The 71,565-nt window shown below is 33.1% G+C and overlaps 6 protein-coding genes and 2 long non-coding RNA genes across 11 annotated transcripts; 5 read left to right on the forward strand and 3 right to left on the reverse strand.

Moving 5' to 3' along the window:
* The first annotated feature begins 18,731 nt into the window (after nucleotides 1-18,731).
* Nucleotides 18,732-19,303, forward strand: LOC141682990 (uncharacterized). The gene is made up of 2 exons (XR_012560036.1): nucleotides 18,732-18,920; nucleotides 19,001-19,303. It is a non-coding gene; the product is annotated as an uncharacterized LOC141682990 (long non-coding RNA).
* An 8,594-nt stretch (nucleotides 19,304-27,897) lies between these two features.
* LOC141684021 (protein ENHANCED DISEASE RESISTANCE 2-like) lies at nucleotides 27,898-29,111 on the forward strand. The gene has a single exon (XM_074488850.1). It carries the CDS (start codon nucleotides 28,015-28,017, stop codon nucleotides 28,948-28,950), a length of 936 nt encoding a protein of 311 aa, XP_074344951.1. The 5' UTR covers nucleotides 27,898-28,014; the 3' UTR covers nucleotides 28,951-29,111.
* Nucleotides 29,112-32,540: 3,429 nt separating this feature from the next.
* On the forward strand, nucleotides 32,541-33,963 carry LOC141687115 (uncharacterized). Its single transcript, XR_012560927.1, has 2 exons — nucleotides 32,541-32,632; nucleotides 33,333-33,963. It is a non-coding gene; the product is annotated as an uncharacterized LOC141687115 (long non-coding RNA).
* Nucleotides 33,535-38,289, reverse strand: LOC141687113 (aspartyl protease family protein At5g10770-like). Of its 2 annotated transcripts, XM_074492278.1 has the most exons (3): nucleotides 38,016-38,289; nucleotides 36,372-36,440; nucleotides 33,535-35,037 (listed from the first exon to the last, which is right to left on the reverse strand). In XM_074492278.1, the coding sequence occupies exons 1-3, from the start codon at nucleotides 38,206-38,208 to the stop codon at nucleotides 33,776-33,778; spliced, it is 1,524 nt and encodes a 507-aa protein (XP_074348379.1). In that variant the 5' UTR covers nucleotides 38,209-38,289; the 3' UTR covers nucleotides 33,535-33,775. The 2 variants fall into 2 exon arrangements, with proteins under 2 accessions (XP_074348379.1, XP_074348380.1); XM_074492279.1 differs by lacking the exon at nucleotides 36,372-36,440 and having other exon boundaries at nucleotides 38,016-38,284.
* A 5,080-nt stretch (nucleotides 38,290-43,369) lies between these two features.
* On the reverse strand, nucleotides 43,370-46,337 carry LOC141682979 (pollen receptor-like kinase 5). The gene is made up of 3 exons (XM_074487665.1): nucleotides 45,604-46,337; nucleotides 44,574-45,185; nucleotides 43,370-44,158 (listed from the first exon to the last, which is right to left on the reverse strand). Exons 1-3 carry the CDS (start codon nucleotides 46,241-46,243, stop codon nucleotides 43,485-43,487), a joined length of 1,926 nt encoding a protein of 641 aa, XP_074343766.1. The 5' UTR covers nucleotides 46,244-46,337; the 3' UTR covers nucleotides 43,370-43,484.
* A 5,012-nt stretch (nucleotides 46,338-51,349) lies between these two features.
* LOC141684759 (U-box domain-containing protein 52-like) lies at nucleotides 51,350-57,141 on the forward strand. Of its 3 annotated transcripts, none has more exons than XM_074489869.1 (10): nucleotides 51,350-51,730; nucleotides 52,478-52,578; nucleotides 52,720-52,841; nucleotides 53,077-53,288; nucleotides 53,392-53,473; nucleotides 53,683-54,007; nucleotides 54,206-54,307; nucleotides 54,373-54,798; nucleotides 55,073-55,828; nucleotides 56,778-57,141. In XM_074489869.1, exons 1-10 carry the CDS (start codon nucleotides 51,535-51,537, stop codon nucleotides 56,853-56,855), a joined length of 2,400 nt encoding a protein of 799 aa, XP_074345970.1. In that variant the 5' UTR covers nucleotides 51,350-51,534; the 3' UTR covers nucleotides 56,856-57,141. The 3 variants fall into 3 exon arrangements, with proteins under 3 accessions (XP_074345970.1, XP_074345972.1, XP_074345971.1); XM_074489871.1 differs by having other exon boundaries at nucleotides 53,395-53,473; XM_074489870.1 differs by having other exon boundaries at nucleotides 53,080-53,288.
* A 3,181-nt stretch (nucleotides 57,142-60,322) lies between these two features.
* Nucleotides 60,323-62,779, forward strand: LOC141684533 (gamma-glutamylcyclotransferase 2-1-like). Its single transcript, XM_074489555.1, has 9 exons — nucleotides 60,323-60,487; nucleotides 60,988-61,106; nucleotides 61,186-61,262; nucleotides 61,423-61,479; nucleotides 61,689-61,745; nucleotides 61,831-61,871; nucleotides 62,021-62,092; nucleotides 62,180-62,259; nucleotides 62,372-62,779. Exons 2-9 carry the CDS (start codon nucleotides 60,998-61,000, stop codon nucleotides 62,548-62,550), a joined length of 672 nt encoding a protein of 223 aa, XP_074345656.1. The 5' UTR covers nucleotides 60,323-60,487; nucleotides 60,988-60,997; the 3' UTR covers nucleotides 62,551-62,779.
* A 2,004-nt stretch (nucleotides 62,780-64,783) lies between these two features.
* On the reverse strand, nucleotides 64,784-70,177 carry LOC141684568 (proteasome subunit beta type-6). Its single transcript, XM_074489606.1, has 8 exons — nucleotides 69,971-70,177; nucleotides 69,739-69,815; nucleotides 68,824-68,879; nucleotides 67,575-67,647; nucleotides 66,219-66,330; nucleotides 65,744-65,817; nucleotides 65,294-65,368; nucleotides 64,784-65,193 (listed from the first exon to the last, which is right to left on the reverse strand). The coding sequence occupies exons 1-8, from the start codon at nucleotides 70,074-70,076 to the stop codon at nucleotides 65,062-65,064; spliced, it is 705 nt and encodes a 234-aa protein (XP_074345707.1). The 5' UTR covers nucleotides 70,077-70,177; the 3' UTR covers nucleotides 64,784-65,061.
* Between the last annotated feature and the right edge of the window lie 1,388 nt (nucleotides 70,178-71,565).

The raw sequence follows: 71,565 nt of genomic DNA on the forward strand, positions 1-71,565 counted from the left end.
AGTGACAAATCATTCAAGAGTTTGACAAATCTATCATATAAATCAGTTAATGACTCATCAGGCTTTGAGTCAAAGTGCTCATACTCTTGAGTGAGTATCATCTTCATCTTCTTCTTGATTGCATCAGTTCCCTGACACCTTGTTTCCAAAACATCCCATATCTCCTTTGCAGTCTTGCACTGAATTATCCTATTTGACATGACATTATCAATGGCACTATGCAGCAAGTGTCTTACCTTTGCATCCTTTGTAATTGATGAGATATCTTCAGCAATGTAATCACTTTTCTCCTTTGGTACAGACTTTGCTGGCTGACCCGCAACTTCCACAGAGAGTTTGGTTGGCATATGTGGTCCTTCATTAATCCTGTCGAGATATTCTGGATCTGTAGCTTCCAGAAACATAGCCATCTTTACTTTCCATATGGAATACTCAGAGGGTCTCAACATGGGAACTCTTATAGTCTCATATCGACTATGTGTTATGGTTTTTGGAGTTTCTTCAGTTTTGGTGGGCTTGGTTGGAGTTTCTTCTTTAGACATGATTGTTTATGGATCTTAAACTGTTTGTGAGTTAACATATCTGCTCTGATACCACTTGTTAGGTCTCACACACTGTAGAAGGGGGTTGAATACAGTGTTTAGCACAATCAAATCGAATATAAGAACTTAAGTAACAGATCACAGATTTTATTCAACACAATAAACTCTGTTACAAAGAATTGTTCTCTCTCAGTGATGAACAAATTATCACGAGAGCTGCTAGAGTTACAATGAATAATATTCTCGATAATCGTAACACTTATAGTGTAAACTCTATGCCTGTGTTTATATAGACACACAGTTACAAGATAATCTTCTAATTGATATCGAATATAATTATGATTCCTAAAATATATCAATCAGATATCTTCTTTTCCAAGTATTCTATTCTTCATAGAATTCTTCTTCATGCATATTAATTTATGTCTTTGTCTCGATCTTTTTTCCTTTCAATCAGCCGCCTGCCTTATCTGAATATCTCCTTAAATCCTGATATTATCTCCTGATAAATATCTTCTGATTAACTTAAGTTCTGATCATTTAAGTTCTGACTTCAGTATAAGTGCTGATTTCCAGTTAAGTACTGATTTGTCATGTTTAAGTAAGATCTGAGAACTAAACACAAATCATATTAGACATGACATCATAAATATATCTAACAGAAACTCTATTGGAAATGCAAGAAAAGCTTGATCTATCAGATGCTAAAGAACTTGAATTCCACAGACAACTCCATAATCAAATAGAGGGAAATGACAAAAAGCTTGGAAAGAAATCCAGAAAATCAAGGAAATAGAAATCATCTGCTCAGACTAGAGGAGCACCTTGACAATGATTGTGAGAACTCTTTGTACACTTTACTTTGTTCAATTTTCAAATAAATCTTGTTGCACTTGTCAGTTTTATCTATTATTTCTCAATCTGTACATTTATGGTGTTTTGTTATCATCAAGTGTTTCTTAATTTATGGCTACAATTCCAGTAGACATAAATTGGGGGAGATTGTTAGGAATATGTTGTGTTCTTGATGATAAGATTAACAAAACACCTTAGTAGATTTAACTTAGTGAATATGTAGCTCTCGACGGATGTTAAATTATTGCCCCGACGGATGATCCTTTTGGTCCCGAAAGATGATAACTTAACATCCATCGAGAGTGTAGCTTATGTAACAATAAGATTGTAGCACATTTCTGCAAACAACAATGTGTAGATTCTGTAGGAGTTTTTAAGTCATGTTGACTACTAGGTGATATACAGGATAGGGTGACTAATTGTATATGGAAGATGTCTTGTAATTCTGTATAAATGAAATGGAGTCAGGTGACATAAAAAAGCTCCCAACGGATGATCTACAAAGACTTCCAACGAATGATCAATTAAAGCTCCCGACGGATGTTCAACAATATCCCGGCGGATGATCTGATTCAAATATCTGTTGACAGTGACAACACAGTCACATGCATTGGGTGTTTATAAATGGAATGTGGCAGCCTAATGGTAGGTGTTAGAGAACAAAGAAGCATTACCATTTCCATGCTATTATGAAGACAGTCAAAGATTTTAGAAAGAGTAATGAAGCATCATTATTTTAGACTATATAAATCTTGTTTTATTATCTTGTCTTATTATCATGTAACTTGGTGGTATATAAACCAAGAGTACCAAGTAGAACAATTAACAAATCAAGTTAATTCTCAGAGAAACATTTTCAAGCTGTATTCTGCAAGCATTTCTCTGCAGTTTGTTTTTTTTGTTCAACTTGTAAAGAAGTTGTGAGCTATTCAAAACTTCACAGGGTTCTCTTCTCATATATATATATATATATATATATGGTGGATACATTCAAATCCACCATAAAGTTTTAAAGCCCTGTGTTTTATTACTTAGTGTCTTGATTTCAATTACCTTTTATTCCGCACAATAGCAAAATCAAACACTGTTATATGTATTAAGTTAGAACCTCTTAAATTCAGAAAAAGGAGCTAGAATTACATTCAACCCCCCTTCTGTAATTCTTGTTACATTGTTAGGGAATAACAGTATGTATATAGTATACCTCTTCAATAGCTTCTTTTAAAGGCTTTCCTTGCTCTAATGTAATTAGCTCACCAAGTTGTTCCTTGTTGGCCATTATTAAATCGTACCTAGAAACACATGTAGAAAATCAGGCTCTAAAAAGAGTGAGTAGGCAGACTGAGAAAATAGTATGCGACTATGCAAACACCAATCTATACATTCTTTTTTTATATATTGACATCTTGCATGTAGATACCTATGTACCCATGCCAAAGTCTGAGAATTCTTTGTTTTTTTGTTTTTCTGGGTAAGGATAACTACAAGAAATTTAATTACTCACACACACATTTTCCCCTGACCGTTTATATGGTCATTAGATCAATTTAAACCACATTGCTCGCTAAATTTTAATTTTACACACCAGTCGATATCTCTAAATATAGTTTAGATAATTAGTTATACCACTAGTATAGAATCTTATTAGAATTCTCTGCAACAATGAAAACTAAAGTACTTTAAATAATCACTGAAATGTGACTTGCATACCACTTCCTCAAGCATTAACTCCTTTCTGCAGCGGTAGTCTTGCTCCAAGCTGTAAATACCAAATAACTTACATGTAAGATTGACAGTCAGAATTTTAAAACAAGGATCTAAAATTATAATATACACTATGAAAATCATTATACTTTCTGCTATTTGTTTAACGGGAGATGTAGATGTAGAAAGATATGTAAAACTATATCTGTAGCGACTGGGAATTTCGCGACATTATTATATTCCAGTTGATGTGTCAGTTGATATAAAAAGAATGATCGTGAAGCGTAATTGAAAACGCTCAGCGTCGGGCCGTCAGACAGGACGCGTCCCGTTACGCGAATAATGAATATGAATAAAAAGGGGAATTTTTATGATTGAATGTATTACAATATGAGTCGTGATATATGAGTATATGTTATTTCCTGATAATATGTATGCTTATGTGATCTGGATATTTTTAAATAATTTTAAGGGATTTATTTAATTTAAAATAAGGTTTATTGAACCATTATATATTTTTATAAAATTATCTGAGTATGGTCAAGGCATGAATCTGTCTTCTTATATTCAAAATAGTCCTAGATACTTTATGAAAATGATAAACAAAATTATTTCGTGATCGGAGTATTTTAAAATGATTTAATTGAGTTCTATTTTTTTTGGGCGTAATCTTGTAAAATGCATATAAAATAAACCGTATGCTCAAAAATTATTTTAAAAATATGGCTGAATAGCTAATTTCAAGATCTATATCCCAAAATTTATATTCGTCATATTTCCATTTTTTCTGAATAAATTATGCATAATCCAATTCATTTTCTACAATTAAAAACAAAAGAAAAGTCAATTAAAAATTGAAATATGGTACATTTACCATATTGCCCCTGCCAATATATATATATATATATACTCCCCCACTCTTTCTCTTCTCTTCTTCTTCACCGCCTTTCTCTCCCGGCTCTCTCATTCTCTCTATTCTCTCTCTCTCTCTCTCTCTCTCTCTCTCTCTCTCTTCAGTAAATCTCTCTCTCCTTTCGGTTCTTGATTCTCCCATGGCCGAATTTTGATTTTAAGCTCATATCCATACTCCTCTAGTAATACATGTGTGTTTGTGTTTGCATGTGAGAGTGTGGCCGTGTGAGGGTTCAAAAAAAAGATAAACCCCTTTCGGGTGTTGCTTAATTCGAGTTGTTCTCTAAATCTTTTTCAGAAAATGGCTGATTGATTGCTTGCATGTGATAGTTGCTGTGTTTTTGGTATGAAAATCGGTGGTTTTGGGTGGGAAACCCCCGAATGGGGCACCACCGTGAAGCCACCGGTTCACCGGAGTCAAAAACACCACCGTGAAGCCACCGCCACCGGTGATGAACTCCGGTGAACCGGTGGTGAGTGATGATGTCGAAACTTAGCTCTAGAATCCTTTAACTTGATTTTTGTGTTTGTATGTGGTGTTTCTGTAAGTCATATGTCATAGACCTATTTGTATATTCGAGGATTCAACTCAACTCAAATAAGAATGTAATAAGTAAATAGTGGATCGACCGTCAGAGAGATCTCGCAAAGTAATATCTGTCAAAGGATTCAGAAACAAGGTTCATCTACAGACTTGAGGAGTTAATTCACTGGAAGAAGTTCAAGAAGTTGATCATGCCTCAGTGATATAAATCAAGATCGTGGATTTAATCAAGTGACAGAGATCTCGTCAGGGTATCAATTAATTACAAGGATTTAATCTGAAGAAAATCAAAGTGTCTAAGTCAAGACATGAAGAAATGTCACGGAAGTTAGTCACTCATGAACCAGACAGTACATCGAGTGTCAGCGTTGAAGTGGCGGAATTGATTCATAAGTCTCAGTGATTTTCAGAAGATTGTCAGAAGAATGGATGCTGCTCAGGGTTAGTATTAATTCTCTATTAATTAATTAAGTCATATAATTTAATTAAGAAAATAAATTATATCTGCAAAGATTAATTTATTGATTAATTGAATTAAATTGATTAATTAATTTAGAATTAATATTAAGGATTTACAAGATTTTAATTAGTTTAAAATCTGCTTAAATTCAAAACAAGACAATTCATTTGAACTAGTATGACAATCAGTATGACAATTGATAGTCATACCGAAAGTCATGCCAATACATTTAATTGTCTTATTAGAATTTCTGTTTAGATTAAAATCTGTTATTAATTCAGCAAGACAATTTATTTGAACTAATATGACAATCGGTATGACAATCAATAGTCATACCGAAAGTCTTGTTAGTTCATTTTGATTGTCTTGCTAGTTGTAAACATTGTCCTACCGAAAGTCTTGCCAGCTATAGAATTGTCATGCCAGTTCAATTCTATTCGGCTGTTGATTAAAAAAAAAGAAGCAGAGCAGCAGCAACTCAATCAAAACAGAACACAAACTCAAGAACAAAAAGAAAAAGGAGCAGAAAAATATTACATCTCATCTGCAACTTCAAGATCAATTTCTAAATTATAAAGTTAAATCCAATCAACTAGAAATACTTATCTTGTTCTTGTGTAACAATCTAGCGGATCAAAATCCCTAGAACTTAATCTCAAATTGCGTTTAGCATTTGAATCTTTTTATTACAAAAATAGAAAAAGTTCATGTCGAATTTATTCTAGATTTGTGATAATTAATTTGAGATTAATTCCTTGTAATCGATACAGTTGTTGTAACACCTTTCAAGTTTAATAATATTTTTATTTAACTTGAATTTTGTTTCACATTTTTTATTCCGCATTTAATTCGATTATTCGGTACTGTTTGTATTCAACCCCCCTTCTACAAACACATTGGGACCTAACAATTGGTATCAGAGCCTTCTGATTAACGAACAAATCAAGATCCTAGACTTTTGTGATTTTTCAACTCCTTGAATTTTTATTCATTCAAAAATTCATAATGACTTCACAAAAAGTTGGAACCGTTAAAATTCCACAATTTGATAAAGAGAATTACATTATGTGGAAGAAGAAGATGCTCTTATTTTTACAAGTGGCAAATCCCAAATATTCAAACTTGTTAAAGAAGGGGATAAAAACTCCGATGGTTATTGAACCAGAGGTGATAGAAGATGATGTTGTGATCACCAAAGCCAGAACCTATCCTAAAGATCCTGAAGATTTTACTCCTGCTGAGAAGGAAGAAGCCTCCTTGGATGCCAGCCTTCAATTAATATTAATTGATTCCCTTGATCCCTTGATGAACAGGCATGTGATGAACTGTAAAAATTCTAAACACATGTGGGAAACTATTGAGGTAATTAATGAAGGCACAGAGGAAGTTAGGGAGAACAAGTTGGAAATCCTAACCTCTGAATATGAACATTTCAAATCAAATCCAGGAGAAGGAATTACTGAAGTGTTTGAGAGGTACAATGCGTTGATCAACAACCTGAACATCAATGGAAAGTATTATTCAATCAGGGAGGTCAACAAAAAGTTCCTTTTAACACTGCCAGCTCATCTTAAACATAGAATCACTGCCATTAGAGAAGCTAGAAATCTGAGTGAGATTTCTTTGGACAGGCTCTATGGAGTGTTAAAAACCTATGAGTTGGAGCAGATTCAACAGAAGGAAGTCTACGGGAAGGATAGAATGGTCAGCACATCTACTGCACTTGTAGCTGAAGGTCAACAACAACAGCAATCTCAACAATTGGAGAGAATGGTACAGTTTTCCAAGGGTGAGGAAAATGAGTTAGTAGCAGAATATGATCCTCCTACTACAAATCAATCAAGTGATGATTTTTATTCCTTGGAAGAGCTGAAGCAATTGGAAGATGAGTCAATGGCCCAGATTGTCAAGAGATTCTCCCATGTCAGATTCAAGAGGAATCCCAAGCTTAAGTACAAGTCCAACTACAACAAATTCCAGAAAGGTGGATCTTCATCCTCTAACACCAGCAGTGGTGGATACAAAACAGGGATGGTTGATCGGAGCACCATCAGATGCTATAACTGCAATGAGTTGGGACACTTTGCCACAGAATGTAGGAAGCCAAAGCAAGTAAGAAAGAACTCTGAAAGGGCTTATCTGGCAAAGGGAAGAAGCTGGGATGATACTGATAGTGAAGATGAAGATGAAGAAAATCTTGCTCTTATGGCTATTGATGGAAAAGCTTCATCATCAAGAATAGAGGTAAAACTTTCTGATGCTGAAATGGTTTATCATCTAAGAGGTAACTTAGATTGTGCACGTCGTGATAATGAACTGTTAAGTTTACAGATCACAGACCTTGAGAAAGAGGTCAATGAATTAAGACTTGTGCACATTAATCAAGACAAATTAAAAGAACAAGTATCTTTTCTAGAGAATAGAGTTGACTGTTATAGAAAACTCGAAACTATTCTCAAAGACAAGATCACCGGTCTTGAGACTAAGGTTAGAGCCTACTTCAATTCTTGTTCGAAGGCTAAAGAGTTCTACACTAAGCAATCTGTTAATCAAACATCTGGAATAGGTTATGATTACAATGTTGCTATTGGAGAATTAGGCATAAACTCCCCTCCTCGTGTCTGTGCTAAAGGGAGGGAAGTACCACATGTGCTTAAGGGTGTTGATGAACCCCTTTATAAACCATCAATTGCTGAACCATTTGATGCGACCTCTTCTGTTATTCAGGAAGAAATACGTGCTGAAGATCATGCTAATGAGAAGGTTGTTTCCAAGTCAAGTGTGTCGAAAGTTCCAGTCAAAGTTGTGAAAGCAACTGAGACTAACTCAGACACACATGAGTTGGATAACAAAAATGCCATGTCTACCATGCATAAATTGCCTACTATTAATCACTCTCATAAAGCATGTGGTGTTTCTAATTGTATGTCTTGTGCTTTTAATATGATGTATGCTTATTTTAATGGTAAGCATGTTTCTAATGATAAGACTACTCCTCGTCAGCATGTGAATAACAAGAAGCATGATAGGTCTAAGACTGCTAGTCCTTCTATGGCTAGAAAGGAGACATTTGTGCCTAAGCTTAAACAGAAATTTGTTAAGGCTGTTTACAAGGTCAAATGTTCAGTCATTGAGAAAGTTGAGACAATTAAGATTAAAAATGTTGTTTTGCCTGACAAAGGACAGTTCTACAAGTAATGCCGGGCCCAACCAAGTTTGGGTTCCGAAGAAGGGTTAATCCATTTATGTTGCAGGGCATTAAACAGGTGTAACCGGTAGTGTGGATTCTTGACAGTGGATCATCAAGACATATGACCGGAGATAGAGCCCTGCTATCAAATGTGGATTGAGAAAGCTGGCCCCCTAATTACCTTTGGAGATAACAGCAAAGGTTTATCTGAGGGATATGGCTGTTTGCAAGCTGAGAATGTTACCATTGAAAATTTTGTATAGTGTGCTAGGTTATTATCAGGAAGCAGTATCCAACATATAGCACCAGTGACGAGACTTGAGAATATTACGACATATCAGGCACCTGCTGCACATTACACTTGGAATTGGACTCTAGTAAGATGTGTACAAGTGTACTCCTGGTTGGTGAGTTAAAAGAGGAAGTCAGTGCACCACAGTTCATGGACTTTGCAGCTGCAGATCTATTGGACTATGCAATCTCTTCTTCACAATCTCACTTCAGGTTGGTATGAACTAGTATACTGCTCAAGCAATCGTCAAGGACATGGTATGGCACTCTAACTGCAGTTACAGTTTTATATGAATAAGTAGAGTCGTCATATTTATAACTATCTTATCATTAGGCACACACATATTGTTTTATATGTGCAGTGGTATATTGTTTATGCAACATAACAATTAGTATCTAAAGTACTTGACAAGTATCGGTCAATGATATGTTGTTAACATTATGTTGCAGATATTTGTAAGCTTTTGACATGAATGAGAATTACTTAGACTTTACCCTAAGTGATCAATGTTTTATCAAAGACTCATTCATATTGAAAAACAAAATCAAACTTCTTTCTACACTAGTGATTTCTTATTTCATGTAAAATCTTTTGAAATCACTATTGTAAATCATTTTCTCTCTATTACCATATATTCTGTGTTACAGGTTCAGTCTCCAATGACTTTCTTTCATTGACAGTCATGAGGTTGAAAACCCACAACGTCTATCCCAGACTGTAAAGACAAACACAAAAACAGAACCAACCAACACTCTCTAACCACTAAATGTAATATGAATGAGCGTGAGGGAGATAGTGCCTTAGTGCACCACATAAGGAAGGTTCTGTAGTCAACCCAGTAGCTCTGTCTCCTAAATAGATGAGTAGTATTTAAACCGAGACAACTGCTAACCCCCATACATCTTCTCAAAAAGATGTAATGGCTGAAAAGGCACAAAAACAGTTACTAGATTCATTCTCTCAACAGGGTGTGTCTATTGAAATTTACCTGCGGCCAAGGTATCTGATGTAGTGTCACCACTTCAAATATAAACAATTCTTGATGCACAAGGAAAGGTTACACACACAAAGGATGAGTTGACGGAAACAAGAGTTTCGACCATTTTAAGGTCAGATTCGATTGTTCAAAGTTCGTTAGTGGACCAATTGCCTTTACAGGTGTTAGGAGAGGATACTGATCCAAAAGCCATATGTCAGTGGTCAGTGTCTACCTCCCCAGGCTTAAATCCCCTGGATGCATCTGCGGATAGTGGATCTGACATAGGCACAGATCGGCAACTTGTTGACAATGATTCAGATATTACTTGATAAGTCACAAGGAAATGTCTTCACAGACATTAGAAGGGAACTTTGATCCTTATGCTAAATTTGTTGGATCATTGTTTACCTTCCCAGAATTCAAATCTGGAACCCTAAAAGGGAAACTAGTAACTTGTAAATTATGACTCAGATTCATCTGACGAGTTTAACAAGGATGGGGATTTGTGAACTCCCATTGCACCACCTGTGACCTCCTTAAGGATGGCTAAGGTGATTTTCCTTGCAGGTACAGCTGGAGTATGGAGCTATGAAAGAAGAGTGATACACTTGTGAGAATGAGTGTAAACACGAGTGGAGAGAAGAGTGAAACACATGTGAGGTACACTAAAACACAATCACACACTCACAGTGAGGAAGAAAGAAAAACTACTTGTTATTTCTTTTCCAACCAAGTGAAATATGAGAACTCCTTCAGACGATGGCATACATTCCTTCTTTAAGGGGGAGATAAAAGCTTAAGTAATAGTTTGGAGGATTCCTCAACTAAGGGGGAGAAATAGCAGGGAGTAAGAAAAAGATCAAACATGTACACTACACCACACCATTGTTTGTAACTACGGATCCTATTGTACGGGAGAGGTGGTAAACACAAGGTGATTTTCTGATAAGGGAAGAAGCTGTTAAGGGAGTACCATTGGTTTTTATCTGCGGATCCTATTGTACGGGAGAGGTGGTAAACGAAGGTGATCTTCTTTAATCAGTTGATTCTCATAGGGGGAGAAGCAAGAGATATGGGCTTCTCAACAGGAAATGTGGTTGTACAAATGAAGATGAAACTACTTGAAGATATGTTCAGTCTAGAGGAACATCTACTTGGAATCTGGAAAATGTTAAATCTCATCCAGAACTTTTCTGCTATTTACTTTGCATGTATGTTTATATCTTTTTCTTATTTGTTAGTTGAGTTATCCTCTAGGTATTTGTGTGTTATTGTCTAACAAACAAATAGGGGGAGATTGTAAGTCATATGTCATAGACCTATTTGTATATTCGAGGATTCAACTCAACTCAAATAAGAATGTAATAAGTAAATAGTGGATCGACCGTCAGAGAGATCTCGCAAAGTAATATCTGTCAAAGGATTCAGAAACAAGGTTCATCTACAGACTTGAGGAGTTAATTCACTGGAAGAAGTTCAAGAAGTTGATCATGCCTCAGTGATATAAATCAAGATCGTGGATTTAATCAAGTGACATAGATCTCGTCAGGGTATCAATTAATTACAAGGATTTAATCTGAAGAAAATCAAAGTGTCTAAGTCAAGACATGAAGAAACGTCACGGAAGTTAGTCACTCATGAACCAGACAGTACATCGAGTGTCAGCGTTGAAGTGGCGGAATTGATTCATAAGTCTCAGTGATTTTCAGAAGATTGTCAGAAGAATGGATGCTGCTCAGGGTTAGTATTAATTCTCTATTAATTAATTAAGTCATATAATTTAATTAAGAAAATAAATTATATCTGCAAAGATTAATTTATTGATTAATTGAATTAAATTGATTAATTAATTTAGAATTAATATTAAGGATTTACAAGATTTTAATTGGTTTAAAATCTGCTTAAATTCAAAACAAGACAATTCATTTGAACTAGTATGACAATCGGTATGACAATTGATAGTCATACCGAAAGTCATGCCAATACATTTAATTGTCTTATTAGAATTTCTGTTTAGATTAAAATCTGTTATTAATTCAGCAAGACAATTTATTTGAACTAATATGACAATCGGTATGACAATCAATAGTCATACCGAAAGTCTTGCTAGTTCATTTTGATTGTCTTGCTAGTTGTAAACATTGTCCTACCGAAAGTCTTGCCAGCTATAGGATTGTCATGTCAGTTCAATTCTATTCGGCTGTTGATTAAAAAAAAAGAAGCAGAGCAGCAGCAACTCAATCAAAACAGAACACAAACTCAAGAACAAAAAGAAAAAGGAGCAGAAAAATATTACATCTCATCTGCAACTTCAAGATCAATTTCTAGATTGTAAAGTTAAATCCAATCAACTAGAAATACTTATCTTGTTCTTGTGTAACAATCTAGCGGATCAAAATCCCTAGAACTTAATCTCAAATTGCGTTTAGCATTTGAATCTTTTTATTACAAAAATAGAAAAAGTTCATGTCGAATTTATTCTAGATTTGTGATAATTAATTTGAGATTAATTCCTTGTAATCGATACAGTTGTTGTAACACCTTTCAAGTTTAATAATATTTTTATTTAACTTGAATTTTGTTTCACATTTTTTATTCCGCATTTAATTCGATTATTCGGTACTGTTTGTATTCAACCCCCCTTCTACAAACACATTGGGACCTAACAGTTTCCTTTAAACCCGAATGGGTTCTTGATTTTTGAAAGAATAAAGTTGATTTTATTGATGAAAATGACTTGTTGATGATTGTTCTAAAAATTATTGGATAATTAGATAGATTTGTGGTTTAAAGACTCAAATTGGTGCATGTATGTTATGGTTCTTGAAAATTTCGAATGTTTTTTATTGTTCTTAAAAAATTAAGTTGAATTATGTGCTAAAGTGGATAATCAATCATGCTTAGGTTCTAATTATGTGTTTAAATGGATTGTAGAGATGAATTTGATTTAGTTTTGGATGAAATGTTAAATGCATGTCAAGTTATAGCTTTGCATGTAAATATTTTGGTTTAAAAATGGTTAAAATATGGGTTGTATTGGATTAGTATGTATAAAGTGGGATTGATTTTGATTTTAAGCTTTACGAGTATGTTTAATTTTGAACTTGCAAGATGATTATTAATAGGTGATATATGATTTATAAAGTTGCATCTAAGATTAAGTAAATGCATGTCGGGTTATTAGGGAATTATTTGGGTTACTATGTGATTTTAGTTCGAATTTTTGGATGAAAAGGAAGGGAATGAGTTGTTTTGTTATCGAGTCATATGAATTGCGATTGTTTGCTTAAGTATAGAGTTTTAAGTAAGGTATATTGTACTATATGATATGTGAGTATATTTGTAAATATACTCGCAAAGATAAGTTAAGCGCTAGTATGAATTAAGGTAATTATTAAACGTTACGGGAACGTCGAGTGTGAATCTAATTAGAGTTTTGATTTTTGGATTGTAGATTCGGATAGCAGAAGCATTCAGGCTAAGAAAGGGAAAAGAATTCTAGGTGGTAGTAGCTCAACTCCCGTAAAGTAGGAAAGCGAATTCAGGCAAGTAACTATGCCTACTTGTATAATTTGATTATAGAGGATATTGATAATGCCATGATAAAGTAATGATTCCTTATAACTCTTGTGATAAACCTGTTATTGATATTTGAAAAAGCCCAGTATTGATTCTTGTGATATCTTGTTATTGAATCCTGTTCGACCCATTTATAGCAACTTGATTGATTTATACCATATTGCATTGCCTATTTCCTTCTGTTATCTTAAAATCTTGTAAACCCTAAGAGAACCTTTATTGAATTCCCTTGCGTAATATTTTGATTAGTCTGATTTCTTCATCTATTTGTATACCTTATTCTGTAATGATCCTTGGAACTATTCTGACCCCTTACTAGTGTACTTTGTTTACCATTTGATCAAGATCTTTAGTAATAATCCTTGCTTACTTTCGAATCGTTCACTTTCCTTGAATTCTTGAATTGAACTTAAGAATGATTTTCGACTTGAAAGAGTCCAAATGATTTCATATTCTTGGTAATGATAAAATGAACTTAGTCAAATCTTTCTTTCTTCCAACACAAGGTTTTCCAAACAAATTCCTGATGGATTGGATTGAAACGTAAGAGACTAGTGGGACTAGTCCATTCATGTAAGAGGCTAGCGGGGCTAGTCCAAATTAAGGTTGAAATAATGTCATAGGTACCATAACGACCAGATGGAGGTCGGTACGGGCTGATCACTCGTATTATAAATAAAAGATAAGTATTCCAATCAAGGGTTCCCTATCGTTTTTATAAAAGAGTAAGTGATTACTTTCTTTTAACAATTGCTTCCTTGAAAATGAAATGAGTTGAAATAAGTTGAAATAAGTTGATTTGTGACATTGTTTAACTTATAACTTTGAGAACCCTGATTCGTAACTTTGATATTGACGTTGATAATAATAATTGATTCCCATAGTTAATTATATGCTTTCTTTCCACTTGAAAGATTCATTTAGATCCTGCTATTGATTTGTGATGAATGTCGGCTTTCACCCTGTCTTAATCCTTGATTCTTGAAAGCCCAAAACCCTTTCTCATTAACTTTGTTTATCCAAAGATAGAAGCTGCCACCTAAAGATTTAAAGTTGAATGCCACATGAGTTATTTTGATATTGTTATTGTTGCATTATAGAACTGTCTTATAATTACTTGTTGAGCTTTTGTGCTCATATATTTTGCTTTGTTCTAATCATGGCAGTTAAGCAAGAGGATGGCCAATCTTATAATTCCTTTTTTGTTTGTCTTAAATCTCTTTTTACCTCTTTTAGTTCCTTTTTAGTTTCTTTATATTTATTTTTATATTTTTTATATTTTTCTAACCATTCTTCATTAGTATTTAATCGTAGATTTTTATTATCCGTTCTTATTTCTTCTACTTCTTCCTTTTGTTGTTCTAATTTTGACTTTAAATATTCTATCACAGTTGTATCAATCTTAAACTCAGCTTTAGTTTCACTAGTTGTTTCTTTTTTTAATGGTTCATACTTATATTTTTCTCTTTCTAAAATTTCTTTTCCATGATTCTTTAAAAATGTTATCACATTATATTCTTTTTGTTCTTTAGTTTCCATTAGAACTTTCCTTTTTTACTAAGTCATCCCAAATTATCTAATACTTTTCCTATTGGTTCAGATATATTAGGTTTCATTTTACTTATATCTATCATCATTGGCTCATTAACTCTTCTCCATGCATTTATGGCTTTTAGTTCTAGCTTATTTGTAATTTCTTTTTCTGGTATAATTTCTTGTTTTCTTTCCTCTAATTTTATTAACTTGTCTAGTATCATTTTTAAAGTAGGTATTTCAGAATTATTCCATAAGCTTGTTAACTCTTCTCTTATTATTTGTCTCAAATTTTCTTGATTATCTTGTTTTTCTATCAATCTCATTATTGCATTTAGTTTTTCCTTAACTATTATTTATTCCCATAATTTTTTTATAAATTCTGAGTCTGACATTTTGTTATTTGTTGATTCGCTTCTTCCAACCATTTCCAACATCTATCCAATATTTACTAGTATTTTTACTCTGTTCTTCTAATTTCTTAATATCATTTTCTAACTTTGTTTGTCTTTCCTTACATTCTAAGTATTTTATTTGTGAATCTATTTCGCTTTCTAACATACTCTGTATCTTCTTTAACTTTTCTTTCTTATTTCTTAATTTTTCTTGTATATTCATAGTTTTTCTATAAATCTTTCTTTTCCTTGATCTACTATTTTTATTCCATTATTATTAATTTTATAATTTATCATTTTTAAGAAGTCGCTCCCTAATAATAATTCACTCGAACTATCATATTCTATTACTCCTATATTTATATTATATTCCAAGCCTAATATTTTAAATTTTAAATTAGTGCATTTAGTAATAAATATTTCTCTATCATTTTCTGCATATCTGTAAGTCTGAGGTTCTATCCATTTACAATTTTCTTCATTTAACTTGCTTATATGAATAAAACTTTTGGTAGTTCCTGTATTAATTTCTGCTATACAATCTCTTGTTATTGTTTCGTCAAATATTATTATTTTTATTTTCAAACTATCAGTATCTATCTTTATTAAATCTATCTTTCTACTCGTCATACTCATTGATCTAATTAATCTTATAGGATTTTGTTCTTTTCTAAAACTTAATCTAGATCCTTCTAATATTGGTTTAATTCTTTGCCTTGGAATCATTTTTCTATTACTAAAATCTATTGTAATTTCTTCTGGGATTGTTATTTGAGATTCTTCTTTATGCTCAATTTTTTGTAATATATCATTATATAACTTTGGTACTATTATTCCTAATTCCGTTTGTTTCTTTACGTGATGGTTTCCAGTCATAGCATAAACCATTTTGGTTTCTATACTAATAACTTTACTTCCTTTTTGCATTTTTATTCCATCTAACTTATAGTATAATGTTAAAGATCTTTCTTTATTTTCATCCCTTAGTGATATACTGAAATCGGATTGTATTATAAATTTTAATTTCTGATATATCAAGTTCCCTTTTATTACCGCTATTAATGAATCTTGTATATTTCCTATTATTCTATCATCCAATACATATATCTGTATAGGAGTATCGATATTTTTCTGAAAATATGCTTTTATTGTAAATTCTATTGCTCCAAAATATATATTTTTTAGTTTATTTGCTTCCTTTTGTTTTAATTTCGATAATTCTCTTTTTATTAATCCATCCGTTATTAAATTTATTCTTGTTTTTTCATTTATTGTATCTATATCTATTATATTCTCATGTTTTGGGGCTATATACCTAACTTCCTTATTTCTTTCAAAATATGATGTCTTGAATATCTTTTTTATTGTTAATTCTTCTGCTTCACTTTGAATTTGATTATATATATCTGGTTTAAAACTTAGGGTTTGTGATGTTCCTCCTTCGTATTCATCCATTTGATAATATATCTCTTGTTTTTCACTTATTTCTTCTAATGACATTTTATCCATCTATATTTTATCCAGTTATATTATTTGTTAAAATTATTCTTTTAAGTCCTTGTATTCTTAGTTTATCATTTCTAAATGTTATTATCATATTTCCAAGTTGTTGGTAAATTCTCATAATTTCTTCGCTATTCTCTCTTGTCCATTTTATTTTATTTTTTCTTTCTAGTAATTTTTCCAGATCTATTTCTAATTTTTCTTGATTTTTTATTAATTGCTTTAGTTTTCTATTATTTCTAGTTATTGCATTTGGATCTGTCCAATTCATTTTTTAATTTTTTGTCTCAAATAGTTTATTAATCTATATTGTTCAGTTAATACTTCTTTTAAGTCTTTTATTTAGATTTCTAAATTAGTTTCTTTAATAAATTTTTCTCGTTTTAATAAAAGTTTTTCTTCCTCTAGTCTCCTAATTTTTTCATCTCTTTCTTCCAACGTTGTTCGTAACATGACTATAATATCTAATTTTTCATTTATTATTTGTATGCTTATCTTACAACTTTCAATATGTTGATTTATTAGCCTGTTATATGTTGGTTCTTTATCAGCTATATACTGAATTGATCGTATCCTCAAATCTTCCATAAGTCTAATTATTTCTTATTAATTGTCTGTATAAAATTTTCTTACACATCTGTTGTGTTGCTTTGTTTTCTACTATAAATAAAATTAATAGAGTTGCTATTATTTTAGATTTATATTCTTTATTCGTTTCTCTATTTATTATTGTCAGAGGTCTCATTTAACCTTCAAATTTTATTTTATTTTTACTATTCATGTACCTTTTACTATTCATTAATTACTATTTACTGTCTACTATTCACGGCTGCTTTTGCTACAGTATTTTTACTGTTCATTTCCCGCCTATTACTGGCTCTGATGCCATTTTATGGGGGTAGGTTTCTTTTATGGATCATTTATATATCTAACAATCCTAAAGAGGGAAGACGCATTAAAATAAATACTCATATCGCGAGCATTTGGACGGTGAATCTCGCAAGTGAGTATTTTGGTAAAACAGAGGCGGAAATTAGGTAATTCGGGTAATTTTTCATTTTTTTGTGTGTTCAACCTACCAAAACACCGTTTTAATGAATGAATGTAATCTGCAAGTTGCCTCTAAATATAAAACATGACTTGACCGAGTTTTAATTCAAGTAAGTTAATATTTGTATTTTTTAATTTCTAAATTTGAAATGAGAAATTACAAATATATTTTTGTTATTCTATCCGGCAAGACTCTTAAATTCTAATCGACTCAGGGTCTGTTTGGTATTGTTGTTACAGACAACAACAGCAGCTTTTTGCTGAAAAGCAGTTAAAAACTGTTTGGTAAAATTTAAAAGTTGTTTTTCGGAAAAGTACTTTTGGCCTAAAAGCTGCTGTTAGAGAACGTAAGTTCCCCATCCTTTTAGAAAAAAGCTGATTTTCAGCTCACCATCAAACTTTACCAAAAGCATCATTATTTTTAATTTTTTGCATCAACATATATACGTATCAAAAAAATTACCAAACAGTTATCTGATTTTTACAACAGCACTTTTTTCAGCAGCATTTTTTCTAACAGCACAGCAATTTTTAACAGCAATCACAAATAGAGCCTCAATCTGATAAATTTAAAAAATATATATTATGTTAAAAAAATATTAAAATCTAGTAAAATAAATTGGATACGGAACCCAAAACCCGCCCAACCCGACTCGGAGACGCGAGGGAGAAGTAATTTTGTTAATTTCTCATATTAAACTAGTTTATAGCCCGTGCTTTGCACACGGGGAGCTCAAAAATTATTTAATAAAATAAATAAATAAATTTATAATTTAAATTGAATAATATGATTATAAAAGATTAAATTATCTATATAATAAGTGTATTATATCTACATATTATGATAAATTTATTTAAGAACTACTTTCGTTACATATATTAATTTTATGTTATATATTTTATGAGATTATTTCTATAAACAGATCTGTTAAAATTTAAACTTTACTTCAAATTTGTATTAAAAACTTATCATAAGTGGTTTTCAAAAAAAAAAACTTAAAATAATAACACAATTCCTATTTAAAATTGTATTGTAAAGTTTCTATAATTAAAATGGGTCATAATAATTAAAATGGGTCATGACTCATGATAAGTATATACCAAACCTAAAAATGGATAGTCCACTGCTCAAATTAAAGTTAAAAATCATATTTAAATCAAAATATGGATACAAAACTTTTAGCAAAGGTTATTCAGCCATTTATATATATATATAGACTATGCACAGGAAAGGTTCTCTATAAACCCCAATAATAATCACAATCAAATCAGTAATCACACACTCTCGTTATTCAATGGCTGTTCAGTCAAAAACAACATCGACCCTCGATCTCGTTCCTCTTCTCGCAGTCATGCTCATAGCCGCTCATGTTCTCGCTCTGGTAATTCACTTTGTATACTTACATAAATCTTGATTATCTTGTTTGTATAATTTCTAATTCTTCACATATAAAACAAACAGGTTTATTGGGTTTACAGATTAGCTACTGAGAGACAACAGCCGCAAAGGAGAAAGAAGCACTAATATTACACTTATTTATAGAGGCCCTTTATGTTATTTTCTCTATTTTTTTTTGTATTGTTGATTTTTTAATTTAATTTGTTGATGTGTAAGTTATGAATTTCTGATTGTTGAGGATTTTATTGAGGAGTTTGGAAGGTATTGGGAATTATTAGATGTAAGTATAGGCTAATCGAAAGAATACCCGTAAATTGTATTGAGCTTCTAGTTATGATTGTAGGTACTTAAGTAGATAGTAGTAGATATTGGATATTGTGTTTTCTCGTAGTGTTTAATTATGTGCACTTGTGTAGATACTATCTGATTGTTAAGTACTTTCTTGAAAATTTACGAATGTAGGTAGTTAAGTAGATACTAGTAGATATTGGATATTGTTTTCTCGTAGTATTTACTAATGTGCATTTGTGTGGATACTATCTGATTGTTCAGTTCTTTCTTGAAAATTTACGAATGTAGGTAGTTAAGTAGATGCTAGTAGATATTGGATATTGTTTTCTCATACTACTTATTTATGTGCACTTTTGTAGATATTATCTGATTGTTAAGCATTTTGTTGAAAATTTTAAGAGTTGTTGGGAATTGTATACTTACATTGTTGCAATGGGGAAAACCGAAAAGGATGCCCAAGTTACATTGATCTTCTCTTTATGCTTACTGAATTATAGGTAGTTAAGTAGATTACAAGTAAATATTGGTTATTGTTTTCTTTTATCAATTGGTATTTGCAGTTGTGTATATTATACAGTTGAATTTGTGTTTGATGGTTGATTTTTTGGTCTCCCCTTTTTGACTATCGTAAGAGGTTTATGATGCAGAAAGCACCCGGAGAGGTACTTAATATATCTCTGACTATGCAACTGTGTTGTTCTTCGTACTACAAGCTAAATGAGGGAAAGGCCTGCTTAAGGAATTTTTTCATATGTGAAGTTAGTCTTCTGTGTTCAGTGTGCACTGTGCAGTAGTCTAATTTGTGTAAGCGTTATGCCTTTCTTTTGTATTTTTTATCCGCTCCCGGTTTCATTGTTGTAGCTGGACCTGATATTCCTAAATTTATAACACTAGACATAGTTTATTTTCTTAGTCAAGAAAAGGTAAAATAACCTAATTCTTTTGTTTCTACCAATTTCTTTACAGTAATTAGTTTATATGCTGTGCACTCATGTATCTGTAAATGCATATTGATTTTTTGTAATGTTTTGTGCATAAAGAATTTGATTCCTCAAATAAGAAAGTATTGGGAACGTGAAACCGTTCATAATTTAGGTGACACCCCCATCCATGGACTATTATACTCCATACATTCTTATATTAAGCGTCCATGTTCTATAGCATTTTACATGTTTTTAAGTTTAGCAATTGGTTAATTCTTTGCTAAAAGAGTACCTTATATATTTATCTGAAAGTGTTATTTTTGACATTTCCTTGCTTTGTATTCTTTGTACCATAGGCTGCTTTATTCTTTTTGCCAGATCTTAGCATTTTATTGTGGTATACCTATTGCGTTCACACTTCACAGTAGCTATTTTATTTACATACTCTATGAGGATTTAGTGTACAATATGCTCAAGTAAAATTGCTATTATTTTTGTTATGGTTTATCCATTACCGATTATATGAAGCTTAATTATTTAACTTTTTTCTTTGTTATGTGCTAATATGTTGATCATATGAACATGGTTGGTTTTTGCATTTCCTTCTGGCATATTGGTCTTTTTGCTTCTATATTTGTAGGAGGAAGATAATCGAAGATTCATGTTGCGTTTATCTGGATAGAGACATACTTTTGTTATGCTAAGTTGTAATATTTACTCATACCATGCTATATATGAGTGATGACACATTGTAATATTATAATCTATTAATATTAATGTAGTATATTGAGAAATTAGTACTTTATTTAATGTTCATATTATGATGAGTCCGAACATGACATATTAAGATCATTCTATAGGTGAAGCACATAATCACATAGATCATTGTATAATGTAAATGAATGATTTTTTTACAGAGATTAACAATGATACTTGTGATTATGTGTTTGCTCAACTTTGCCTTGTTGAAATTTGAATTATTCTTACTTGATTTGTCACGAGTTCACTATGTACTCATCATTATGTGTTTCTTGAATTTTCTGCATGCTCCATTTATTGCACAAATCTTGAAAATTATTGTAATAACTACACAATTAAGTAAAACACCAACCAAGTGTAAAAAGAAAAATGAAGTCCTGATTATTATATTGCTATTAGAACATATTATCAAATCCCCTGCATATGAAAGCCAAGGTTGTCTATGAGCATGAGAAATCTTATACTGAATATTGTAGGAATCAAATTTACTTTTAGGTATCTGAACCTGTTAAATATACTATAGTTTGTTCATCCAGGATATAGAACTTTTGTTAATTCTGAGGGTCAGCCTGTAGCATGTACAATATCGAATCACATATAATTCATAGGACCAGAGTATGTTCAGAATGATAGTTTACAAGTTGCAACTTTGCATCGGAGATGCTCTAATTTGTTGGTGCACTTGGTTGTCCAACTTAAACTTGTATTCTGAACAAATTGGCACCACTTGTTCCAATGTAGGACATATATGTTATAAACTTGATTAGCTTTACCTTTGCTGTACCTTTAAACACAATTTTTTTATGGATCATCTCATTTACATATCTAATGCAATCAATGAATTGCCAAATTAGCATACTGTCTCATTTTCCTGTAAGATGCCTATATTATTATGCGGTTCAGGTTACCAAATGTTCTTTCTCATGTTTCCACACTTTAAAATAGAATTTGGTCCCTTATTGTATGTTGTTGACTTTGATTCATAATATTATATGCTCACTTCTGCGTGATGTGTTGTTTTCATTAACCCTGTATTAATCCTGTGGTACTGCTCTTCGATTGAACACATAACACACTACTAACATTCACATTGCCGTTCTGGTCTAACGGATAAAACTCTATACTGTAGAGAAAAACTCATAACAATCACATCTTTTGCCGCTTTATAAACTTGTCTAGTCTTGGATCTGGTCTTGGTGCCACGCAAATTGGTTTTTCTTGTTCATCTTTTAGCACTGGAACTAGGGAGAATGTGGCTGCCTCAAAAATTGTAGAGATATATTGTCTAGGGTCTGATTTATTGGCTGTATTGCAGCTTTTCAGTGAGAGTGTTGTTCATGGTTGAAACTTCAAACCTGTTATGTAGCAGAGAGTAAATAGATGCTTGACAATCCCACCAAGCATGACCACCGTTATAAGGATCACGTAGAAAAGGTAATCAGTGTGACCACTAGCAGCATAGGTACCGTGCTTTTTTTCCCATCGGTCTGCCTAGGCCCTAGGGTTTCTTCGTGACACTTGATTATGAAGAACATTTCGTCAAGTAACTAGGAAGCCTGTGAAACGACAACCCTGAATGGCTTGATGACACCGTTCATAATATCTTGTCATTGTTCGTTATACAGAGCTTCTCCTATGGGTTGTCTAGTAAGTATCTTGCTTTTCTGGTCTACTACATTGCATGTTTTCACATCATTTGACATTTGTTGCTAGTTGCCATCTCCTACACTTGTTCTCTTTTTTCGCTTCTGGCTCTTTGAATTACAACTTTGTATCAAGATCATGTTCAAGACAGTTCAGTTAGGCACTCAAATGGCCATATGTTTCCATCTCCCATATTTGATTTTCCTCTTTCTGATTATGTTTTTATCATCTGTAATATAGTTCTGACAATTATGTTCTATTTCTTATCTTTCGAGTACTAGTCTACTAGCTGGAAATTCGAATTTATATAGGCTTAATGACCTTTTCGGCCTCGAAGTTCACACCAGTATACTCATAAAACCCTCAAGTTTAAAAATGTACCTTTTCAGCCCTCAGGTATCCAAAATGTGTCTTTTTACCCTTGGACATCCGGATGAAAACCGGCCGGTCTAAGGGTAAAATGTTACGTTTTTAATACCCGACGGGGCAAAAGGTACGGTAATGAATTACGTGGGCTGATGAGTATATGGTGCAAATTTTGAGGTTTAAAAGGTCATTAGGCCTTTTATATATCAGGAGCCGAGTATCTGAGACAGTTGTAAAGGTAGCACTAATATGCAAAGTACAGTTTTGTATTACAAGAGGAAATTATGAATATTGCTTTGGAATCTGGGTGTATCTTCCTGGCAAATACAGTTTGCTAGCCTTTTTTTTATATTTAAATTCCTTCGTTATACCAATCATTTTCAATTCGTGTGTGTTGCCATTTGCCCTGTAGGCTGTAGCCAAGTGAAGCTCGAGTAGAATATATTAATGTATGTTGATGTGCAACTTACTCAAGCTTTCGATAATTGAGACTTAAGAGTTGCAATTATCGGTTGCTCATCGTTCTAACTGACACTTCACGGTTGCGATAATCTGTAACGTGTCAATATGATTCCGGATATCGGAATTCTGTGATGATGCGGAAGTTTTGTGTACATGTTACTTATACAGTTATTGAACCTCAATTAGATAATAATCGATAAACTAAGAATTTTGCTAAATAACAATTTTTTTTGCTAATTATTAAATAACATTTTTATTGTACTAACATAAAATATGGTCAGTATATTTTTACTCTTAATAAAATAATTAATTCGTTAATGGCTCGTTTGAGAAACTGGATTTTATTTAAAATTCTGGATTTGATCAAATAAGCTGTTTGAAAATTTGGATTTGGATTTGGATTTCATTTGAAATCCACGATATTCAAATATTAATATAAACATGAGAATTTGAATTGTCAATTCAAATTCCGTCATTTGAAATCCCTCATTTGAAATAAAATGCAAGTTTCGAAACGTCATCTAAAATAATTTTTTTTGGATCATGAGATTATCACTTTAAAGAAAGTTAACTGTATTTTACAATAAGAGAAAATTGGGTCAGACAAACTGGAAATATAAATATGACCCCCTCTATTTACAAAAATACTCGTATATTATACTTATTTTTTTAAGTTTACACATGTCTCCTGAAGTCATACTCAGGACCCGCAATCTCTTTACGATAATTGCACTTTAGGTAATTTCTATTTTGTTGTTTTCTTTAACTCGAGGCAAGCGAAGACAAAGTAGAATAATATATTTTTTGTGGCAAGAAAAACCACTCGAACGTTGTGACAGGAACAAGGCGCACAAGTTGTCATTTAAAGAAAATGAATAATTTTTTATTCCGTAAGCTGACAATTGGCACTAATTATTTTCTATTTCAACGTTCAATTTTTTTCAGGGATCGCATTCAACGGTTTAAACTTGGCCAAGTGTTTTGTGGACTTGTGGTTTTTTTATTTTTATTCTTTAATTCCTTTTTATCACTTTTGGTGAATAAACTGTCTTGTAGCGAAGCAATATTTGATTCTTTCGTGTTTTTCAATCTACGGCCTCGAAAAAGTACGGGTAGCATTTCATAGAATCGTGATACTCCTACGTCCCAATTTACCTGTCTTATTTGACTTTTTGCGGTTAAATTGACCAAATTTTTATTTTGACTGAAAATTTCATATATTATATAATCGAAAAAAATTATATTATTAGAAAGTACACGTAATCTACGTTAAAAAGTATTCTTCGATTTTTCAAAATAATAAAAAATTGATGTTTAATTTACGGTCAAAATTGAGTCAATTTGACCACAAAAAATCAAACATGACAGATTGGGACGGACGGAAGGAGTAATATAGATAGGTCGTTAATATAAACCGCGGATTCTTTAATTTCTTAAAGGTTTTCGTGTTCAATTCTCGCTCCCCGGATTGTTATTCTAAAACGAAAACTCTTTATTGATCTATATGTGACAATGGAAAACAAAATAGAATTACCTTTAATTATAAAATTTTATAGGATGTATTTAATTTAGATTTTAAAAGATTTATGATAATTTATGAATTTTAAATAATTAATGCTGATTTTGATTCTTTCAGATTTTAGCAGATTGTTGATAAACTTGTAGTGACTTGCTGATTTAAGCGGAGATTTCGACAAATAAGTTAGAATATCATAATTTTGTTAAGATATCAAAATACATAAAATACACGAATAAATTCATCAAAATTTATAATTTTATAAAATAGAAACAAGTTCATAATTTTTTTAATATCATCGGATTTTGTTGTATTTTTAATTTTTTTTATCGTAGGGAACCCCCAACCGCTACGCTTCCGGTGCGCACTGGGTAAACCCCACGGGCTCACGCAAAAGCCTGCAAATCACGTGAATCAAAAATTTCAAATCCAATATTACCAAATTTTCATAAAATTTTAAAATTTAAATTAAATATCTCTAGATTTTTTTTAAAAATACAATTCTTGTTGAATATCACAATTTTTTTTGAAAAACTAAATACCCCGCAATTTTAAAAATTCAAGAAAATGCTCCAAAATCCGCATTAAATATACGGTATCTTTTTATTGCTGGTGTCATGCTCATTTATGAAATGGAAAAGCCATACTTTCACAAGCAAAATTATCACCTTTAAAAAGTCTCCTCTTGCTTAAAAATAGACCGACTTATCTTTCAAGTGAAAGGACACGTAAAATAAATATCTGTAAATTGCTTGTAAACACATCAAAGTGACAATACCCCTAATTTTCCTTTATTGTGTTTCCAATTTCTCCAACCTTAAGCGTCACTATTGATTGTTTGATGTAAATATTGTAAATTCGACTTAGATTTTATGAGTAAAAATGTTATTAGTTAATAATTAATACAATGATTTCCGTCCGTAAGGTTGTCTCAGTTAATTAAAAAATTAAAAAGTAAAAAATTAAAGAGTATATAATTATTCTCTTAGTCACATATTCAAATTTTACGAAAGAAAAATTTGTAATTATGCTCTAAGACAGATTCTAAGACAGAACATGTTACTTAAATACGGTTTACCTTTAATTCAGGTTATTGCGTGAACTAAAAAAATAAATACAATGACGTCCTTATATTAGATACACTTATTTAGTTGACTCGTAACAACCCCACAAAATATAGTATGTTTTTCTTTCAAGCAAGTGTAAAATTCATTCAATGGGTAAAGAGATTTAAGCAATCTTTTCCTATCAGCCACTCACACAAAAAATTATCAACCTAGATTTCATCAATCTATTCTACATTTCTACTCTTTAAACAAAAATATTTTCATATGATTTAGTTCTTTTTTTCAGGGAATATGATCTAGGATAGATATTTAAATTTTGTGGACCTGTAAGTTTTACCCAGTGCATATTTAAGGGTAACAGTTGCGGATTTTTTATAATAAAAAATAAAAAAATATTTAAAATTTAAGATAAATGATAGATATTTCGAATTTTATCCCCAAAATTTTTCTCTAACGACATGTGAAATCAAACAGTTAGTAATATTTTGAATAATAATTTGAGGCCTTACACCCCAAATTAAAACCCGTGTACATATCAATAAAAGTTTGAGAAATATATTTTTGATATTTATCACCACTCTAAATTTATTTACTTTTGAAAATTTGTGCAGAAGCTCTTTAACAATATGTTCCTGAGTTTGTGAGTCAAAGAAAAAAAAGAGAAAGAGATTAAATATTGTAGGAAAAAAGATTTAATAATTATTCTTTTTTTTCTATATTTCTAAGTTTTTGAAGAAAATTAAATAAAGTAAAACTATGTTAAAATATTCAATATAATTATTACTATAATTATATTTCTCTATCAATTATCCCACTTTTAGAAAAAAAATTAGAGAGAAACAAACTCATATTTTACTTATTTTTCTTTTCCTTTCTTTTCTTAAAAAATCTCATAAACAAGTCGGAAAAAATAAATTAACACAACTTTCATTCTCTCCAAATTTAAATTCGGGAATACAATGTAAATCAAATTATCATAATTTATCTTCTAAATTTTTTCGAGAGAACAGAATATAAGAGTCAGTAAACATAATTTTTTCTTCATTTCACTTCCAGGTTCTCATTTGTTTTTTTGTAAAGGATCTTTTTGTATTAATTTGTATTAAAGTAGACATTTTTCAAATTTAAAAAAGAAAGGACCACAAAAAACCAAGAAAATGAATAATCAATAGAAACCTGACACGCTACGTTCACATATTATCATCTGTATATGGCTGTCAAAATTAATTTCATTTTATCGAATTTCCCACTCACAGCCTGTCACGCATAAATAAAAATTACTCTATCCGTTCTAAAAAACGTTTCAGGTTTGTGTTAAACACGTTTACCAATATACGGTTTTCATTGTTAATATCTTTAATTTCGTATTAGTATTAAATATAAAAATTTTATTGTATTAAAATACTTATAAATACGAATCCAATAAAATCACTCATTATTATTTTTGATATTTGATCTTATAAATTAGACGTAAATTAGTATTAAATCGCTTACCAACCCGCAAGTATTGGCTCAGTTAGTTAAAGAGGGGATAACTATTATTTTGGTTAAAGATTCGAATCCACGGGAGAATAATTTATGATTATGTCTCCTGAGTCAGAACATGTTACTTAAATAAATGCAGTTTATCTTGTTCTCGTGGTTTGTAAGATATTGCGTGAGCCTGTAGATTTACCCAATGCGCAACTGAAGGATAACGACGACACCTACGATAAAAAAAATCACTTATCCTGAATGCTACTAAAAGTCAAAATAGCAAAAATATATTGGGACGGAGGGAGTATCGATATTTAAATTTATCTTAATTTTATTTATTTATTTTCAGGACAAAATAACCAGTATCACTCTTGTAATTTTCGTAAATCCCAAGGACATTTATGTAATCTAATCACAATATACCCTACCATTATAACAGCGAGATATATAGAGAGAGAGTGGTGGCTGCGAGAGAGATAGAGAGAGAGAGAAGCTCTCTACTTTCTTCACCAATTTCAACTCTACCAACAATTATATAGATATAAATATTTGTATCTATATATTGACTTAACAATGGGATCATCGAAGCAAAAGCAGAAGCACCGGAGCTCCGGCGCCGGCGCCGATCAATGCACGAAAAACGAGGTAACTGACTGGAAAGACGAAGTGATTAACGGTGGATCGTTGAAGCACGTGGATCTCAATACCGGATCCAACGGCTGGGCTTCGCCGCCAGGAGATCTGTTTAATCTCCGATCAAAGACGTATTTTACGAAGAAAGTTAAGTCTCCGTCCGGTCCGTGGACTCTCCAGCCGGCCGGCGTCGATTGGCTCCGATCGGCCGGAAAGCTCGAGAATGTTCTCTCACGGGCCGACAATCGCGTGATGCACGCGCTGAAAAAAGCTCAGGCGAGAGGTAAAAACATGAAGTCGTTTATCGTGGCTGTTAATTTACAAGTTCCAGGCCGCGAACATCACAGCGCGGTTTTTTATTTCGCGACGGATGAACCGGTTCAGTCCGGTTCGCTTATCCACCGGTTTATTAACGGAGACGACGGTTTTCGTAACAGCCGGTTCAAAATGGTGAACCGGATCGTGAAAGGACCGTGGATTGTGAAAACCGCGGTCGGTAATTACTCGGCGTGTTTGTTAGGAAAGGCGTTGAATTGTAGTTATCATAGAGGTGAAAATTATCTCGAAATCGATGTCGATATCGGTAGCTCGGCGATCGCCACGGCGATTTTACACCTGGCATTAGGTTATGTGACCTCGGTGACGATAGATATGGGATTCGCAATCGAGGCGCAGTGTGAGGAGGAATTACCGGAGAAATTGTTCGGTGCGGTTAGGGTTTCGCAGATGGAAATGTCGTCGGCGACGTTTGTCGAAAAACTCGAAACGGTGTCGGTTGATAAGAAAATTGGAGGTGTTGGAAGGAGTAGTAATAAGGTGGAAGCTTCTAGGTCTGATGAGGAGGACGAAATTGAAGAAGTTAAAATTGGTAACTGATTAATTTTTGTTTACTGTGTTATTTTTACTGTTTTATTGTCTGTTTTTCGGAGAAAATTGTACAAGGGGATTGGTGTGTAGATAAATAAGTGTTGGCATTGTCTCGCAGTTTCTGCATATCTGATCCATTTTAATACTATCAGTAGTTTAGTTTTTGATTACATTGTGTACGATTCGTGTTTTTATATGTCTCGGTTTGGAGTTTGAGATTATGATAGGGAAAGTACATACATTGATCAGTGGAGAGGTTAAAACATGTTTTCTCCTTGCCCTTCGGAGAAATGTTGAGTTTGGATGTATCTTAATTTCATTAGGAAGAAGATTAGACATAAGAGTAACCTAGGTACCATTTCCTTCCATATCTACTGTCGGGGCTGAGGGGTAAAATGTACGTAGACCATGTTTAAAGAGGTTATTTTCGTAAAGATGGTGTACAGAGTGTTGCTTACATTTATGTAAGTTTTACAAGATCATTGCTTGTAAATTAACTGTCACTACTGTTACTAACATTTGGTTACGTTTGCTCGGATCTGCACGAATTAATTTTGCACGGGTAAATTTGGTTACCCGTAACTGTCACTACTGTGACTTCTTGATGAAATGGGAGCACAGAGTGAAGTGCAAACCTGCATAATCTTTGCATGAGTAGCTTTTGCTTTAAAAAATTTACATAATCTTTGCAATGAAGTCATGAACACATTGTTCTTACTCAGCAAACTAGGGTCAATATTAGGGAGATCACAAGCTGCAAACAGTCATGTTCATGAATTAGCTGTGGAGTTTCTAAAACTCGAAGCTGCCATACAAATTGGCTGGCTCCAAAACAACCCTTTGATTCAAACCCTTGGGTTGCGGATAAAGTATGCGCAACTTGGATTTAAGATACTACTGTGACTTGAGTTGAGAGGCTTTTTTTATAAAAAAAAAAAACAGCTCGGCTCGCCTGCACGCACGGCTCGCCAGCTGTCACTGAATCACATAACTCGCCTAATTTGCGAGCTGTTCACGAGTTGCCTTTTCGTTGATTCGGCCTGCTCGGCACGGACTGCTCATCTTCGCGTGCCATTCACGAGTTCAGTATTTACCGAACCGGCACGCCTAAAACTTGGCCCGGCCCGCTCGTTTGACCACCTCTAAGTAGGGGGGCGGGCGTGAGATTATTAATACTCCATAAACACACGGGTACAGTGGATGATTGAGAAAGATGGGGGGGGGGGGGCAGAAGAGAATCCTTGATTGTCTAGGCTGTCGACGTTGAGTGGGTTGGTGGGCTGGGTGGGTTAGAAAGTCGGCAGTAGAACATGCTTGGCTTTGTTGGCAGTGTGTAATACTTGGTTGTCATTTCTTTGTTTCTCCTTTTTATGTTGAAATGATTGACTACTATTGCAATTTGCAAACACTTTGCAGACTTTGTAATTCATGACCCATCTTTTCTCTTGTGGTACCGTTGCCGTTGGTGCATAACTAGTGTGTTTCATACCCTTCACATTATCAAGTTTAGACACGAAATTGATAAATAAGCTCCACCTTTAACTGTTTACCATTTAAGCTGTACATTTCTTAAACACTAGTAATTCTACTACTCTCTCGTCTTAATTTATGTGTTCAGTTTGACTTTTATGGTACTTTAAGGTGCATTGACCACATAGTAATAGTCCCGTTGATTATTTTTCAAATTTTCTTTTTGTAAATAAAAATTTAAGATTTGAATTTTTATTCATAAAAAGAAAATTTGAAAAATAATTAACAAAAATATATGGTCATTCCATTTTAAATTACGTGTAAAAGTCAAACTGAACAAATAAATTGAGATGAATGAAGTAACTTGGTTCTATCATTTTTTGAGTAGCTAAGTAATTTTCATGATAATATCTGAAGTTTATTTATCATTTCCCTTTAAATATTGTACTCGGCTTTCAAATTTAAAGTAATTTATTTGTGTGCATAGTAAATCTACTTGAGATATCCTATGGAAACCGTAATGTCTTGGCATAGTGTTCTTTTTAAGCATTTTTTGAATTTCTATGTTGTAAACCTTCGGAGATGGTGAACTGGATCTACGGCCAACATTCAATATCAAAAATTAGGTAGCACTCAGAAATCATAAATCTAAAACACTATTCGGGTGTACTAGTATTTCTCAAGATCTTGAGATGATAAATTTCTTCACTATTAAATTTAAAAGGCCCAGTTATGCAAGTTACAACACATTTTTGATATTAATAGAAAATAAATAAAATTATTTTCCACCTGAATTGGTAGCCTGCAAATTATCACACATAAATCAAGTAAAGACCAATGTATATCGTCCACTAATAATGACCAAAAACTTGCGGTACATAAATTACAAATGAATAACAAATGCAAATAATTAAGTAAAAGTCTTCCAACAATATTTCAAACGAATAAACAATATCGGTGAAGTTCAATCAGGGAGTAATATATAACTAATAATTTAAAATATAATTATTACATATATGCGGTTGGGTTTAACAACGGATTGATTTAAGATAAATCCGGAACCAAATCACAAATTTCAGTTTATTAAATTAGGTGAACCGAAACCCCGAACCTCATTTCAGTTTCGGTTCAGATCAGTTTAAAATAAGATTGATTTTTATAGTTTTAGCGTTCAACCCGAACCATGATCCCTTATCGTGAAATAATAAATTTCTCAGTTTTGGATTTAATAGGCCCAAAAGATATCAGCCTATCAGGCATGTCAAGTCCAATAGATCATAAATTAACATATGAAACACATAAAAAACCTAGTGGTCCAGTGGATATGAATTTGACGTATTGGACAGTCCATAAATAGGAGGTCCAGTGGACATGAATTTTAGGGGTTGTATTTGGGATTTTGAAAGATTTTTATGGTCTCTTTCGTAAACTGGATTTCATTTGAAATTATGGATTTAATCAAATAAGCTGTTTGGTAATTTGGATTTCATTTGAAATTCAGGACATTCAAATATTAATATAAATATTATAATTTGAAATAACAACTAAAATCTTGTCATTTGAAATCCCTCATTCCCTCATTTCAAATGAAATGTAAGTTTCCAAACGCTCTCTTATGGATTTTAGAAATTCATTGGTATTCAATTTGGATTTTTAAATAATCTTTTAAAATATGAAGGTATTTAACAATGATCGGAAAAAGTGTTTTTAAAATCTGAGTGTATTCAATTAAGATTTTAAAAAGTCAATCAAAATTTGGTTGTATTCAATTTGGATTTTAAAAAATTCATCAAAATCTGATGGTATTCAAAAGTCATGTATTTTCTTTTATTTAAAAAAATTGTGAATTTTGATGGATTTACTAGTATATTTTTAATATCTTGAAATCTTTTCAAAATACATGATATTTTGATGGAATTCTAAAAAACTCCATAAAATCGATTGTACAAGATTTTGGATCAACTCCATCAAAATTTACGAAGAATTAAAATCAACGAAAATCTTTTTAAAATCTATAAATTATTAACCATCCATTAAAATCTGAAATGAATAACGTGAATCTTAGTTTTCTGTACAAAGGGTCCTGTTTTAGTAGTTAGTTCATGTTCAAGAAAAAATAAAAAAGTTTAGTTATGTACATAAACATTGAACTCCAGCAGCAATTTTAGCAAAGAAAAACACAAAACTTACACATATTTCTTGTACCGTTCAGAGATCAGAGGTATGATATTATTATGCATGCACCTACATATTTGTATATTTTATTTATATTATTATTAATTATTTTAATTGTTTGATTGCTTGCTTGTCCAAAGAAAACCCCTGAAGTTTCTTGTATGGTTTTGGATATTTTTGTAGAAATTTTTAGTAGTTACAATCAAAGTTTTTAGCATACTTGATAGTTTTTTTTGTTAATTGATTACACACACGCCAGTGATCGAACTCCTAACCTTCTAGTAGCTCAACCACTGCACCAACCCTTGGTTTGCAGCATACTTGATAGTTGATACATCTTAAACAAGACAATTGTTTGATAAATTGCCACATCCAAATTCCAAACCTTAGTATACTTGGTCCATTTAAGCTTTGATATATGAATAACAAGCAGTGCGTGTTGAATAAATGGTTATTTGATATATGATATATGAGCTCCTGCTTTTGATTTTATTATCAAGATTGTTATGTTTAAGTTAGTCATGTTAGCAGCTTGGATTATTACGCTTTTAAGCTGTTGTTTCTGTTAAGTACCCGTTTGGATCATGGGATTCCAAGTTAACGGGAATGGGAATGAGAATGAGATTTCAATTTAGAATATATCAGAACCTTTTTCTCATTCCCGTTAACCGGCTTGGATCCCCATGATCCAAATGGCTTCTAAGTTTAATTAACTTGGCTAACATAATTTACTCTGTTATGTTAAGCAAAACTTTTGTGAAGGTAATTACGAGGAACAAGAATTGCATGTTGATTGATCGGTTATTTGAGCTCTGCTTTTGATTTTCGTGTTTAGGCTGTGAGAGTTAGGCGAGTTATGTTTAGTTTGTTTTTGGCTGATAATTAAGAAGTATGTTAGATGCTTGATATCAGATGCCAAGTACAGCACATATGCTAACTACTGTAGTATACCATGTTAAATTTTTATAATTGATATTGTAAATTTATATAACATATAAACAATTTTTGTACACTTATGTACTTTGAAACTTGATTTTACATGCACACTATACTTTTGTTCCTTCAAATCTGTCACAATTCTATTATTTCATAGCCTAAAATCATTTCTTTCCATGACCTAAAGCTATTCATCATATTTCAATACAATTATCAACACCACAAATCAATCTTGATTAACATAATGAATATATTAAGCACACCCTTGTGGCCCGAACCCTAGTTTTCCTCCCGCCACGTCGTACACAACTTGTAGTGTCTTCTGCTGAACATTTCCGAATATTGCTAGGTCGGATGGATCGCTATTGGGAGCAAAAGCTAAACACGTTTGTGATGAACTGACAGTATACAATATTCCGCTAGCGGCAATATCAATCTTTTTGTTCCCGCTAAAAAGAAAACTGATGGTTGGGACTCTTGCCGTCTTGTATTTACTGAAGTCATAACATGTATCGAGTATGGAAATCGGCTTTCCTGTTGGATAACTTGACATTAGTTTGCGGAAAGTGTCGCGTAATGTTGTATATGCTGCAGGTGGCAAGCGTGTGATGACGGTGCCTGAATCTATGATTGATCCAGCAGTGGAGAACACGGTTGGACTGATAGGAAGTTTCCTGCCGCCAACATATATTCCAAGAATGTCGATTGAGTAAAATGTTGTGCCTTTTGAGTTACCGAATGGAATAAATTGTACATTTTTTGACACGCCTGATTTCCCGAATGTTAAGTAACCATTTCCGCTTGATCTAGATGGTAGACAGTAGGAGAAAACTTGGCCGTATTTCATTGATGTTTGTGAGACAATTGAGAGTTTATCGCGAGCAAGTCCGATTAATCCAGCAGTTTGACCGAATAGACCTTGATTGTTTTCGCCACATCCAAAGTAGAAGTTGTTGATGACATCTGTTGGAGATAATGTTAAAGTGTCTTTTGCAAAGTAACCGATTGAAAATGATTGATCGCCATACTGGATTGCGTATATACAGGTCGTTCCGCGGCAGCCTGGACTGTTTCCAGTGGCGGAGCTGAGTTGATTACAATACGGCGTATGGCAGGAGACATTGGCATAAGCAGTGGACAGTGAAGGATTGAAGATTGGATCTGCTTGATTGTAGCATGACCCGACGCACGGTTCACATTGCGTCCATGTCAGGTCGCTGCCAGTGTCGAAGATCAGGGAGAGATCTTTTTTGGGCGATCCGAGACCGACAGTTACAATGTAGTTGCCTGCGCCTAATGATGAGCCTGATTTAGTTGGGATGCTGGCTGCTTTGGAGGATCTGAATGTGTCTTTCGCAGAATCAAATGCGGTTCTTGAGTTTATCGAGTGGACTCGGGATTCATCATGAGCCAGGATTTGTGATGCTGATGGAGATTCCTTTATCGTTTGGGTGGATTTGTGGCATGGTCCATGTCTGTGAACTACTTTCAGTGATGATGATGATAGTGTGGGATCTGTTAAACATGATAATATGTGCATTAATTTTAAAAAATATATTAAAAGTATATAATAAAACTGTTGCAAAAGCAGAATGTAAACCGTAATTACTAATTAGGCAAGCGTACTGTGATCCGGTCATAGGCAAACGTTGTTGTTGTCTACATGGCTGAGCATAAATTATCCAAACCGACCAAAACCGTCCAATCCAAACCGACCAAACCGAATTTTATGATTTATTAACGGTTTGGTTCGGTTACGAATTGACATTTTAAAAACCGAATTTTTTCGGTTTGGTTTCGGATTGGATTTTAGAGAAACCGCTAATTTCGGTTTGACCAAACCGACCGATGCTCACCCTTAGTTGTCTATGTTACTCGGACTCGGATAGAAGTATCTGATATGGACACGTGTCCAAATATCGGACTCGGCAATTTTTTGAAAAATATACATGTTTTTGGTTTAAAATAAGTGTCTAAGTCCGTGTGTTCATGTTCGAGTGTCGAGTGTCCGACACGGGTATTCGAAGGTAAATTAAAAAGTCCGAATAACATAGGTTGTTGTTGCAACATATGATATCGCAATAATTTATGCACGTCTATAATAAGGTTTTGGTGTGTATATACGAGAGACTTATCTTTATATGTATCGAATTACAGTTATATATGATATGCTGCTAACAATAGTCCGTGTCGTGACCTTCTCCCAACCAAATAACTTAACCTGATTAAGTAGTGTAATTATGTAAAGACAAACGTTAATAATGACAAATATTGTAGGGCATATTGATCTATTAAAAATTGTTTATGTCTAGTTCAGCTAAAAGGTAGGGAAAACTTGTGAGTTTGTTTAATGTTTTACTAGAGTTTGGTCTGTGAATTGCAACTCAGCAAAAACAGCTGTGTTTCACATAAGGTAAATGTTTAATTTGTTTTTATACTTGCCGCTAAAATTTAACCGCTTTGGGACAAAACGGTTACACTTAACTATGCACAAAACATATTGGTAATTGCCTTTTAATCTTAATTATCAAATTCTCTTATTTATTTCCTAAAAAGTTATAGGACACATATTTAGCAGGGTTGACTACACAGTTAGAATTATGATTTTTAAAAAATTCTTTTTTTGAATAAAAATATGAGATCAAAACTTTTATTCACAAAAAAAAAAATTAGAAAAAATTATTTTAGCTATATGGTCAAACCTCCTAAACACGTGTGCGAGAAAGTCAAACGTCATATAATAAAAAATAGAGATCATTCATGAGTATGTTTGATTTTATAGATTAGACGTAAATTAGTAGTCAATCGTTTACCATAAATAGTGTAAAAAGTCAAAATGGAAAACGTACGGAGGGAGCGGTGGTTACACGGGGAGTGTACTTTGTCCTTTGCATCAACAACCAAATAATTTAAACAAACTGCCAGAAATATTTAAATGTGAATAGAAAAACAATTGTCGTTAGGCCTACTACAAATATATTGGGGTATAAAAGGTTGAAATGGTGATAATTTTGGCCCACAATCAGGACCCGTGATACTTTTTGGACAGGCCTCTTTTACAATACTAAAGTCATGGCCACAAAATTTCAAATTATACGTTATATTTGTGTGCGTTTATGTTCCCATCTATCCTCAAATAAGATTAAAATCTTGAATTTTATGATTTTTGATTTTTAATTTTCGGCACGTACCAGAAGTGAAACTCTTGACCTCCAGCAAAACTATATTTTGCATGTTTTCGAACATCAAACAACATATTTGAAACTCCAAGGACTCGAGGATAGTTTATTTTTAATATAAATTAGCCACAAAAACGGTACAAATTATAAAAGGAGGGGCGAATCAAACATAAAACCTATCGTACACAAGAACGAACTCTATGCTTTAGACACAATGATAGGACCTCATCAAGAACTGTGCTTTAGATACTACGACAGGACCTCATCAATATCAAGAACTCTTTAGACACAACGATAGAACCTTATCAGTAGACTTAAAAGTAGCCTCTTATTTATCATATTAAAAAATATCATAATTTAAAAGATTGCGGTTTTGCATATTTGAATTCTTAAACTGAGCAAAGTATTAAAAAAACAGAACTGCAGATGAAAAGAATCTGCAGTACAAATGTGATATGAATATATGTGATATAGGTGACCCGACAAAATAATAACATGTACAATGATTTAAACAAGATTCATCTTCTTTGTGAAACATATTTTAAAGATAATGTTCTCTAAAGTAAGTCCAGTTCTGAGCCAAAGATAAAGAAAAAGAAAGTTATCTAATACATACGCTAATCCTGCTCTTCTTGATTAAAACATGTTAATGAGTGTTCGGAAAGTGATGGAAATGAAAATGATATGATTGGGAATATGATTTGAGTTTTTGGGTTATTATGAGTGAGTTTCCGGATCAAACACTAATACATGAGATTGAGGTTCTCGATTCTTGTTAATCTTTGGCCTGCAACTGTGGTATATCTGTGATCAAATCTTTATACTAGTTTAAGGTTTTTAGAACTTACTGTTAAACTATATGATCCTGTCAGGCATATGATCATATTGGGCCTTCCTCTAACACTTTAAGGTTTTAGATGAGTTGGATACTCGACATGATATCAGAGTTTAGGCTGGCGGGGGACTAAGATTCGATTCTCAGCCACTCCCAATATTCTGACAATTTATTATGGACACTAAAGGCAAATTATGCCCCAAAGATGGGCGCCGATATTCCACTCTTCGACCCATAAATGGACTTCGAGTGAAGGAGAGTGTTAAATTATATGATCCTATTGAGGCTTTCAAATTTCGGAGTTTGCTGGAATAACGAAATTCTGAATAATAGGAGATAAAGTATATGCCACAAGAGTTGAGATGTTATTAGATCTTCATCCGCAAATGACCGCAAATGACGAGTCAGATTTAGCCGTTTTTCTTGCAGTATAACAACACGTATGTACATAGTCAATGAAGGGAAACTAGGAAACAAACCTTGTGAAGAGCAAACAGAGTCTGGCATCAAAGAGCTAACTTTGATGGAATGAAAGTCATGTGATTCTGCAGCAATGAGCTTTCTATCAACACCTGCATCTCCATCACAAACTAAAGAAAACAGAATTAAACTTGCTAGTACTAGAGAACACAAGTGAAGAGATTTGGAAGAGGAAGCTATGGGATTTCCCATTTGAGCAAAGCAATTTTTATTTCAAATTGTTGCTCCACTTCCAGTTATCTATTCCTCACTCACTCCACTTATATATTAATATTAGTAGACATAATAAGTCCATATCACCTTTAGGCTTATAATGCATATTAACTTATATAAATAAATTTTTACTATGCTCCTCCAGGTAACCCACTATGTAGGGCAATAATCTCACCCATTATAAATTTATAATTAGTTTGTGGGTTCACACTCTTTTTTCTTGAATATATATGGTATTATTATTTAGAAAATCATTATATGTATTTGTGGAGTTGTAGTTGATTGCAAACTATCCACATAATGCTCCAATATAAGAGAGCCCCATCACTTTCCCCACCTTATAATGAACTTTTACCAAATATATCTATACATGTCGAAAATAAGTGAAGTTGGGTGTTGGCTGAAATTCCGACTGATCTCGTTAGGGGAGAGTACGGTTCGATTCGGTTCAATTTTTGGCCGAAATCGAAACCGGAGATTTTCAGTTTTTAAAATCGAAAACCACAACCGCAAACCGAACCATCAGTTTCGATTTTAAAACCCTCTGTTCAGTTATAATCAGTTCAGTTTCGGTTATTAAACTGAAGATTTTATCACGAGATTATCTCATAATGTTCTAGGTTATGTGAAGTTTAGGTGAAATGGGACAAATGAACATGGCAATGGAAGCACATAATTTGAAAAAAATCACATTTTTACAATGACAAGAAAAAACAGTAAAATGAGAAATGTTAAACATGTAAGATATTAGAAAAGAAAAAAAATGGAAAAAGCAACAAACAAGAGGATGATCACACACACAAACACGCACAAAATAAACACTAAACATTCCCAACACAAAACATGTTTTTTGCGCCATTGCATGGGCCATAAAATCTATTACTAGCCTGGAAGCAAGATACTAGTATATTTTTAGGTTTACATTTTCAAAAGTTACCTGATACTCCCTCTGTCCCTTCCCATTTGTTTATACTTTTCTTTTTTGGATGTCCCTTCCAATTGTTTACATTTCAAAACTTTCCAAAAATGGTAAAGTTTTTATAATTTTTAAAATAACTGCATCCACTACTCCTCTCCACTATACCCACTTTATACATATAATATTAATCGGTCCCACTACTTTACTCACTTTTTTAACTTTCCTCCACTATTTTATCATTTTTCTTAAACTCCGCGCCCCACCCAAATGTAAACATTTAGGAGGGACGGAGGGAGTAGTATTTTATTATACATTATTTTCCATTTTTGTGCGACATTTGAGATATTAGGTCATCTCGAAGGCAGTTGGTGTTATAAAAGGGCCTTTTTTTTCTAGTTACCCGCACACTCACACACTTACCTTATATTTTTCAAGATTTGGATTCTCGATATTCTATAAAAGAAGCAAAAAATATATCATTTTTTGTCAATTCAAACATTCAATATACCGTAAAAAAAACGAGTAAGATACCACTGAATCAAGAGTTGCGGGCATAAGATAGGCTTTGGGAGCCTGCAATTAGTGAATCTTGTATACGGTCGTTGTATACATGAATTCGAAAAAAGTCTGATTTTCGAATTTTAAGTAAAAGATTAGAATATTCGAGACATCAAACCCATAATTAAAAATATTTGTTAATAATCTTATACAAGTTCTAATGAAATTAAGTCACTTTACATGATTCATAATTCAGTAGATCAAAACCGACAATATTATACAAGTTACGGCTTAGAATTTATGACGGTCATCTCCCCAAGGGTATCAAAAGAGATTATAATTATATGACAATTATTTCTAGAAATAATGTGCATAAAAACTTCTAGAAGTGCAATATATAACAAGTGAAAATATAATTTTCATGAAACTAGATTAACTTTATATAGTTGGGGACACAAACAAAGCTTTCTCAATCATCACACCATAGAAATAAGTTACACATCAAGTGGTGTTTGTTATTTAGGTAGGCTATCCTCTAGTGGGGTTTCTTTGGGCTCACTGCCTGGTTTTCTTGATCCCATGCTTGTAAAATTAAAAGAAAAAGTCAAATGAAATTATTGTTGAATTTTCTTTTTCTGATAAATTGATATTTATTAAATAATATTTGTTATGATAAAAGATCTTATTAAGCCATCTGGAAAAATTTTGAAGATTTTTTTTAAATTTCAATCATTTAATTTCAAAATGCACATATTTTTACATAAATGTTGGACGGAAATAATACTTTCGGAAAGTAAAATAGGCCAAAGGGTATAATAATAACATTATTATTATTATTATTATTATTATTATTATTATTATTATTATTATTATTATACAGTTGATTAACGAATGTTGCATGTGGGCTATTTACATGGAATATGCTTTAAAAACTATAAATTTAACTGTATTTTCCTCTTTTTTATATTTGTTTAAAGTAATAAAAAATCAATTATTACTTAATTATTTTTAAGTTATTATAATTTCTAGTTTACAACGATATCACTTGAGAGGGACTTTAGCGATGAAAATGACGAGATCGTGTATATAAATTTCAAACAATTTAGCAAAAAAAGAATATTGTAAAGTGCACTTCAATTTCACAGTGTCACAATCATATGGTTAGTGTGATTGTTAAATTTTTCTTTCCCAAAATAATTTACTTCCACACACCTAAAGGCAAATAACTAAAGATATGAGTATTCTTTAATCAATCATAATAATTCGTTAATTTCTTGAAATTATTGTTAATTAACTAATCAACCATATTAGGTGCATGTGCTTGTCATTTGTCACAACCTAAACTTTATTTATAATTTTCACATTATTATTTCAATCCAATAAACAGTCGGTTGAGGATAAGATTATTAGGGATATGTCAAGTGGTTTAATGATAAGTTTAGTATATCTAAGATCTTTTTAAGGCCATTAGAGTGATTTTTAGGTCATTAAAGTTAGTACTTAAATAAGAACTTTTAATTTAGTTTCAAATATACTTTCTCGGTCCTAATTTATTTGTTCTATCTAATTTTTTGCGGTCAAATTGATACAATTTTGGCTGAAAATTTTACACAGTAAATCATCGAAAATGTTTATAAAAATTATTGTATTAAAAAGTATATTTAATCTACTTTAGTATGTATATTTTCGGTTTTTTAAAATAATAAAAAGTAAGTTTTTATTAACTATCAAAATTGAGTCATTTTAAATATAAAAAATCAAACAAGTGATAAATAGGGTCGCAAAGAGTATTTTACTGTGTTTACTGAATGCAAATATTATTAATTCGCATGATTTGCAAGCTATTGCGTGAGTTCGTAAGTTTTACCGGTACGGACCCGAACTATAGCGGCTGCGGGTTAATTACGATAAAAAAATATATTATTAATACGACCCATCATCTAGATTTTAGATTCAATTCTATCTCGAGTGAGATATTATAATATTATTTTAAAAATTATGTTTTCATTAACGGTGCATTTTGTTTAGCAATGGTAATAATAATTTTATCGGTTTCTAATCCAATCAGCGATAGTCACTTTCAGTTGCTGAAAGGTGAAACAGAGTAATCAAATAATTGAATCTCATCTTCAATTAAAATTGTGCTGGCACAATTATATACGAATGTTCTTTGCGTGTACACCAAATATTTATGTTTAATGGCAACAAGACTCCGAGGTCCAAGGCCATTTTTCATGGCAAATGTCAAGATATAACATGTTCCTGATACGTCGAATTTCTAATACCTTCAAATTTTAGGAGACCGATACGATCCATGAATGAAGGGCTCGTGTGCAAGGTTGTGATTCGAGCAGAAAACACAAATTCTCGCCCGTTTAGCTAAATGTGCCGAACTCGAGTATGTGTTAACGTTGATTAAGGCTCTGTTTGGTAGTGTTGTTGAAAACTGCTGTGCTGTGAGAAAAAGTGCCGGTGGAAAAAGTGCTGTCAGAAAAATTAGATAACTGTTTGGTAAATTTTTTTAATTTATGCATATTTTGAGATGTAATATATAAAAATAATGTTTTTGAAAAGGTTTAATGGTAAAACTGATAACTACATGAACTCATAATACATGTGTCTTTCTTTTCTTTCTCACAAATTTGTACCTTATTTTAATTTTATTGCAGGCAAGATTAATCAAAAATTCGTGTTTCGTAGGAAGGAACTTAGGCCAGTATGTAGGGTTGTGATTCGAGCCGAGAACACAAATTCTCGCCCGTTTAGGCGTTTAGCTAAATGTGCGAGACGTTGTTTAAAACTTGACTGGAATCAAACGCGAACCTCTTGATTACTATATAAAAAAATCATTCTTTGATTTTATGCCAAGTCCAACTCTTTTTGTTTGAGAAGCGAGGAAATTCATAACGATTCAAGTTTGGTCAGAATTTTGAATTTCTATAATTATCATAAATTCGTGTTTTGTATGAAGGAACTTAGGCCTGCGTGCAGGGTTGTGATTCGAGCCGAGAATACAAATTATCTCCCGTTTAGCTAAATGTGTCGAACTCGAGTATGTGTTAACGTTGATTAAATCTTTAATTGGAATCTAACTCGAACTTCTTTGTCATTATAAAAATATTCATCGAATTTACTCCAAGTCCAACTCTTTTCGTTTGAGGCGAGCCAAGTTTGGTCAGAAATTTGAATTTATACAACTTATTTGAGCAGGTTAACTTATTTTTAAAAAATTATCAGCTCAAATTGTTTTTACATCTCTTGTTTATTAGATACCTGACTTGACTCGATTTAAGTTACAATCTAGCATTGTACTGATCATGTTGCCAATAGTAAATCAATGATGTTCAGATTCATGCTATAGAACTTGGTTCAAGAAAAGTTACTCTCTATTAGTTCAAGCAGTCTTTGTTAAACGGTCCGCGAACAAGGTGGCTTACTATCTAGCTAGATATACTAGTTCTTTAGCTGATCGTACTTGGACATAGGGTGACAATAACCCGGAGTTCATGCTTGTAATGTTAGACGATTTGAAGCATTAATGGAATTTCTTTTCTGTGCAAAAAAGAAGAAGAAAAGTTGATAAGGCCTAAGATTATGGTGATAGGAGTAATTTAGTTTTCCTCTGAAATGATCAAACCTTAGATTATCAGAACAAGCAGGTCACAACTATAAGAATTTTGCCAGGTTTGGATTAAAAAAATTATAAATAATAAGCTAGGGATTGTAAGTACACAGGATTAATACCTCAAATTACAAATTACAAGCAGATTCAAAAGAATGGAAGATTCAATAAAATAAGAACATGCAAATGCACATGTGTGTCTGTTAAAGAGATTACTCAACCATTGACTGAGAAAGTGAACTCATCATCAGTCATTCCTCTTGAAGAATAAGCATCCCCTTCACTTGCATAAGAAGACTGATCATCATCACCGTTTCTCTCTTTGAGCTCGTTGATCTTTGCAAGAGCCTCGTTTAAATCCCACCTTCTATCGACATCCCATTCACAGCAAAACATTCCAATCTTAAGTAGTTTCAGCATTTCACCCTCTGCATTCTTTGACCTTTTCATGTTATTATCAAACACCTCTCCTGTCCACTCTTCTCGTACAACGGAGTTTACCCAGCTTGCTAAGTCTGCATTCCTTCCCTTTCCCTGCTTCAAGTAATTTGCTGGAAATTTTCCAGTCAGCATCTCAAGTACTAGGATTCCTAGACACCAAACATCTGTCTTTCGTGTGAGGACATGGTCGTTTTGTGCTGACTCGGGGGACTTATAGGCTACCATAAACTGATAGGCATGCTCTTTGTTCAGTACTGGAATTAAACCATAATCTGCTAACAAAGGTTCAAATGTTCGATCTAGTAGCACATTGGATGACTTTAAGTGACCATGCGGTAGAGGTAGGTTGGGAAATGCTTTATATAGACAGTCCAATCCTTTCCCTACTCCTTTGATGATTCTTAGGCGCGTTGGCCAATCAAGTCCTGGTTGATTAGGTTTGAGATTACCTGTGTACGAAATTACATGTTAGATCTTAAAGTTTAGTAGTACCGCCTTCTGCTTTGAGTATCCGCTTAAGTAATGTGAGTTTTGTTTGTGCATTCATGTGATGGTGTTTATGTGCCACATTTAGGTGTTGCAATCAGAGATTGACCTAGGTTATGTACTAATTTATGTGTCAAACTTATTCATATGTAAGTCTTAGGCTAGCAGGTAAGAAAAACTTATAAAATAGAGTTGATCGCGTATGAAATATGAATCATCTGTTGAGTTGTATCGTTTTCCCTGTATTTATGGATATTAGTCGTGATCAGTTCATATGAAACAGATTCAATGTTATGTCCTACCTTAGCTGGTAAGAGAAAAGTTTGTATTGAACTGATGCAGGTTCGAATTGCAATGATATAGAAGCGAATAACTTACTGTGGAGATGACTAGCCAGACTGCCATTTTCAGCAAAGTCATTGATCAAAAGCTTTTCTTCCTTATTGTAGTAAAATGCCACAAGAGGTAGCAAATTAGGATGCGATAAACTTCCCAAATTTCTCATATGCTCATAAAAATCTGCTTTTCCCACATTGCTCATCTGCTTATATCTTTTTACAACCACAGCTGGTCCACTCAAAAGGATTGCTTTGTATGATGATCCAGAGCTTCCGCTGCCCAAAACTTCTGCCGATGCTCTGAGGAGGTCCTGCAACTCAAATCTCTCTGTGTCGTTTTTAACAAAGTGTAGTTTTCCAGCATGTTCAGCTTTCGTGTTGTTATCAGTTGTGTGCTTGGGTAATCCAGCTTCCTTTCTTTGATCATAGTTATATTTGGTCTGAATCACTTTGTTTTCAGTTTTTCCTGATGTTTTCTTGAAATTCGATGCTTTGTTCTTGCGTCTGTTTCTCCTGTGTAACAGTAATGTAGTAATGACGGTAACAGCTAAAGCAATTGCTCCAGCAGCAGCAACAATAATGGCGACTTTGGGGAAAGATTTCTTCTTGGAAGGCGGGCAATTACCCATAGGTTTACCACATAGATTGTTTCCTGTTCAGCAAGCGAAAATAAGATGATCATATTGGTAATGTACAACTCTGCCAAAGCTTAAGGTACTAAAAGGAAGGTTACATTGCATAATTATCTTTAGACTAGCAGTAGAATTCATAAAATAGCAGTGGAATTCATAATAAAATCCGAATGATGTTAAGTTAAATGTCGAATGCAGATGGTTTCTTATGTTGCATGTAAGGATGTATACTCTGTGGATGATTTGAAATGTGTTAGAATAATATAAGATTCTGAAAAGGGTCATTCTCCTCTTCGACCCATACATGGGCTTTCGAGTGAGGGGGAGTGTTAGAATAATATAAGATCCTGAAAATGGTCATTCTCTAATACCTTGAGCTTTTAGAGTAACTGGTTCCTTAACAAAATGGTAAATAAACAAAAAGCAAGAAAATCATACCAGCAAAAGAACTTGAAGATTCTTTACTCAGAACAGATGGAATAGGACCTTCGAGTTTGTTGTTACTGAAATTGGCTATCAGATCCTTCTGTTTGAAGTCAGGTATCCTCCCTACAAACTTGTTATCTTGCACCTGCAATTCTACCAGCTTAGACAAACCTGCAAGGGAATTTGGGATTTTTCCGCTAAAATCATTGTTCCCCAGATAGACTCTCCTCATCGCGTTCATATCCTTAAATGAATCGCCAGGTATCTCACCAGAAAAATTGTTATTAGACAGGTAAATTGCTCGAAGACTTGAAAGTTTGTTTATGTTTGCAGGAAATGGTCCATTAAAGTTGTTGTTCATGAAGCTTATAGTACGTAAATATGGCAATTTCGATAAGGACTCAAAATTAATGATGCCTGAGAGCCCCATTGATTCAAGCCTCAAACCATAAAAGTTGTCTTTGGCGCAAAGCAAGCCATTCCAGTTCGCCTTGTCACCAGTACAAAGCGAAACATCTTCATCCCAGTCTTGTAATGCACCGACATTCGACAAAGATTTTTTGAAGTCCAGAAGAATCTCTGCCTCTGAATCATCAGATGATCCGACAATGACACACATCAGCAGTACATGAAGCACAATAGTCCACCTCATTTTGTTAACGCGTGCTCTGCTGCAGCTAAATTCGCGATAATCTGTTTTGTTACTTCTTCCTGTAGTGTGCAGGATTATAAAGATATACTGAATGTATCATGTGGTGTAGGGGGATTGTATTTCAGGCAATGATGAGCAAGAAAGAGACAAATATGAATGGTGGTATTGACAAGGTCTTTCCTGCTAACTCTGAGCTGTTTCGACAAGCCGGCATGACTCATTTTCTATATGGTTCCTGCCGGGGCCGGGGAAAAACAATCGAGGTTGTGCGAAATCACAAAATTGGGTTTGTAATTTTTATTTTGATATAAATTTAAAGGAGATGTATTCTTGCAACTATCAAAATATGTAAACAAATATATTACGACAATTTAGTTAAAATGAGAGACTCTTCACGCACATTAAGAGAGGTTATTCTCGCATTTTTTGTAACAAAGTCATCTAAAACACTTTCAACGTTCATTTTATCCAAAAATGAACTTTCGGTTACCATCAAAACAAGTCCATTTTGCATTTACTATCATATTGTTGTTCTTAAATATATATAAAAGGTCTTAAAATTTTGGGTCCTACTTTCGAGGTCCTGTGAGGTGGCTTACCTCTCACTCCCAGCGCCCCGCGCCAATTCAGTTTCGGGTTCATGCATGGGATCCTTTATTCCATTGCTACTTGTAGTTTAATTCTTTGGTCTAATGTTAAGATTAGAACCTTCTGAAATCATTAAAAAACCTTGTTTCTTGTAATTGATGTTGATGTTTTTCAAAGTGTATTGTAATTTCAGCCGTCTCAGCACTACTGATTACAACTGTGTTGAAATATTCCGAAGATTATGAATATTTATCTATTCAAGTAAATAGTAAAAAAAACTGAGTTTTGGTTGGAAACATGTTTATAATAGTCTTCTTTAACTAAGTTGAATGTCGATTAGTAACTGTCGCGATGAAGGTTTTATCAGATTCGGTAACTGAAAATGTTTTTAGTCGGAAGATGATAGTAGGTAGTCGTGATCAATCCATAATCCTAGTACTATCTAATTACAAGAAATATAAATACTACCACTAGTGTTAATTAACCAGTCCGTCTAAAACCTTAAGGTGGTAGGCGAAGACCCCAACATGATCTTATACTCTTCAACACCGAGCTCTGATATAATGTTAAGTAACCAGTCCGTCTAAAACCTTAAAATGGTAGAGGAAGAACCAACATGATTTTATACTCTTCAACACTCATTATATTAGTTCAACTTGTGAAATATCAGAAGCTGCATGTGATAAAAATCCGGAACTGCTTGCTCAAACTTTTGTAAGAGTTTTTAAAGTTTAGCAACTAGCAAGTATACAGATGACTTGGCTTATCGTGAGCATACTATGAGTAAGCCAGTACTTTTGTTGCTTGTAGAATCACATTTGTCTTCACAATGACAATGAAACTTAGAAACAGTGCTTATGAAACCTTGTAATATGAAAGCTCTCTTAACTTCAGCAAGACTGTTAGAACTTAGAACTGTGATAAACTAAACCTGGTTATATGCTACAAATTGCTGAACAGACTACGCGTATACACAACTTGAAGTACTCTGGCAAGAACCAGCATACATTATGCATCAGCATCACCATACATTATGCATCAGCATACATTTTGAACCAGCATAAGGCACTTCGTTATTGTGTATTATGTGTTTTTTTATAGAAATATCGGTGTTTGGTGCTGGATCAGAAGGAGGTATTCTTAGGGATGCAAAAATTGTGTGTTTCTTAAACTTTCCGACAAAAAAGGGCCTTCCTTTCATTACATGTTCTTGCTTTATTTTGAAGCCCCTGTACACTAAATTTTTCCTGTGAGAAGGTTAATAAGCTCACCCGAAAATAAGTAGTAATTTTGCTGTCTTTTATTTTAGGTTGTGTATGTCAAACTAATTCGTAGTTGAATGATAATAGCTCACCTTCAGAATCTGGTTTTGGTTTCTTACAAGTCAGAGTTAACTTTTATGTACTTTCAAGTATGCAGTTCTCAGTGAGTTTCTTAGCATTGCAGATTTGCAGTTAGGTTTCTCTTTACTTTCAAGTTGTGATATACTGAGAAAGATGAATGCATTATGAAGTGTCCATACCTAATAACAAATATCTGCACCAAAGACCGTAACAGATAAATTCTCCAGAGAGCTTAAGTTACAGTTACACAACAGCTATCTAGCGCATAAATGTGATAACGTAGCTGACTGAACTGAAAATAAATTTTCCCATGATAAACATTTGTTAAGTAACCAGTTACTCTAAAACCTCAAGGTGTTAGAGAATGACCCTTTCCAGGATCTTATATTATTCTAACAACATTGGCCTAAAGGTGGAAGGCGACTTTTCAGACAGGGTTCTTCTTGGAAGGTGGGCATTTGCCTAAAGGTTTACCCCATAGATTGTTTCCTGCTCAGCCAGTGAAAGAAATATATTAGTATTACACATTATATCAAAATCTCAATGCTACAAATGGCATATTTACTAAAGAGTAATGCTAGAAGCTCCGAATAAAAATGAGCATCTAAATGCATCTCTAATGAATCATCCATGATCTATTATAATTTGAAAATGAAACTAGAATCATAAACTTACCAGCAAAGAAGCTCGGAGGCTCATCACTTAGAACGAGTGGAATAGGACCTTCGAGTTTGTTGTTGGCAAAATTAGCTATCAGATCTTCTTGTTTAAAATCAGGTATTTCACCTTCAAACTTGTTATTTTGCAGCTGCAAATCAACAAGCTTAGACAGACTTACAAGAGACGTCGGGATTTTCCCAGTAAAATCGTTGTTTACCAGATAAACTCTCCTCAACAAATTGGTACCATTAAAAGCATCACCTGGTATCTCCCCAGAAAATCTGTTATCTGACAGGTAAAGTACTCGAAGATCCAACATTTTGTTTATGTTACTAGGAAATGGTCCAACAAAGTTGTTATTACTTAAGCTTAAAATACGCAGAGAAGGTAGCTTTGTTAAGGACTCGACATTGACAGTGCCTGAGAGCCCCATGGATTCAAGCACTAATCCATGGACATTGCTTTCAGATTGTGAGCAAATCAAGCCCTTCCAGTAGCAAAGTGCTACATCCTTACTCCAACTATTAAGTGCAGTAGCATTCGATAACGATCTTTTGAACTCCAGAAGAATATCCGCTTCTGAATCATCAGACGATATGACACTGATGCACAACAAGAACACGTAAAGCACGATAATCCATCTCATTTTGATGAACACTGAATCACTGATGCACACTAAGAACAGGTGCAGTTTCTTTTTCTTCCTTCTAAAAGGCGAGGAATCGAAATGTACTGCATTATATAGGAGGCTTAATGACCTTTTCGGCCTCAAAGTTTGCACCAGTGTATTCATAAAACCCTGAAGTTTAAAAGCGTACTTTTTCAGTTCCCGGGTATCCAAAATGTGCTTTTTTACCCTTAGCCCGGGAATAAAACCCGGTGAAAACCGGCCGGTCTAGGGGTAAAAGGTTACGTTTTCGGTATCTGAGGGGCAAAATGGTACGGTAATGAATTACGGGGCTGATGAGTATATTGGTGCAAACTTTGAGGTTTAAAAGGTCATTAAGCCTGTACAAGAAGATATCAATATCAAGGATGTGCAAGAAAGGGACAAATGTGAAGGGTGGCATTAACAAGGTCTTTTCTGCAAACAATAAGCTGTTACCATTAATCCGGCATTGATTCATTTTCGATAACTTTTCTGCCAGATTGGTTTCATTTTCATGCATGGGATGGGATGCTTTGTATCTCTAGTACTTGTTTTGTGTGATGTTAACATTAGTATACTGGTAAACTATTGAACTTCATTCTTCTCTTGTTACTAATGATGTTTTTGAAAATTCATTGTGATCTCAGCCTCTCACTATCCGGGCTAAATTTTGAGTATTTATCGAATTCAAGTGTTATCCGAATTTGAGTAAAAAATAAGTTGATGTATAATGTCGCATATCCCCGGATTCAAACAACAAAATTTAAGATTGGCTGATTTCGTATTCGGGCCTCCTTCATGCGAGAACGTTACAAACACCTCATCTTATCTTATATATATAATGAGAACTCTGATACTCCCTCTGTCCCATTAAATTCTGTACGTCACTTTTTGGCACGGTTTTAATGTTCAAATATCATATAGTTGCATAATATTTTTTTGAATTTTCTTTTTTTCTGAATAAAAATTTAAACATTAAACTTTTATTCAGAAAAAAAAAATTCAAAAAAATATTATGCAACTGTACGATATTTGAATATTGAAATGCGTGCAAAAAACAAACGTAGAGAAATCAATGGGACGGAGGTAGTACTATTTATAACCATGCAAATCCATACTCCCTCTATCCCATTGAATTCTATATATCACTTTTCGGCAAGTTTTTCAATATCAATATTCGTTTAAAGTATAATACCACAATATTTTTTTACTTTTTTTTCTGAATAAAAGTTTTATATTTAAACTTTTATTCAAAAAAAATTAAAAAAATATTATAAAATTATATTTTATAGAAACCTCAAAATACATATAAATAGTGCATGTATATATCCCGTTGGGACGGAGGCAATACTATTTATAACCGTACAAATCCATAAACAAATGTGTATTGAACCAACAACCCACGACGAGTAAGTTTAAAAAACTAGTGACTTTAGTACAACTTAATTATAAACTTGCCGGCCTAAAGGATTTGAATACACTTATTTTTATCAAGATGTTAAACACAACATATATTAAATCTAATCTAAAATAATTCCTAATATACAAATGCATATTGAAAAATTTGAATAATTCACAAGCTCGTAGAAATTACGAAATACAATAATATATTTATTTTGTTGAACAAATTGTCACACATATCTAATGCGGCATAGTGTTACACAGTTAAAAGTGGAAGAAATCAAACTATGTAATATTTTATCATTTAATAGTTTAACACACAATGAAGTGTAATTCTAATAATACTAAAAAAAATATTACTTTTTTAATGAGGTAAACCAAAAATGGAAAACAAGGCCTGCCTTTGCTCTCAACTATGGTCAAAATTCATAAATAAACAAACAAAAAACCATTTCTTGACAACCTGCAGATTTTTAAAAGGAAAATCAAGAAAATGAAGAACAACAATTACAAGAAATGAGAAGGGGTTTATGATATATGAATAGATTAAAGAAACTTCTGCATGCATGCATGCTATCATTTTATTCATGTCTAAATAAATTTTTGTGAGGTTTCTTTAGAGATCATAGTTAAAAATTTGATAAGAGGAGATGTTGGGGCATGCAGAGAAAGCTGCAGCAAAGAATAAATTGGTTGCAGTGGCAATAGACAGAGACAAAGGAAGCCAAAGTGCAATGAAATGGGCTGTTGATTATATCTTAAGCAAAGGCCAAACTGTTCTTTTGCTTCATGTCAAACTCAGATCATCTGGATCCTCCAATTCTTCTTCTGCTCTTCCCACCTTTAGTATGTCTCTCATTTTTGCCCTCTGTAAAATTTGCATGTATGCCTATTTGTTAGGGATAGTTTTGATTGGTTTTACATGATGATCCCTGAAAATTTCGGTAGACGTTAATCGTATATGTTGTATATGTTGATTGTTAAAGAGTATAAGATTCTGTTTGGGTCTTCCTCTGTCACCTTAAGATTTTAGATGGACCGATTTCTTAACATGGAATCAGAGCTAGCGGTCTCAGTTGGAGTCCTCCCACCCCCATTTGGTTATATATGAATTGGTTTCTTAACATGGTATCAGAGCTGGTGGTCTCGGTTCGAGTCCTCCCACCCCATTTGGTTATATTTGTTGTTGTCGATCGTAGTGAAACGTATCGTACGATTGAGGGGTAGTTTTAAAGAGTATATAAGATCATGTTCGAGCCTTCCTCTACTACCTTAAGATTTTAGATGAATTGGTTTCTTAACATTGATAGGTTGAAATATTTGTTTTAGGTACATGTAAGCAAGTTTAATGATATGGTCTGTAAATTCGAATAATGCAGGTTCCTTATGTGTTTTCTATGTATTTTTATCTTATTTTGACAATGTGAGTAACTAACAACATGCAATTTAGTGGTGAACAAGCATATCTTAGTTTTGCATTGATAGCTCCTCTAACTTCTAAATTCTACATATTATATCTGTGTTAAAGAGATCAAAGCCTTGTTAGTCCTTTAATTGTCTTACAAATCAGGCCTTTCGTGATTCTGGGTGCAGGATTAAACCAAGGCTCTAATGGGACTGCGTCTGGAGAAGCTAATGCACAGAACAGCAAGGACCTGTTCCTGCCTTTTCGTGTTTTTTGTACACGTAAAGATGTACGTATGAGAGCTTCGACTTTGTCATCATTAGTTTTAATGTCACTGTTTATACACAACAGATTGAGCACATTACAATGCATCATTTCTTTTATCTTACAATTTTTAAGTTTTCTTAAACGTTTCCACCAATCGTATCAGATTCACTGTCAAGACGTTGTGATAGACGAGACTGATGTTGTCAGAGGACTGGTTCAATATGTTAGAGATTCAGCAATAGAGATTCTGGTTCTTGGTGCTGGATCAAAAGGAAGTTTTCTTAGGTATGCATTCAAAATCACATTTGAACTTCCTTCTGTTTCTTGTTTACTATTGATTGCAATCGCAGACTAAATTTTCTTGTGAGAACATAAATAAATTTACATGATAGTAAGAATCTCACTCTTATTTTATCAATGTAGAAAGGTTCATGTCATTTTGTTTCCTACTTAAACAAGTTAACATTCATGACTACATCTGCAGTTCTAAATTTTCTGAAATTTCTTATTTTTTTCACAGCAGATTCAAAGCAAAGGATATTCCTGGAAGTGTATCAAAAGGGGTACCAGATTTTTGCACTGTATATCTCATCTCCAAAGGAAAAATTTCCTCCACTCGAGCTGCTTCACGGGCTGCCCCAGTTTCTTCACCACTACGAGACCAAATACTTTCCCAACATCCTAGCACAAGGTCTGAACCAGAGATCATACCGAGTTCCTTAAGCTCAAAAGGTAATCAGTTTACGACAATAATAATCTGTCACCTTCAAATCCTTTGCCTTACAGTTTCACATGCTATTGCTAACTTTACTTAATACATTACATTCTCTTTCAGCAGTTCCAAGGCCACCAATGGAACAAACTTCTTACAGCGTTCCAGGTGAATCAAATTTTAGGACAAGTGATTCAAGTTTTAGGTAAGTTTAAACTGTTCAATTCGAGTACATTAGATTGATGAGCAAAATTTGATGATAGTGGCTTAAATTTCTGACTTATGAACCAGTCTAGAAAATTAAAATTGCATTTTTTGTGCTAAATAATGATTGCAAGTTTCACAATACAGCTTCATTGTGATCTTCAGATCACAGCAATGAACAGAACTAAGTCCATTTATCCTTGGCAACAGATCACCATTCACTAGGAAAGGCCCAAATGGAAAACCATATGAGTTCTCGCAACCAAATAGTGAAATATCCTTCATCAGTTCTGGTAGACCGAGCACAGACCGCATGCATCCTTTATTTGACAGCTTTGAAACGAGTTCAAGCTCACGGCTTTCTAACTTTTCAAACTTCTCGGACTTAGACCAAGGGTTGGAATCCTATGCAAGAAGAACGGAGGATGGGAGAAGATCTATGGATGGAAGAAAATCTATAGATACCGTCACAACAACTGAACTCTCGTATGCCTCCATGGATAATGATATTTATCAGTCTTTATCGCCACCAAAGGTAGGGAATTCATTTTTTTTGTCGATCTCCTCAGCAGGATCTCTAATTATCACAGCTTTATAATACTATGTTAACCTAGCTCTTTAAATGTAGAACTAGTAACTAGGATAATCTTTTACTTACAAGTCCTTGAGTTTAAAAAAATAGTAACTGATATGTAAAATTCATGTAACTGGTATAATACTCTTAAAATTAAAGGATGATCTGGACGCGGAGATGAGAAGGCTTAAGGTGGAGCTCAAGCAGACAATGGACATGTACGGTACAGCTTGTAAAGAAGCACTCTCCGCCAAACAGAAGGTACGTGAAATTGCTTCAACCTTGCCAACCACAATAAGAAAATTTAACTAACATAATGGTTGTAGGCAATGGAGCTCCAGCGTTGGAAAATGGAAGAAGATCAGAGACTAGAAGAGGCGCGAGTTGCTGAGGAAACTGCATTAGCACTTACTGATAGAGAAAAGGTCAAGTCCAAGGCAGCTATTGAGCATGCTGAAGCTGTTCAAAGGCTTTCAGAGATTGAAGCTCAAAAAAGAATTGATGCAGAAAAGCAAGCGTTTAAAGGGCATGACGAGAAGGACAAGGCGCCAACTCCAATGGCAAATGATGTAAGGTACAGAAGGTACACGATTGAGGAGATAGAAGAAGCAACTGAATTCTTTGCCAAGTCTCGTAAGATTGGTGAAGGTGGCTATGGGCCAGTATTCAAATGTCGTCTAGACCACACACCTGTTGCTGTAAAGGTTCTGCGCCCAGATGCCGCTCAAGGAAGAGCACAGTTCAACCAAGAGGTATGCACGCGATTTTACTTAAAAATTAATATTATGTTCCATGGTTGTTTGATTCCTCAAACCCTACTTCCGATCATGATATACTAGGTATCTTTGGTTTGACTATAATTGTTTGATATGTCCATTCAAGTAAAAAAACATAATGTTACATTAAAATTTGTTAGTACAAGTTCTAAATCATTTACACTTTTTCATATAATCTTGATTGCATGCTTCAGTATTCATTCTAGCTATATGTGTCCTTACCATATGGAATTCTGATAACCGCTCCCAGGTTGAAATTCTGAGCTGCATACGGCATCCTAATATGGTTCTGCTCCTAGGAGCTTGCCCTGAGTACGGGTGCTTAGTTTATGAGTACATGTCAAACGGAAGTTTAGAAGACCGTCTTAATCAGAAAGGAAACTCGAAATCACTCTCTTGGCAACATAGGTTCCGGATTGCAGCTGAAATTGCAACAGGACTACTTTTTCTTCACCAGACAAAACCAGAACCACTAGTGCATCGCGACCTTAAACCTGGAAATATATTGCTGGACCGCAACTTGGTAAGCAAAATTAGTGATGTTGGATTGGCCAGGCTTGTACCTTCATCAGTTTCAGATGATGTTACTCAGTATCACATGACATCCACAGCTGGAACATTTTGCTATATCGATCCAGAGTATCAGCAAACAGGCATGCTCGGTGTAAAATCAGACGTATACTCTCTAGGAATAATGTTTTTGCAGTTAATAACTGCCAAGTCACCTATGGGAATAACTCATCTTGTTGAAAGTGCTATTGAAAATGGAACTTTTCCTGAGATTCTGGATCAATCTGTTACTGATTGGCCAATCGAGGAGACGCTAAGCTTTGCCAAGATATGTCTTCAGTGTGCTGAGCTGCGAAGAAAAGACAGACCTGATCTTGGCACAGTTGTCTTGCCAGAGCTTCAGAGATTGAGAGAATTTTCTGAAGACAGCATGACAGATGCAATGTTGTATGGTACAGGTCTCTCACCTGCTAACAGTCAAGCCTCCATGTCTCAAGTAAGTTAACATTGTACAAACATAATTACAGTTGTTACAGCTAACTAGTCATTTTCATGTTGTGAATGATGTTAATGTAATAGCATAGTGTTTCACTGTACTATAAGATCTCATTGGGTTCTTCCTCTGATAACTTAGGGGGTGTATTCATTTCAAATTTTAAAAGATCGTTAATAATTTAAGGATTTTAGAAGATTTTTGTTGATTTCAATTCTTCGTGGATTTTGATGGAGTTGATCCAAAATCTTGTAGAGTGTTACAGATTTTGTGGAGTTTTTTAAAAATCCATCCGAATCTCATGTATTTTGAAGAGATTTCAAGATATTAAAAATTTACTAGCAAATCCATCAAAATCCACAACTTTTTTAAATAAAAGAAAATTCATGATCTTTTGAATACCATCAGATTTTGATAGATTTTTAAAAATCCAAATTGAATACCACCAAATTTTGATTGACTTTTTAAAATCTAAATTGAATACACTCAGATTTTAAAAGATTTTTTTCAATCCTTGTTGAATACCTTCAAATTTTAAAGGATTATTTAAAATCCAAATTGAATACCCCATGATTTCTAAAATCCATAAAAATCCTTCAAAATCCCAATTGAATACACGTCCTTAAGTCTATGACGAACTCATAGAAGCTACATTTAACACTGATTAGGCAAAGTGGAATTTGTAACCATATATAATATAAGATGTAAAAGTGGGAGTATTGATTCACATTGTTTTCCAAAATTACCTCCATTTTACTTCTCAAATCGGGGTCTTCACGAAAATGACATCTTTTCTCGTGAGAGCTGGGATAAGGTCTGCGTACATTCATTAGCGTGTGTTTGGTTTATGTTTGCTTCAAGCATGCATCAAACAAGTGTATACACATTATAAGAATTCTGATATTAGCTTAGTCTTCTGAGGCCTAACAACATTTTTGTCTGGATCACCAAGGCGAGTTATCCGAGATCTGGCTTTAGCTCCAACAGTAATTCAGCACAGGCTCTTGATAGAGCATCAGAGGCAGACTAGTGAAGGAACATACAGAGCAAGGTTTCTAAGCAAGGAAAGGGCCAGATAACTTTGTACATTGGTTTGATCAAGAAAGAGTTTGTAAATGAGCATTCATTTTTGTATTTGATTCAGTTTAGTATTAGCCTTGTAAATGAGATAGTTGTCATCAACTTTCTTAGGGCTGTTCATGTCATTTTCGTGTAAATTGTACTTGATACCTTTCAAGATGAACCATTTACAAATTATAAGGGAAAAGAAAGGGGAATCAAATGTGTAACTTGGTGTAATTATATTAATTTTTTTATTCTCGTTTGTTTCGTTAACTTTTATAATTACATAGGAACTTGAACTTCCCAGTTACAGCTAGAAGTTTCAAGTTAATTAAAATATACGGTTCCCTAACCCAATTTAAAATACATCAAACCAAACCAAACACTTGGACTTATTTCGAATCTAAGGAACTCTAAATTACGTAGTCGGATTATATTGAAATAAACGAGGCCTAGATAACCATAAACATAAATATTTTCAGTAAATTTTGACTAAATTTTTGGACTTCCTAAACTTATAAGAAAATACTGGGTAATCCAAAATTTCCCCTCCAATTATGTTGTGACATGGTTCTAAAAAATATGTGGTCAGGTCACCTCCAAATAAATTCGGAATATTAATAAATTGAAGTTTAAGTTACGTGATAAATTACATTCAAAAATAAAATATAAATTAATGTTCCGTGTGGAGTAAGGATATTAAAAATATACAAAAATGTGGAGGCGAGAGAAAAGAAAAAAGAAAAGGATAAAAAAAATTATACGTTGATTATATTTTTCATTTGTTTGGTTATATATCTTATAATGATTGTGAATTTTATGAATGAAGTCTTAACGTTAACCTAAGATTAGTTGATAAATGTGTATACTTATTAATTTATATGATATCAACTACATTTTTGGAAATATATTTTATTATAAATATATTTTGCGAGTTGCGGTTGCAATTTTGCGATTTTCAAAAATTTAAAACCGCATCCAAACCGCGAATGACCGGTTTTTAAAATTTAAATTCACAACCAACCCGCGTTTCGCGATTATCCGCAAATGCGGCTCGGTTGCGAGGAGTTGGATGCGGTTGAGCGGTTTGTTTATACACCCTAGTCAGGTGTATACTCACACTAATTAAGGCATTGGTTGGAAAAATTTGTGTTCAATATTACGGAGATTTAAGAAAATGAGGCTATTTTTTTTTTATAATTGATCACCCTTATGTTATTTGGGGACAGTGTTTGGGCAAATAAATGAACTCTGCTTATTTGCTTGTTTTCAATTTTCATCCATAAGTTGAAAGTACGTAAACAGGTACTTTCTCATTTTCACATCCTACTTATTTTCGTTGTTTAATATTTCTTAATATAATAATATCATATTTCTTCTATTTTCTTGTAAATACTTTGTTAATGACATCGTAAATTTTTATTTAACATTTTGTTTGTAATTTTGTTTGTTTTATTTTCTTTGAAAAAAAGTTGAATGTGTTCAATTATAACAAAATGTAATTCAACATACTATCCAAGTTTATATATTATTGTTTTTGAATATTTTTAATTTAAAATTCTTGTATTAAAATTATTATAATAAAATTTTGAAATTAAATTTAAAAAATTTAATAACTTATAAGTTATAATTTATCAAACACATTTTTAACTTATAAGTAAATTAAATCTAAAATTATTCAAATACCTAAATAACTTATAAGTTATTATATTCATATCACTTATATAACATTTTTCAACTTTAAGTTATAAGTTATATTTTTTAAAAAATCTCAAACAAGCCCAAAAAGTTCAACCGAAATACAATTACAATACCAACACTTCGGTAACAATGTTATTGTTGTCCCCCACACGGTGAAGACTAGTTACATTTTTCATTTCGGTGTGACGAAGATTGGGAGCATAGGCCCGCAAGGGTTGGCTCAACTGATTAAAAAGGGGATAACTATTCTCTTGGTCACAGGTTCGTGAAGGTTCGAATCTCACGAAAGGAGAATTTATAATTATGTCTCTTGATTCAGAGTCTGTCGTTTAAATGTAGTTTACCTCGGTTCACGTGATTTGCAGGTTATTACGTGAGCTCGTAGGATTTACCCAGTGCGCAGCCGAAGGGTAGCGGCTGCGGGTTACCTACTATAAAAAAAAAAGATCGGGAGCATAGATTCCTTGTAATGAAGCTCACTGAACCAGGAATGAATTACAGTGCTCCCTCCGTATCATATTACGTTTTATATTTTGACTTTTTACATTATTAATTCTAAGCGATTAACTACTAATTTACGTCTAATATATAAAATCAAATTTTATTAGATACATATTTATGAGAATTTTAATACAATGAAATTTTTATATTTAATACTAATACGAAATTAAAGATATTAACAATCAAAATTGTGCATTGATAAACGTGTTCAACACCAATAGAAAACGTTGTTAGAGACGGGGAGTAACTAATTTACATCATTTTGCGTGCACCGAAATGCAGCCCCGAATGCCGCCAGATTTATTACATTATCTTCATTAACCTTGATTTCAGTTAACAATTACTCCCCACACGTCAATGCAGCCAATAGTCCCCAATAACTTTTTGATATAAAATTTTAAGTATTTTTAATTTCACGCGTTAAATACTACTCGTAAATTTTATAAATATGAAAGATTTTAATTGATCAAATTGATTTGAATATAGAAGGTTTATCAGTATTTATGGTTAAAAAATAGTCAAAATTTGAGAAAAAATGATAAAAATAAATAATTAAAAAAATAACTATTTTAAAAAAATAGTCAATTTTAACCGAATAAATACTCCACTCAGAGTTGAATATCCCAGTTTGTATAATAATTGAATATTTTGTTCATGAGATACTCTACTAAGAGTTAGTTATCTCATAAAGTAAATATTTTTACTAAATTGCGTATCCTATAGGCTAAAACAGACCTAACTTTTCAGAAATTTAGTCATTTTTATTAATTTTATATAAAAATATGTTAAATTTGTCCTTCACCCAAAATTTGACACATATTTTTTTAAATCTGAATTTTAAAGTTTAAATAAATAAATAAAGTTGTAATTCAAATATATTTATTTCTTATAATTTCAATCAAAGAGTTATAATTTACAATTTTTGTTTTGGATGCTTAATCTAAAGTTAAACATTAGTGATAAACATCTTATTTAATTGTTTAAGTTACTCTATCAAAAATATTAATTTTACAATAATTTATTTTTTGGAAACATTTTTCTTTTAAAAAAACTTAAATAATTATTTTCTTTAGATTGGCATGAAGTGGGGCCCACTCTACAAACGCATGTCGAACGTGCACGTGATCTCGGCCTTGTTCATAATAAACACCCCCCTGTGTTGTGTTCCTTTTTTATTTTTTTATTTTTTACGTAGCTTCTTTGTATTGCTCGTATTACGTACACATTAATTTGTATGTGTATATATCTCCCCCTCTTCAACCTTGTTCATTCACCCCCTCGTGATAAACCTTTCAAACCAACACATTTGTAGAGAGAGATAATAAAACAGAGAGATTCTCTCTCTCTCTCTCTCTCTCTCTCATTCTCTTACATTGCCTATTCTTACCCAGATCTATTGTAAGCTCTCTCCCTCTCCCCTCCTCTCTCTCTCTCTCTCCCTCTCTCTCTCTTAATCTATCTCTCTCTCTCTCTCTCTCCCTCTCTCTCTCTCTCTTAATCTCTCTCTTGTATATGAATAAATAAGGCATAATCTTTTTTGCTAGAATGGTAATTTTCTTGATTTGGTAGATTGGGGTTTGTGTAATATTTGTGATTTGCATTATCCTGTTTTAGAATTGTAATTAATTTGTATTGTATGTGAAATTTGTTTGGTTTTGAAATATGGGTTGTTCTTTATTTATGTAATCACACTTCAAGTTTTGAAATTTATGAATTTTTTAATAGTTTTAAACCTAGCTATATTAGGTAAAAATTAGGTGGACCTAATTAAGCTGCTTGGACTTGTTAGTACAAATCACATTATACCACAAATTTGATTTATTTAAAAAAAAAATTGATTTTTTTGGTTTTAGTTAGCTTTGTACAGTGATTGATGAGATTTATGGTTGTTTTGATAGTTGAGAAACCATGGTTTTCTGGGTTTTTGGCTATGGGTCTTTGGCGTGGAACCCGGGGTTTGAGTATGATGAGAAAGTGATTGGTTATATTAAGAACTACAAGCGTGTTTTTGATCTTGGTAAGTAGTATTTGTGTAAGTGTGGCAGTGATTTTTTCGATTTTGATTTCTGTATTAATGTTTGATTAGTATATTTCAGCTTGCATTGATCACAGAGGCACGCCTGAGCACCCTGCAAGAACTTGCACATTGGAGTATGCTGAAGGAGCCATTTGCGTAAGTGTATACTCCAAATACTTTTTACGCTTTTATAACTGTATGTCATTTTGTGATGGAAGTCATAACCCATCTTTCATACTTTACTGTGCGTGATCGTACCGCATTGCTAATGAATCTATATTAATTCCATTTTGCCTAAGACTTGAGTTTCTTTCAGTGGGGTGCAGCTTATTGTGTTCGAGGTGGTCCGGAGAAAGAGAGAACTACAATGGAGGTATGTCCCATTCAAGTAACGAACATAGTAATCAATTTTCTTCAAATTTGAGATATAGTATTTTAGAATTGTTAATTCTATAAAACCTACTTATGTATATGAATGGGACAGTTTTCAATGCCTATTTACTATATTACTTGTATATATAGTAATAATTTCACAGTGTTCAGGCTTGATTAAATAGGCTAATAATATCTTTACGTGTTCAGTATCTAGAGCGAAGAGAATGTGAGTATGACGAGAAGACAATTATGGAGTTCTTCGAGGCAAGCTCGTACATGTTTCATTACTAGTGTCTTTGAGTTTCTTCTCTTAGATTGCCTATTTAAATGTTGTGTGTTCTTTCTCCAGGAAGAAGATTCCATACAGCCTGCCGTCACTGGAATGATAGTGTAAGTTCAATTCTGAATTCTCTTTCTAAAATCTTCCATCTTTATTTTTCTCCTTCCACCTTTGAACTTTATTATATAAAGTAAAGACGAACTTTAACATATTCCACATTATTGCATGGAAGCTCAATTGCTAAGTATATCTTTTGCAGATTTACATCTACTCCTGACAAAGAGTCGAACAAGTACTATCTAGGGCCTGCCCCATTGGAGGATATGGCGAGGCGAGTTTATGACTTTCTTTACCTGCTCTCTGTCTCTACATACTTTCTTTTACCTTGATGCCTAATCCTCTTATATGTGCTCATCAGGCAAATTGCAACAGCATATGGTCCGTGTGGTAACAATAGAGATTATATCTTTTCTTTGGAAAAGGCTCTGTTCGATATTGGTAAGCATGCTTACTGTTTGCTTGAAATGAAAAGCTTTTATAGCACACCATTCTATTTATTTCAATTTTCATGCACGATCCAAAACATCTGTTTGTTGAATCTATGTTTTAGGCCATGAAGATGACACAATTATAGAGCTTGCAAATGAAGTGAGGAAAATTTTAGGAACAACTGGTATTGTGCATCCAAACGAGAGAAGATTGACCGGATCATCCAGTCCCCTCAAGTCACACATTTCGTCTCCTCTTAAGATGCTCCCACTCCAAGAAGCTGTTGCTATGGACTCATGATATGTTATTGATAAGAAAATTGAAAAGCCTATGCGGTCAACATATTTGGAGTCCCACTATTGCTGATTAATTACTCAATTGATCAGACTCTTTCTCCCTCAAAATTTCACTTTTATCTTTAAAGCTTTAGACTCACCAGGGAAGTGAAAAGTTACAAGTCACTGAAACAGAAATGTTGCCTCATATATGCGAATGACTTGATAAATGAGAATTTTTTTTATTGTGACTAGTTTCTTGCAATTATTTTTTCTGGATCAGCATAAGTTTTTGTGTTATATGCTTTGCAAATTGTTTCGGTTTCTGCATACGGCATCTGATAGATGATACTTCATTTATTTTTTTCAATTTACGGGGGTAAAGCAGTTATGGTCTCACATTTGAGGGCAAGCATGTGTTCTTGCGGTTTTGCCGTTTCATTGCATTTTGTGTAATTTATCTGATGAATACTTCAAGCTTTTCATCTCCCAAGTGCGAGTGAGCGGGAGATTCATAAACACAGAAAGAGAAGACCAAAAGGAGCATAAGGCACTTGGGGGTATTTGAATTGTTGTTAACGAGGCCGGCTAACGGGAATTGGAACTTAAATCCCGTATTATATGTTTGGATTGGCAATTTGATGGTTCGGGATGAGAATCTCATTCTCGTTAGATGGTTAAATCATACCCTCTTTACCTATTGGGTTATTATTTCATACCTATTACCATTGACACCCATTCCCATTTCCCTCACCGATCCAAATGCCCATTAGCTGTTTATGTGAAATCAAGGAGCAACATGTTACACTTCTACACTTTCCTAAAGAGAGCTCGGAGCAATAAGATGAAAGATGAGACAAGATGCTAGCCTTATTGCCTTAGCGCGGAAGATCAATCATCGAGCCTTAGGCCACTACTGAGCAGCAATGGAGGATCATAACCCCTTTTGAAGTGATCCATACTTGAAAAGGCGATGACGATACCTCTAGTTTGTTGCGAAAAACCGAGTTTCAAAAGCCCATTTATCATTCACATTATCAGCCATACGAGAGACATCGGACCGACCCCCGAAAGTTTACGTGGTTTGAAAGATCCAAGCTTCAGAAAGCAAAATTATAGCAAAAAATTCAGTCATGTGTAATTACACTCTTGCTGCTGGACCAACTAGTTGTCTTGTAACTGATATCAGTTTGTGACCAAGTTAAGTGTTAAAAAGCTCATAAACGTCGATGTATGCCAGTCATTTGCAAATGATTTATGCATGAGAGTTGAGCTACTGTCAGCTTTGACCAATCTGCTTATTGTGCAAGTATGTAAACTGTAATTAATCCCCTCGTTCATAATCATCTTAGTAGGCACTAATTTGGATATGTAACACTTTCAACTAGGAGTTCTAAATGTCATAATTAGGGGTGAGCATCGGTCAGTTTGGGCGGTTTGGAGGGTCCAAACCGAACCAAACCGAAATTGGCGGTTTCCCTAAAATCCAATCTGAAACCAAACCGTTATGTGAAAAAACCAAACCAAACCAATCCGTTTAAAACGGTTCGGTTCGAATTGGTTTCGGTTTAAACTGTTTTTCCTAAAAAACAAAGTTCAAATTAAATTAAATTTGAAATTGTAAATAAGAATCGAAATTTTTTAGCATATTATAGAATTATATTTTCTATTATAATCATATTCAAAATATATAAATAATGAGTTTGAAAAATAAAAAAAGGCAAGAAGACGTAGAAAAAAGACGCGACCAACTCTTGTTCTTTTATTGAATAAAAATAAAAATAGAGAAAATATAACACATACATGAATATTTATATCTTAGAATAAAATATATTATGATTAGTTTTTCTATATGTTTTAGTTTACACATATGTTATACATAATAATTTTATTATTAATTGCACTTTACTAATATATTTAAATATTCGGTTCGGTTCGATTATATCAGTCGGTTTGGAGGTAAAAACCGAAACAAAACCGAAAAAATTCGGTTTTTAAAATGTCAATCCGTAACCGAACCAAACCGTTAGTAAACCGTAAAATTCGGTTTGGTCGGTTTGGATTGGGCGGTTCGGTCGGTTGGGGTAATTTATGCTCGGCCCTAGTCATAATTCATCAATGTAACAGCAAAAACAAAACAAACTAGACAGTGTTTCCTTGACAAGACGCTACCAATATACGAGCAGATGTAATAAGGTGAACATTTCAAGTCTTTACTTTTTAGCATAATATGGTGCATCTGCCACAGTAAATGGATATATAAGAAAATAATGCCGCTTTAAACATCATTATCACGGCTTCCTTTCTCAAATACATGGTATGGGTAATTTGTTTGAAGAAACAGACATTAAATTATCACAAAGCTAAAGCGAGCTAACAGTGCTACAAATGAAACAAGTAGGTCTGAAAGGTTGTTGAGCTGAAACATAAAACATAATCTAATTCACCAAACCCAAATTGTTCTTGAACAATAATTAAGGTAGTCTTTTCATTGTGTTGCTACATAGCAAAAGACAGATGAACATACAACATCCACTTATATATTCATCGGTTCGGGAGCAGGAGCATTAAGAATGTCGAGTAACGAGTTCTGGGGCTCAAGCTCCTCATGCCAAAGTGGAAGAGTATCACCAGGATAAAAGTTTCTTGTTACTCCATCTGAGTTGATCTGGAAAGGAAATACAATGAGATGATTTAAAAAAAAACCAATGAGTTACTGGATGCAAGGATATCCACAACAAAATGGCAAAAGGCAAACTTGAACTTACGATGACCGTGCGCACAACACCACCACTAGCACCATCACGGGCAATAGCTAGAGAAACTGCCTTGACAACCAATTGCTGCCAAGAAAGAAAAGAAAACTGTTAGAAATTGTTTTAATTTCTACGTTCTAACATTTTGTCGGTACCTGGTTTGTGCAAACATAAACACAAAAAAATTATATTAATTTCCTACATATTATATTAATTTCCTACATACTTCAGAGCTGTACTAGCTCCTGGACACCTGGTTTGTTCATCAAGGTTCCCTTAAATAGTACAAACTAAAAGTCGTGGTATGAGAGATTCTTTCACCAGATATACTGAAGAGCCTAGCTATATTGCTACACAAATTTCACATTGTTTTCTGTTATTTTCCAATTAGAAATTCCTATATAGATCCAGAAAGTAGAAAGTGGTTAAGTAATCAGAAGGCTGATACTGAAAGATATATACCTCAGCTTCATCCTTCGTCATCCCTTCCTTCCATGCTTGATCGAAGAATCCATACAAGTAACTCGAGCCGGATCCTACAGGGTCCCATACATATTATGAACAACTAACGAAATGAGAATAATACATTGCATAGCACCCTTGCAGTGACTTGATATCATTTCATACATGTTTAAAACTTTTATATACGTGAGTAATTAGTTAGTGTACAAGCAGTTTCAAAATAAACACATAATACGACAACATATGCTAGGTTGCCATTCAAATAGTCTTGGAAATAAAAATTTTAAGTTGTATAAATATATACATGTGGTAATAATTTATTGATTAAAAATATAATATGTTAACTACTCATACTTAGCAGCCTCGTATTGGTGTCCAAGTATCATGAGGCAAACAACAAAAGCAGGCATCTTCATAATATTGGACACAGTAAAATATGGCTCTAAATATCACAAAGTCTAAGATAGAAAAAAACCTCCAATGGCAAAAGGCTGCTCTATAATTGTTCCTCCGAGTGGGACCCCATATATTTTCCCTCCTTCATATTTGTCCCATCCGCCAACAATTATACCAGTTTGCAGCATGTTCTGACACAATTATGAACAAAAACTATAAATCAGGATAGTATAATTAACCTTAAATAATAAAATGCAGCAGAGTATACTCTCAATAATATGATATGAGAAACAAAAAGTGGTGGCAGGTGACATGATTAGAATTAATTACTTACACAGCCACAAATGTTAATTGATAGCAGAAGCTTTTGCTATTATTAAAATCAGAACTTTCACAAACATATATCCTTTTAAATCTAAAACAACACCTTTTTCAGAAAGGAAAAAAAAAAGATAACCACAAAGAGAAGGGTTTCAACTCTCATTATACACTGAGAAAAATAATTACATTTTATTGTAATATTCTACTTGAGATATAATTAGGGTCCACGTAACTTGTTTATTACTAAGGATTCCGCTTATACATTTTTATAATAATTCTGTAAATACTTAAAATTACTCTACATTTTAATTTATAGATAACGTCAAATTGTTAATACTAGAGTCTAGAAGTTGGTGATTGGTGATAGGAAATGAAGTCTTGCCTTGGTCCCAACAAAAGCATGTCCTATAAAATGGGGAAAAAGAGCAGCTTTATAATATGCTATTGAAGATAACTTCAACAGAGTAGTGGTTTCTCCACGATGTCCTGGAAGGCCTTGAGATAGCTGGACAACCCCAGCAAGAAAATAACAATGATAAAATGCTATGTTTTTTTGGGCAAGGTCAATTACAAGAAATTTAAATGCTGACGCGCACATTCATTTCCACTTAAACTCCACTGACCTATTGTTTCCAAGGGTGAGGGGCATTCACCTGATTGCTAGAGGATTGGAAAAAAATCCTTAAAAGGAAAGATATAGCTCATATATAGTATTCCTACAGTAAGCCACCCGCTGCTTTTATATCTCGAGCACAATACTATTTTTCGGTTAAGAGCGCTATATTCTGGTCTTCATGACAGAATGCAGCAACTTGTATAATTCAAAAAAAAAGAGAGCATAATATCGATTTGGATATTGTCAATCCTATTAGCCTGGAATAGCTTAACTTCTATAATATGCAACAGGTAATTTGCTATTAATCATTACCAGATTACGCTACAGCAACACCGACTCTTTAAGAAAAAACCCAATAGCAACTAAGCAGCGGAACCGGACATTAGTGAATTTTGCAAGTCACAATGGTGTCAAATGTTAATATACCAAAATACCAAATACACAAATAATACAGAAACGTATACATTCAGCAGATAAAAGTTATCTCAGCATTCAAACCTTATTGTTATATGACAAAAGCCTAACAAGATTTGCAGCAACCTTTACAGTTGCAGGCTGCCCCAGTTGAATCCTGTAGAGATAAAATATAAAAACTCAAATGTGTGGTAGATACAAGTCAAGTTTGATATATTATCAAGGAGTGTACCAAGTGGCAATAAAGTTACACTTTATCCACAGACCGAAATGCAGAACAAAAATTTGTAATAGGGAGTGTTATTTAAAGCAAAAGCAATAGGTGAACCCAGAGCAACTTGCAGATTCTCATGGAGCCTAAGCACACAACACGTAAAAATTTAGAATTTAAACACACAAACTATGCATATATATATATAGTACACAAATTCTATTTCTGAAAAGCAACTTATAGGAGATACTGGTTCATAACTATAACACTTAACATAATTTAGCAAATAATTTCAATTGGAGATGGCAGAAAGATCTGGACAACAATAACTTTTTGACAAATTAATTAATAAAATTAAATTAATACTTAGTTGCTATATTTTCATATAAAATGGAAATTTATTTTATCAAGTTGCAACCAACCAATATAGATATATTTAAAATATTATATAATTACAGCATACATCAATGATTTGTCCCTAAAGGAGGAAACAGGTCAAACTATCACTTGAGCAATTCGAATTCAGCTCATAAGATCCTTGATTTTGACTCGACAATAATCAAATCGAGCATGAGCAATTAGAGTACTTTCTCGAGATGAGCTTGAGCTTTAAATAACTCCGAATGTGAAAACTTGAATTTTATATAATTTATATTACTCCGAATGTGACTGATTTTTACATTATATCAGCTGACCTAAATTACACCTATGACAAAAAAAGTTTTTTTGCCTAGTTGTACAAACTTCAATTTTTTTTTTTAAAATAATTTGTTAAAACAATTCAACCAATTGTTACATTTGTCCCTTACCAACTAGTTTGAGACTGTCAGTATAGAAATATTTATTTTCCGTAGTCATGCACACAATGTTACTCACTTTACAACACTAATAAACGATTCTATAATGTGCACTCCTGTAAAGGATTGCGCGCTATCACCTACTCTCTTATATTTTTTCCACACTCAAGATCTTCATGCCAAATAGTCTCTCACTCTCTCCCTTTACCAGAACCCCGTATTTTTTCTTGCATATGTGTATATATCTATATATAATCAGAGTAGGAGATAATCTGAATAAAATAAAAAATCAATCAGTGTGGTTATTCAAGAGAGTGACACTCACGTGTGCTGATGAAGAAAATATCTGACATAATCCGATACAATTTGTGAATCAGCTGCCTGCAAACGCAACCAAAGAATTCAACTTAGTGTTTTTCCAAACTTACATTCAACTATACGCATACAACAATCATTAACTTTTAACACATCACCGCAAAATAAACTAGTTCAACCGTGACAAATAAGATAAAGCATGACTTTTAGCATCATTGCTCATCACATTCGACCTAAACATAACCTACACAAAATCAATAAATATCACACGAGTATCGAAAAATTACCAATCCAGAATGACAAATGTAAACATTATCAATGAACCAAGCAATCTTATCAGAAGAACAAGTATAACCACTACAAATCTACAATAAACAAACCACGACTACCAGCATCATTTCTCATCACATTCGACATAACCTAACCTAAATATAATCAATTAAATCCACACAACACAAGTATCTTTCGATTATGTAAAAATTATCAGTGAACCGAGTAATCTTATCAGAATAACAAGTTTAACCACAAAAAATAAAAACAAACCCCAACTTCTAGCATCATTTCTCATCACATTCGAAAAATTACTGATCCAGATATGTGACAAAAAGTAAACATCAGTGAACCGAGTTAATCTTACCAGAACAACAAGTTTAACTACAACAATAAAACAAACCACAACTACCAGCATCATTTCTCAATTCTCATCACATTCGACATAACCTAACCTAAATATAATCAATTAAATCCACACAAGTATCTTCCGATTATGTAAATCTTATCAGTGAACCAAGTAATCTTATCAGAATAACAAGTTTAACCACGACAATAAAACAAACCACGACTTCTAACATCATTTCTCATCACATTCAACCTAAACATAACCTACACACAACCAATCCACTCCACACGACTATCGAAAACTTACCGATCCAGATCGACAAATGTAAACATTATCAGTCAGCTGCGTAATCTTATCCGAAGCTCGATTCGCCACATACATACCTAACAATCACAAAACTAAACCATAAATCAACAAAACAAATAAAAAATTAAATAATTATATTTTTTCACCATAAATAACTCAAAACACAAAAAAACAAACCATAAATTCACAAAAAAATATATCTAATTAATTTTTTTATTTTTATTTTTTTTACCGGTGCTGGTGCGAGAGTCGGCGCCGAGAACGACGCCGCCGTTGTAAGTGACGCCGATGATAGTGGTTCCCATTGAGTGAGGAGCGTTGAGATCCATGTTATTCATTTGATTTAATTGGGGATTTTGAAATAAGCCCTAATTTTATTGAAGAAGAAGATGTAGTGTAGTGAGTAATTGTCGTGTTTTTGGTGTTTTAATGCGCTTGTGTGTTTGGTTTCTTTTCTCTCAAGACATGGAGTTTTGACCCGTTTTACTGACCCGACCCGTTTAATGTTTAATTGTTTTTTAGTTACTTTTTCCTAGAGCACAAGTATTTTGGTTATTTTTTTAGAGCACAAGTATTTTTATATTTATGTAAAAATACTTTTCGGAGTATGATATTATTGAGTTTCTTAAGAGGATGTATAAAATCATGAATAGAAATGTTTTGATTGCAGATTTGGCTGAGTATATTTTTCGTATGAAATGATTTGTTATTCAATGAGTTATTGCGGTGCAGTTTATTGCGCTCGCATAACTCGTACACGCATGACCTGTATAGATTATTATTATTTTTCTCGTCACATAAAAAAATGAGAGATATTTTACGATGATAAATTGTACAGTGTATGAAATGCGTTAGTAAAGTGATTTTTTTTGTCAAAAACAATTATTACTCGAGTGAAAGACATTCAAGAATATTTTTGATAATATTTGTATATTTGTATTTATATTTCTGCTTTTAAAGATACAAAGAAAGGCCATGATTTAGATTTCATGAATAATATATTATTGTATTCAATTATCTTCTATAATCTTTTATCTCCTAGTAAAAAATTAAATATTTAAATTTAAATAATAAAATGAAATGCACATTAAAAAAATATTTACATCACATTCACATTAGTTATAAGTTACAGTAGTATTTATTAACAAAGACTATATAATTTATGACATGAGATTGAAAATTTAATATTTGTGTATAAATTTTGGGTACAGACATGGAAACACGCGAACAATATTTAATTTTTGTTTCGTGTTTATGTTTTAAATACACAACCCGACATGAAATTTTTGAAATAAATATATTTATATTTAAATACTAAGATTTGCTTTTTACAATTATCATAAATATTTTTTTATAAGATATATATATATACATATATATATAGTGTCTCGCTCAATGAAGATCCCGGTTGAGATACGAGACTCAGTATTTTTCACTTATTTAAATACATCACATTCATCTATCACCATTCATTTAATATTTTAATATTTCATCATATTCTATCTAATTCAACCACTCATTAAGCACCATAATCTCCGACGATAACCATTTTCGACCACCACTAGCTGCGTCAACCACCAGAAAATCACCACCGTCAAATTCAAAATCATAACCGAAAACTAAAAATTCACCACCAAAAAACTATAAATCATTACCGCATTAATGTTTTTTTCTAGCCTTTAACGAGTCAAGCTCGAGCTGAGCTCGAGCCGCACATGCTAAAACTCGGCTCAAACCCGTTAAACTTATCACACATATTTTTGAGCTGAAACTCGAATTTTTAACGAACTCTAACTCGAGCTTGCTCACGAATAGTTCGTGTTATGT

This window comes from Apium graveolens, chromosome 9 (genome assembly GCF_009905375.1).
Source record: "Apium graveolens cultivar Ventura chromosome 9, ASM990537v1, whole genome shotgun sequence".
In the NCBI taxonomy this organism is placed as follows: Eukaryota; Viridiplantae; Streptophyta; class Magnoliopsida; order Apiales; family Apiaceae; genus Apium; species Apium graveolens.

Coding starts and splice junctions, on each gene's coding strand:
- LOC141684021 (XM_074488850.1), top strand. CDS start 28,015: ATGGGATCATCGAAGCAAAAGCAGAAGCACCGGAGCTCCGGCGCCGGC.
- LOC141687113 (XM_074492278.1), bottom strand. CDS start 38,208: ATGGGAAATCCCATAGCTTCCTCTTCCAAATCTCTTCACTTGTGTTCT. Junction 36,441..38,015: donor CTCTGTTTGCTCTTCACAAG/GTTTGTTTCCTA, acceptor TATTTCTGGCAG/TTTGTTTAAATTATTTGGTT. Junction 35,038..36,371: donor GTGTAACCACCGCTCCCTCC/GTACGTTTTCCA, acceptor CATGTTTAACAG/ATCCCACACTATCATCATCA.
- LOC141682979 (XM_074487665.1), bottom strand. CDS start 46,243: ATGAGGTGGACTATTGTGCTTCATGTACTGCTGATGTGTGTCATTGTC. Junction 45,186..45,603: donor ATCTTCAAGTTCTTTTGCTG/GTATGATTTTCT, acceptor CTTGCTGAACAG/GAAACAATCTATGTGGTAAA. Junction 44,159..44,573: donor TCTGGCTAGTCATCTCCACA/GTAAGTTATTCG, acceptor TTTCGTACACAG/GTAATCTCAAACCTAATCAA.
- LOC141684759 (XM_074489869.1), top strand. CDS start 51,535: ATGTTGGGGCATGCAGAGAAAGCTGCAGCAAAGAATAAATTGGTTGCA. Junction 53,289..53,391: donor GAGTTCCTTAAGCTCAAAAG/GTAATCAGTTTA, acceptor ATTCTCTTTCAG/CAGTTCCAAGGCCACCAATG. Junction 54,008..54,205: donor AGTCTTTATCGCCACCAAAG/GTAGGGAATTCA, acceptor TTAAAATTAAAG/GATGATCTGGACGCGGAGAT.
- LOC141684533 (XM_074489555.1), top strand. CDS start 60,998: ATGGTTTTCTGGGTTTTTGGCTATGGGTCTTTGGCGTGGAACCCGGGG. Junction 61,107..61,185: donor CAAGCGTGTTTTTGATCTTG/GTAAGTAGTATT, acceptor AGTATATTTCAG/CTTGCATTGATCACAGAGGC. Junction 62,093..62,179: donor CCATTGGAGGATATGGCGAG/GCGAGTTTATGA, acceptor TGTGCTCATCAG/GCAAATTGCAACAGCATATG.
- LOC141684568 (XM_074489606.1), bottom strand. CDS start 70,076: ATGAATAACATGGATCTCAACGCTCCTCACTCAATGGGAACCACTATC. Junction 66,331..67,574: donor TTTTGTCATATAACAATAAG/GTTTGAATGCTG, acceptor TAATTGTGTCAG/AACATGCTGCAAACTGGTAT. Junction 65,818..66,218: donor GCAGCCTTTTGCCATTGGAG/GTTTTTTTCTAT, acceptor GGGACCCTGTAG/GATCCGGCTCGAGTTACTTG.